Source organism: Podarcis muralis, chromosome 3, assembly GCF_964188315.1.
Source record: "Podarcis muralis chromosome 3, rPodMur119.hap1.1, whole genome shotgun sequence".
In the NCBI taxonomy this organism is placed as follows: Eukaryota; Metazoa; Chordata; class Lepidosauria; order Squamata; family Lacertidae; genus Podarcis; species Podarcis muralis.
In genome coordinates this window covers 3,727,258-3,798,467 of record NC_135657.1, presented here as the reverse complement: position 1 = coordinate 3,798,467, position 71,210 = coordinate 3,727,258, and the positions used below count along the sequence as shown (strand labels likewise).

Below are 71,210 nucleotides of genomic sequence, written 5' to 3'. Positions count from 1 at the left end.
AGATGCTGGAAGAGAAGGGGCCAAATGGAGAAAGAATGCGGAAAATAAAAGGGACCTGTCGATTCAAACCTATCTAACCTCATTTTGCTGCTTTATTGTTCTGTTTCCACACCCTGTAAAAAAACACAACATCACAACCCAAGGTCCTTATGTCAGAGGTGGATTTATGGTAGCGTGACGGGTTCAACCACAATTGGCGCTGCACTGCAGAGGGCATAATAATAATAATAATAACAACAACAACAACAACAACAACAACAACAACAACAACTTATTTATTTATACCCTGCCCATCTGGCCAAGTCTCCCCAGCCAATCTGGGCGGCTTCCAATCGAGTGTTAAAAGCAATACAGCATTAAATATTAAAAACGTCCCTAAACAGGGCTGCCTACATATGTCTTTTAAAGGTAAGATAGCTGCTTATTTCCTGCACATCTGAAAGGAGGGCGTTCCACAGGGCGGGTGCCACCACCGGGAAGGCCCTCTGTCTGGTTCCCTGTAACCTCACTTCTCGCAATGAGGGAACCGCCAGAAGGCCCTCGGCGCTGGATCTCAGGTATCTCAGATGCTCCTTCAGGTGTACTGGACCGAGGCCATTTAGGGCTTTAAAGGTCAGCACCAACACTTTGAATTGTACTCAAAAATGTACTGGGAGCCAATGCAGATCTCTCAGGACCAGTGTTATATGGTCTCAGCGGCCGCTCCCAGTCACCAGTCTAGCTGCCGCATTCTGGATTAATTGCAGTTTCTGGGTCACCGTCAAAAGTAGCCCCATGTAGAACGCATTGCAGTAGTCCAAGCAATGCTGTAGAACGGAGCGCAAGATGCAAGGGGCTGCCAGATTTTAGTGTCGCACAGGGCACCACTGATATTCGAATGCCCAAGTCAGGCTACAGATGCAGAATGCCAAAGGTGTAGGTAGAGAGTTCAAGAACAGCATCAAAAATCAAGAAGTGGAGGTTCCAGATCAAGGGAAGTAATAGTACCACTCTATTCTGTCTTGGTCAGAACACGTATGTCCAGTTCTGGGCACCACAATTTAAGAAGGACATTGACAAGCTGAAATGTGCGCAGAGGAGGGCAACCAAGATGATCAAGGGTCTGGAAACTAAGCCATATGAAGAACAGTTGAAGGAGCTGGGTATGTTTAGCCCATGAAAGAGGAGACTGAGAGGAGAGCCATCTTCAGATATCTTGAGGGCTGTCACGGGGAAGTTGGAGCAAACTTGTTTTCTCCTGATGGTCGGACCTGAAACAATGGCTTCAAGTTACAGGAAAGGAGACTCTGACTAAACATCAGAAAGAACTTTCTGACAGGAAGAGCTGTTGAGCAGTGGAACGGTTTCCCTCGGAACGTGGTAGGCTCTCCTTCCTTGGAGGTTTTCAAGCAAAGGTTGGGTGGCCAGCTGTCATGGATGCTTCAGCTGAGATTCCTGCATTGCAGGGGGTTGGACTAGATGACCCCTGGGGTCCCTTCCAACTCTATGATCCTATGAAGTAGTGCTGCAGCTGCCTTAAGTTGAGCGGGAACACCTGAAGGCCCTGAAGAATGTCTGTCCTGTGACATTTTTTCTGAATGGAGAGAGGAAGACGTAACAGCGAATTGTTTCTGCAACAACTGACGAGAGTGAGTGTGATGGCCTGGGACTCTTGCTCGGACTTGGAGCCAGAGGAGTTTCAGTCCGCACCAGATCCTTTGCCTCAGGCATCATCTGAACCAAGTCTGGGGCCTGATCCTGAAGAGTCCCAGTCTGCACAGGTTCCCCTGCAACAAGCACCAGCTGGGCCGAGTCAGGGGCCTGAGCCTGCCCTGGCTCCAGATGCGGGGATGACCTCCTGGGCCATCACTTCCAGCTGCTCCACTACCAGTTGGGTCAGGGGAGGCTGAGGTGGCCTCTGGGTCTAGTAACCCACCGACGTCTCCCGAGCTGCAGAGACTGAGGTCTGAGAGAAGGTGAGACCTGAGTACTGGCAGGAGGAGTGCTCGTCTTCGGGCGAGACAGGGAGGTGAGTTGCTGGGGGATCAGGACCGGCCGCTATCCTGACAGAGACTGCTCAGAGATTGGGTTGGCACGCAGAAGTGTGCTTCATGTTCAGTTTCCTCTCTCTTTTCTTTACCGTGGGGTGTCTGACAGGGAATTGGTGCTGCTGGGAAAATCTGCTTCCCAATAACCCGGTCCGGAAGGCACCAGGTCATGGAATGGTGCTGCTAAGGATAGACATATTGAGGGACAAGCTCACAAAAGAAAACCTTGAATAAATGTAAACCTGTAATGCAGTGCTTTAACTGCAACACAACTGCCCCCAAAGAGCAGTTGTGGTAACCTTGTAATCTTGTAATTCCTGGCCCAGCTGACAAAAACAAAAAATATCCCCGCTCCCAGGTCATTTCCTCCTTAACATTTCCCATTCATCTTGTTCCTTTATCCTCCTCCTTATCTGGATGTTGGGAGAATGATGACTGGGTTTTTAACAATTCCACAAAGGCTCCCAACAAGAATGTGGTTTAATTATGAGATGCCTCCATAGTTTTGTAACTCCCAAAGGGATAATGTATCAAGTTCTTCTTCTAGTTTCGGTCATAATTCTTCTCCTTCCTTCCTATTATGACTTACTGCTACAGATTTGAAAAGTCTCATTTGGAACATTCCTGACCAGTGAAAAAGAAAACAGTTACGGAAAATGTTTGTGGCTGCCCATATCTCTTAGGGTCTTCTTCTTCTCTGGCTATCACTCATAGCTGAGTTAGATTGTCTTCCATAAACACTGTATTAACAATGAGTTTGTAAGTGACAGTGGAGGCCAATTCTGGATCCACATGTCCTTCCACAGTGGGGACATTGGTTTCCGGGCAGCAGCTGATCACGGTGTGGATTTGCCAAGCGTCCCTTCCTCCTAGCACGTTTCTCCCTTGCGTCCTGAGTTTGAGCGTCTTCAAAGCCCATGGTACCTTTGGTAAAGGCTGTACTCCAATTGGAACACTTGCAGGCCAGTGTTTTCCAGTTGTCAGTGTTTATACTACATTTTTTTAGATTTGCCTTGAGAGAGTCTTTGAACCTCTTTTGTTGACCACCAGAATACACTTTCCATTTTTAAGTTTGGAATAGAGTAGTTGCTTTGGAAGACGATACTCAGCCATCTGCACAACTTGACCAGTCCAACGAAGTTGATTTTGAAGAATCATTGCTTCAACACTGGTGATCTTTGCTTCATCCAGTACACTGATATTAGTTCGCCTGTCTTCCCAAGTGATGTGTAAGATTTTTCGGAGACACCATTGATGGAATCTTTTGAGAACTAGGAGACGGCGTTTGTAAGCTGACAGTATTTTGCAGGAGGAATTTGAGTACACACTGGAACTTGAGAAGTGTGCAATCGAAGTGGATTAAAGCACTCTTATTTCATAATTTTATTTGATAGAATTTAAATACTGCTTGAGTGTAGAAAACCTCAAGGTGGTTTACGAAAAGGAAGAAGACACTGTTGCCCTAGTGCAACAAATCCACCTGAAAAAAAGAATCAGACTTGTTGCAATTTGGAAAGGTAATGGGGAAATTGCACTAAGAAGTGTGGAATGAACGGTTAGCTGGGAGACTTAGTCGCAAATCAGGGTTAATGCTTATTTTCATATAACCTCTCCATAAACAAATAAGAACAAATGCTCAGAAAATACTGGCTATAATCCAAGCTTTTTGCAAGCAAATCAGAACGGATGCTGAACAAACAGGTCACCTTTGGTTAGTGGGAAGAAGTAGGAGACACTCTTGATGCAATGTTCCCCCCAAAATAGGCTGTTTGAAGTTTGTCTGGCTCCTGTATAGTTCATAGGGATGGGGGGGGGGGAGAATTGCCTTTAGTTCCCATTTAATGCTGAACCTACCAGATTTGTACTTTGCGAAACAATATGCGTAGCTTACCTTCAAAATTCACATTTGTCTGAATCTTGCAGTGTGGTTCTCCAGACAAGTAAAATATATAAAAATGCATATACTGTACTGGGGTAAAGCGAGTGGGGTGAAAAAATGCACATATTGGTGGAAATAGCATACAAATAGCATACATAATAGTGGGGGAAATTGCTTTGCAAAAATGTATGTGTTAGGCAAAACTGCATATGAAATTGTACATCGTAGGAGGAATTCACACTATGCTGGTGGGTTTTCTGGTGGGTTTTCTGAGGACATTTTAAAAAAAGCCTAATGTAGAAATACAAAACTGAATTTTAGGCTGGAAAAGTGAAGAACTGAAATAGTCAGATTCACCCATCCTTACTCAGACAGAGAGGTAAACTTGGAGCCATGACTTCTATGTAGATTTTGAACCTCAGGAGCAGATTTCTCTGAAGAAATTAACCTCTGGCTTCTACTTTAATGTTTCAAAATGAAATAAAATGTGATGTAGTTAGAGAATTAAATAAATGGCTAAGACTTGCTATGGTCTCTGAAAATCTGAAGGTCTCTCTCTCACTTGCTATTTAATTAACTATCATACAGTAATTTACTGCCCTTGACTACAGACCTAAATGATTTAGCTTGGGGTATTGTGGGTACATATTTCATCCTGTGGCGATGTCTGACTTAAAAAGTTTAATGTGCCTTTAATTACAGAGCTCTAATGAGGTGACAATGAAATTATTAGTCTGTTTTTCACTTGCAGAGGGCTCTTAGGCTAAAGGTTTAGAAGAGCATTAAGCACCATCTCTTTGGCGAAGGGATTTCAACGCTGAACATTTCCATTCTTTGGGCTCCCATCGTGATTCAAAATGGTGGCCGGCGTCCCAACGTTGACAGAAGCTGCTGCCCTCATCTTGGGATCCCTTGTGTCGAATTTGAAATCAGCGCAGTTTGGACCATTCACTCCCAAATAATAATAATAATAATAATAATAATAATAATAATAAATTTTATTTATATCCCGCCCTCCCCAGCCGAAGCCGGGCTCAGGGCGGCTAACAACACTAAAACAGTACAACATTATAAATACATTCTAAAAATTAATTAAAATACAAATTGATGGCAACCATAGACTAAAGCTTTGTAGAGATTGCCAAAGGAGGGAGTCAGGCTGTGCCCTGACCAAAGGCCTGGTGGAACAGCTCTGTCTTGCAGGCCCTCCGGAAAGATGTCAAGTCCTGCAGGGCCCTTGTCTCTTGCGACAGAGCGTTCCACCAGGTTGGAGCCGCAACCGAAAAAGCTCTGGCTCTAGTTGAGGCCAGCCTAACCTCTCTGTGGCCTGGGACCTTCAAGATGTTTTTATTTGAAGACCGTAAGTTCCTCTGTGGGGCATACCAGGAGAGGCGGTCCCGTAGGTACGAGGGTCCTAGGCCGTATAGGGCTTTAAAGGTTAAAACCAGCACCTTAAACCTGATCCTGTACTCCACCGGGAGCCAGTGCAGCTGGTATAGCACCGGATGAATGTGATCTCGCAGCGAAGACCCCATAAGGAGTCTCGCTGCGGCATTCTGCACCCGCTGGAGTTTCTGGGTCAGTCTCAAGGGCAGCCCCACGTAGAGCGAGTTACAATAATCCAGTCTGGAGGTGACCGTCGCGTGGATCACAGTGGCTAGGTCAGGGCGAGAGAGGTAAGGAGCCAACTGCTTAGCTTGGCGGAGATGAAAAAATGCCGCCTTTGTTATAGCTGCAATCTGCGCCTCCATGGAGAGGGAGGTATCGAAGATTACACCCAAACTCTTAACGGACGGTGCTGGCACTAATTGCACCCCCGCAAGAGAAGGGAGTTGCCCCCTCAATCTCATATCGTCCCGTCCCAGTCAGAGGACCTCTGTCTTCGAAGGATTTAACTTCAACCGGCTCCCACGTAACCATCCAGCCACAGCTTCCAAGCATCTGATCAGTGTGTCTGGGGCCGAGTCAGGATGGCCATCCATCAACAGATAGAGTTGGGTGTCATCAGCATACTGATGGCAGCCCAGCCCAAAACTCCGGACAAGCTGGGCAAGGGGGCGCATAAAGATGTTAAAAAGCATCGGGGAGAGAATCGCACCCTGAGGCACTCCACACACCAAGGAGTGGCGGGATGACAATTCCCCCCCAAGCGCCACCCTCTGTCCCCGACCAGAGAGAAACGAGCGCAGCCATTGAAGGGCTGTGCCCTGGATCCCCACGTCGGCAAGGCGGTGGTCCAGGAGTTCGTGATCGACCATGTCGAAGGCTGCTGACAGGTCTAGAAGAATCAGCAGCCCCGACCCGCCTCGATCCAGCTGCCTACGGAGATCATCTGTTAAAATCAGCTGAAATCACGCCACGGTCAGGTTGTGGACTGCCATCTTGATTCAAAATGGCGGCCGGTGTCCCAACATCAACAGGAAACCTCAGGAACCCTCAAGCCCAGTTTGGCAATGATATCGCAAGAGAATGGACACATGGAAAAACAACTTTCCAAAATATATAGTAAACGACAACTCCAAGTTCCACTAATGTGGAGTTGAATGCAGCAGGCATACCCTTAGAATGAACAAAATATAATAAGGAAGTTGTTTTTGGCGCCAAAACTGAGCAGAACTCACACAAATCTGTGTAGCCCCCACCCCTGTAATTGTCAAAATCAACTTCGTTGGACTGGTCATGTTCTGAGGATGCCTGATTATCGTCTTCCAAAGCAACTACTTGAAAATTGAAAGCGTCATGCTGGTGGTCAACAAAATAGGTTTAAAGACTCTCTCAAGGCAAATCTTTAAAAATGTAGTATAAACACTGACAACTGGGAAACACTGGCCTGCGAGAGCTCCAGTTGGAGAACAGCTTTTACCAAAGGTGTCATGGGCTTTGAAGACACTCGAACTCAGAACGCAAGGGAGAAACGTGCTAAGAGGAAGGCACACTTGGAAAATCCACACCGTGATCAACTCCCACCCGGTAACCAATGTCCCCACTGTGGAAGGATATGTGGATCCAGAATTGGCCTCCACAGTCACTTACGGACTCATTGCTAAAACCATGTTTATGGAAGACAATCTTACTCGGCTACGAGGGATTGCCAAAGAAGAAGAAAATCATCACCATTTCAGCGATGTAATTTAGGGCTGGGGTGGGGAGATATCTGCAGTTGCTATTGCTAAATAATTGGGAATCACAAACCCTTGACAAACTCCTGCGAATCCCCTTTCTGCCAAGAAGCCCCAGTTCTCCTTCTGCCCAGCCCTGATGTAGAGGGGAAAAATATTGGGGAGGGACGGGGGACTCTGGTTTCAGGCCATTTAGGCTTTTATAGGTCAAAACAAGGGCTGAGACCTTCGGGTATAGGGCGGTATAGAAATTAAATTAATAATAATAATAATAATAATAATAATAATAATATAATATCAAGTCACTGTTATATACTGAGGCCTATTGGCTCCAGTCAAATGCCTGGCTTCCTAAACTGATGCTGTTACAGGTAATACCATTTGCATTCTGCATCTGTCAGAAATTGATCGTTTAGCCTGGTGACTTTGGAACTCCCTGCCACTTGACATTAGGCAGACGCCATCACTGGATTATTTTCAGTTGAAAACATTTTTGCTTCAACAAGCTGAACCACATAGCTAGAATGCTGATCTGTTTTTAAAATTTATTTATAGCTGGTTTTAATTGCTTGAATGTTTTAATTAATTTTTGCAGGTTTTTTTTTAAAGTGGTATATAAATTTTATGAAACAGATAAAAATAAATGAAAGGGGCAGGAGCTCCCTCCCCTGTCTCCCTGGCAGGAGTTTCTTTCTCACGCCCACCTGGGGATTCCTCATTCCGGTCTGACTTGGCCTGACAGTTTCATGGGTGTGGCAGCTGCGCATTCCTCCGAGAAATCAGCTTACATGCACATGGCAGTTCTCACCCCCTTGTGCCACGTTGCGAAGCAGACGTGAAACTGCTTGCTGTTTGCTTGGCTGTAGCTAAGCACCTAATTGCAACCCTACCTGCAAGAGTAGCAGACGTGCAAATGGGTACCTGGAGTAACAGGTTCTCAGCTTCACCGTGCAAATAAGTGCTTCCTTTACCTTTAAAGCCCTTCACAGCCTAGGACCCTCGTACCTACGGGACCGCCTCTCCCGATATGCCCCACAGAGGACCTTAAGGTCCATAAATAGCAACACCCTAGAGGTCCTGGGTGTTTAGGAAGTCAGATTAGCCTCAACCAGGGCCAGGGCCTTCTCAGTGGTGGCTCCAGCCTGGTGGAATGCTCTGTCTCATGAGACCAGGGCCGCTGCGGGATCTGATTTCTTTCCACAGGGCTTGTAAGACAGAGTTGTTCCGCCTGGCCTTTGGCTTGGAATCAACTTGATCCCCTTCCCCTCTTTCCTTTTTCCTTTCTCCTTCTGTGATGGAACTCCTATTTGGGGACTTCCCTGGCTTTTTTCTGGCCCACGTAGGACCAGTCTGGATAGTTGGCCTTGATGAAGATTTGACGTTTTCATCCCCAGAAAGTTTTTGATTTGAGTTCCTACTGAAATGAGGCTGCATTTTAATGTTGTACTAAATCTTGTTTTAAAGTTGTATTTTAATCAATTGTTTTTACCTGGTGTTAGCCGCCCTGAGCCCGGTCTTGGCTGGGGAGGGCGGGGTATAAATAAAATTTGTTGTTGTTGTGGTTGTTGTTATGCAATGGCTTTGAAGCTGGTTAAAGTGAGATCTGGACTGCCATCACATCAAACCTCAATCAATTGCCCGCCAGTCAACTAATTTGTCAATTCATTAATCTGCTGAATTTAAAGTTTGGGTTTTGGGAAAGCAGGCATTATTAATCATCTTTTATTCTGCATTTCCTCCAGGGGTGGTGTACATAGCCAAGGGCCAGGAAAGTAGGCCTGCCATTAGCGATTGCAGAAATCTCAATTACCTGCCTTTGCAGAAAGGCGATGAGGGAAGCTTTCCTGGCCAAACTTTGGTGTTGCAAGAAACTGTGGCAGTGGGACCTTGCTTGTCGAATGTAATCCGTTCCGGAAGACCGTTCGACTTCCAAAACGTTTGACAACCAAGGCGCAATGGGTGGTCGGCAATTTAAATGGAGAAAATAGAGAAACGCGCCTTGGAAGCCGTTTGTCTTCCGAGGCGTGTTCAAAAACAGAAGCATTTAGTTCCAGGTTTCTAAGTAAATAAATATATATATATTTTATTTATACCCCGCCCTTCCCGGTTCAGAAAACCGAGCTCAGGGCGGCTAACAACAAATTTAAAACACTTAATTGATGCAACAACAAAAAACAGCGTAAAATACAGCATAAAACGTGAATAACAATAAATTCAGAATTCAAAAATCAATTTAGGGGGGAAATCCATCCAATAAACATTAGGTGATTCCCCAGGACTAGCTGGCTAAATTAGTCCTATTTGGGCCAGCGAGGAGACCAGGGGAGAATGAGCTGTGGGTTTGGGGTTCTGAATCGTTTGGCTTCTGAGATGATTGAGAACTGAGGTTCCACTGTTCCAGCACAGACGCCCTATCAGAAAAAGGTGGCAACTTCTTGCATTGCAGGGGGTTAGACTAGATGATCCTTGGGTTCCCTTCCAACTCTGCTGTTCTACGATTCTATGATCTGTAGGCAGAGAGGATTTATACAGAACGTCAAGGAAGGCATTGGAGCAGGTAGGTATGAGACAAGACTGCCACTTCAATTTTATTATTATTTTTTACTGACCCTGCTCCTAGCAGAAGGCCTGTCACTCACTGCATCTCTTGCAAGAGGCAAATACTGGCCTTGCCTCACGGCAGAACACCTGCAGCTGCTTGAAGAAAATGCACTTTTTGCACACAAATTCCTCTGGAAGATGAATGCATTTAAATTTGCTTCCACAAAGCTTATTGAATTTTATTATTACGGTCACAGACCAATTCTGGCTCTCTAACAATATCAGAAAAATCATAACAAAAAAAATTCCTTCCAGTAGCACCTTAAAGACCAACTAAGTTAGTTCTTGGTATGAGCTTTCGTGTGCATGCACACTTCTTCAGATACACTGAAACAGAAGATGCCAGATCCTTCTATATAGTGAGAAGGTGGGGAGGGGTATTACTCAGTAGGGTTTTTTTGTTTTGACTATGGCAGACCAACACGGCTACCTATCTGTAACTAGAAAAATCATAAAACACAACAGGAATACATTGAGTTGCAATTGGGTTTAACAGAGACAATTCAGATTTAACGGCAGTTAAAAATATACATTAAATCTTGATCACTAAAATATAACCTAAAGTTTAAAACCTTTATCATTTTGGTAGTACAGCATGTTCCCTAAGTTTTATGGCAGTCGCACAGAATTTGGCCCTTAGCGTGATCTCTAGATCCTAGTCCTCTACCAGGAGTTTTAGGCATTGGAGTTTGGACCCATTTACCTGGAGGTAAGACAATGTCCAATCATTAGTGAGCATTCTTCCTGATTTATTTGAGGGGAGGTTGCACGCTGATGGACACTCATTGAGTTCCTTGTACAATGGCTATACATTTCCCTGCTAATAATTTGTTCAGTGAGGCCAGTGTGGTGTAGTGGTTAAGAGCGGTAGTCACATAATCTGGGGAACCGGGTTCGTGTCTCCATAGAATCATAGAATAGAATCATAGAATCATAGAGTTGGAAAAGACCACAAGGGCCATCGAGTCCAACCCCCTGCCAAGCTGGAAACACCATCAGAGCACTCCTGATATATGGTTGTCAAGCCTCTGCTTAAAGACCTCCAAAGAAGGAGACTCCACCACACTCCTTGGCAGCAAATTCCACTGTCAAACAGCTCTTACTGTCAGGAAGTTCTTCCTAATGTTTAGGTGGAATCTTCTTTCTTGTAGTTTGGATCCATTGCTCCGTGTCCGCTTCTCTGGAGCAGCAGAAAACAACCTTTCTCCCTCCTCTATATGACATCCTTTTATATATTTGAACATGGCTATCATATCACCCCTTAACCTCCTCTTCTCCAGGCTAAACATGCCCAGCTCCCTTAGCCGTTCCTCATAAGACATCGTTTCCAGGCCTTTGACCATTTTGGTTGCCCTCCTCTGGACACGTTCCAGTTTGTCAGTGTCCCTCTTGAACTGTGGTGCCCAGAACTGGACACAGTACTCCAGGTGAGGTCTGACCAGAGCAGAATACAGTGGCACTATTACTTCCCTTGATCTAGATGCTATACTCCTATTGATGCAGCCCAGAATTGCATTGGCTTTTTTAGCTGCCGCGTGACACTGTTGGCTCATGTCAAGTTTGTGGTCAACCAAGACTCCGCTCCTCCACATGCAGCTGCTGGGTGACCTTGGGCCAGTCACACTTCTTTGAAGTCTCTCAGCCCCACTCACCTCACAGAGAGTTTGTTGTGGGGGAGGAAGGGAAAGGAGAATGTTAGCTGCTTTGAGACTCCTTCGGGTAGTGATAAAGCAGGATATGAAATCCAAACTCCTCCTCCTCCTCCTCCTCTTCTTCTTCTTCTTCTTCTTCTTCTTCTTCATTCCATACCTTTCAGAGCATCAACCTGTTGTTTTCATAGCTGCAGAAAGCCCATTTTTTAAAAAAGAAGTGGATATCTTGCCACAGGGTGACAGAGTGTTGTGCTTTAATCATGCAAACCTAAATTTCCAGTATGCAATTATTATTATTTATTGCATTTGCATTTCCAAGGAGCTCAAGGCTGCCTGCACAGTTCTCCATTTTATTCTGACAACAAGCCTGTGAGGCAGGTTAGGCCGACAGGCAGTAATTGGCCATGGGACACCCGGGGAGCTTCGCAGCCGAGTGGAGACTCGAACCCTGATCTCCTAGGTCCTAGTCAGACACACACGGCTCTCTTGTGTCCCATTTGAGTTGCACCTGCAATATGCTGGCCGTCTGCTGGTGACCTTCAGATTCATAAATGGGAAACTGAAATAAGCTGCAGCCCTAAGCATTCTTAAAAGTTTTTCAGCAAAATCAAAGAAGTCGAATGCAAGGGACAAAGTTTCCCCTCCTCCAAAGTGAGCTTTGTCCCTTCCATGTCTGCCTGCGGTCGGCTGCTAAAGGCCTGTAAAACAGGCAAAACCCCAAGAGGGCCTGGGGACATGCAAGACGCAATAAATAGTAGGGTAAATAAACACGGTGCATTTTCATAACGCAGCTGGTGTTTACTGGGAAACTGCCTTGATTCCAGTTAGAGATGAATCTAAAAGCAGATCAAAATCCGCACCAGCTTTCTAAACATCCCAGCAGGCTTGTCGAAACACAAATGCTTTGAGGCAAAATTGCTTTGCGAAATGTGTGCAGCTGGGAGAAATTTGCACTAGAATGCTGACAAAGTTTCACGAGGAACTTGGAAATAAATAAATCATGAACTGGTGTGAAAACTGAACTCAGGAAATGGAAAACAAGAAATGGAGAGAAGCCAAAATTTGTCAGATCTGCCCATCCACCTTCAGTCCCAGGAAAGGGATTCCCTTCAGCAGCTCTTAGTCCTTTCTGACTTTCACTGCTTCCCTTTTGCAGAAGGTGATTTTCGTTTCCTGGTAAGGCAGGACAAATTCCACCTGTGGCTCTTTTCACCTTTCTGCAGACAAGGCAGGTGGATCTTGGAGCGGCTCTGGGTAGATGCAACCAGGAAGTCGCAGCCGCCTTGCCTGGACAAGCAGCCAGCCAGCCAGCCGCCCACACTCCTGCTCAGAGTTTGCGCCAAGGAGCTCCGGAGCCCTTCCTTGCCCTGCTGAGAATGGGCCCTTTCCTGCGCTAGGGGGGCGAGCGGCACACGTTAGCCTGGAGGACTCGGCTGCTTTCTCAAGGTGAGTGTTGCTGTCTGTCGTTTTTCACCTGCACAGAGGGAACAGAAAATTGGTTTTGGCTGGAATGAATGAGACAGAGCTGGCAAGCCCAGAGATTTGGCCTCTCCCTATAGATCTGGCTGGGTGGCGATGAAGAGACACTCTGTGCATGCCCAGGGCTGGTTCGTTTTCTTCCTCTTCTCCTCCTCCTCAGGGTGCTCTTTGCTGTCCTGTTTTTACTTGGCGTGTTGTTCTGATAAGACAGGAACATCCCTGATCTTCCTCCTTAGCTGATAAAATCATGTCTGTGTCTTCCGGCACATTCACACTATTGTCGCTGCCTTGAACTGAGTCAGAGCGCTGCTCCATCGAGCTCAGTATTCTGAGACTGGCAACAGCGGCTCTTCAGGTTTCAGGGTCACTGCCAGCCTTACCTGGATAACCCAGGGATCAGACTGGGACGTTCTCCATGCAAGGATGCTTTTTGTTGTTTAGTCGTTTAGTCGTGTCCGACTCTTCGTGACCCCCTGGACCAGAGCACGCCAGGCACTCCTGTCTTCCACTGCCTCCCGCAGTTGGGTCAAACTCATGCTGGTAGCTTTGAGAACACTGTCCCACAATCTCATCCTCTGTCGTCCCCTTCTCCTTGTGCCCTCCATCTTTCCCAACATCAGGGTCTTTTCCAGGGAGTCTTCTCTTCTCCTGAGGTGGCCAAAGTATTGGAGCCTCAGCTTCAGGATCTGTCCTTCCTGTGAGCACTCAGGGCTGATTTCCTTCAGAATGGATCGGTTTGATCTTCTTGCAGTCCATGGGACTCTCAAGAGTCTCCTCCAGCACCAGAATTCAAAAGCATCCATTCTTTGGCGATCAGCCTTCTTTATGGTCCACCTCCCACAAAAATGCCAGGGCTCCTCTTGCAATAAGAACTCTCCCGTGGGAACAGATCAAAAGCCCATTGAATCCGGAATCCTCTTTCCTACATCAGCCAACGAGATGCCTCCACAATCTCGAGGTGCGGCTGTGAATTCGAAAGTTTCACCTTTGCTTCTGATTCACCCAGGACCCAGCCTTTGACAAACATGGTGTTTCAGACAGCAGTGCCCATCAACCCCAGGCAGCAGATGGGTCTAAGCTCATAGCCAGTGGCTCATCTTGTGGCAGGCAGTTCCACATGGTGTTCCCCCCCCTGCCAATTTTTAAAATTGATTTTACAAATTATAACCAAATTGTTGCCAAATTAATGCAGTTTTATTTGAGTGGCTTCCCACTCGCTGTTGTCTATGTGTCCTTCGCTTCCGATGTTACCGCGTCGAATATTTTAACTTACCTCCAATTCCACATGTTCCCCACGTGTGACGTTTCTCACACTTAAATAGCATTCTGTCATAGAAAGTGTTCAGTCATCCCACTCCGATAGGTTGTCACTTTGCCATCTCAACCAGGGACATACGCCGAATATATGAATCTCAAGTCCCACTTGCGGCTAGCACCCTCGTCGTATTGTTTTACATCATAGATATCAACTTGGACAGAACTGCTTGGTGCAACGTTAAGGCAGATCTGGTTCAGATTTGGTGCTCACCTGGAGCAGAGACACAGGTGGATAACATAGGGAGATGGAAGGAAGGCAGTCCTTGCTGGCTGCATAGCAATTTCTCTCCTGGCGCTGAGATTAGAGAAGCAAATTGCACCTCGTCTAATTTCCATCTTTTATTAATCCCTCTGAACCTGGTGGGCAGTGGGGGGGAAAGGAGCACACTGAGAGCAGCCAATAACACGTTAGTGAGATAATTTAATGTAATTTCCTGCCTCTCAGGCAAGGCTTGGCATTCCAACTGAGGCCTTGGAGCTGGGAAGAAGTCTTTGCCCTCAATCGTCCCCAAATAAGAGGGGCAAAGGACACAGGTGGGCCCAGGGATGTCTTAAGCATATGTGGCACCGGGGTGCAAAGAACTGCCTGGCTCCCCTGGACTCAACTCTTGGGCCCCGGACTCTTGGCCTGGTGCCCCTGAGAGCCTAGTGCCTTATCCTAGTGCCTATGGATAAGACGGCCCTGGGTGGGCCTCTTTTCGGCTAGCAATCGCTAAGGCCACCTCATTCTTTGATCTGCCCCATGCGTTCTGTCCACACACGAGCCAGTGTGGCCTAGTGGTTAGAGTGTTGAACAAGGACCTGGGAGATCAGGGTTCGAATATTCTCTCTGCCACGAAGCTAACTGGGTGATCTTGGGCCAGTTGCTTACTCTCAGCCTAACCTACCTCACAGGACTGTTGTGAAAGGTGAAGTATAAACTCAATAAATAAGTAAATAGAATAATGTTGTTGTCCAATCCATAGCACAACTGCACTTGGAATACTGTGTACAGTTGTGGCTGCTGCACCTAAAATATATTATTATTATTATTATTATTATTATTATTATTATTATTATTATTAATATTGTAGAGCAGGGAAAGGTTCAGGAGAGGGAACTGAAATGGCCAAAGGGATGGAGCAAGTCCTCTAGTGGGGAAAGCGGCAGCATGGGAGGGGGGCTTTTTATTTCAGAAAAAAATGGTACATAAAAGGAGGGACAAGATTAGTTTATAAAATTAGGCCCAGAGAATGTGCATAGAAAAGTTTTCCTCCTCTCCGTCCTAAAGCTGGAATGTTGGAAGGTACAAGACAAAAAAAAGGACTTCTTCATGGAGTGCAGAGTTAAACTGTGGAACTCCCTGCCACAGTGATGCCCACCAACCTAGATTGCTTTAGAAGAGGATTAGACAAATTCACGGAGGAGGAGAGGGCTCTCTGTGGTTACTGGTCACAATGGCTATTTTCTCCCTCCACTGTTGGAAGCTGAAAGGTGCTTGCTAGCAATTACAGGTGGGGAGAGCTCTGCTGTTGCACCCAAGTCCTGCCTGCGCACTTCCCATGGACACCTAGCTAGCTGCCGTGAGAACAGGATGCTGGGCTAGAGAATTGGTCTCTTGTTATAATAATATCATAATTTATTATTTATACCCCACCCATCTGGCTGGGTTCCCCCAGCCACTCTGGGAGGCTGCCGATCAGAAGGTCGGCGGTTTGAATCCCCTTGACAGGGTGAGCTCCCATTGCTCGGTCCCTGCTCCTGCCAACTTAGCAGTTCAAAAGCACCTCAAAGTGCAAGTAGATAAATAGGTACCGCTCCGACGGGAAGGTAAATGGCCAGAAGCGCCTTAGTCATGCTGGCCACATGACCCGGAAGCTGTACGCCGGCTCCCTCGGCCAATAAAGCAAGATGAGCGCCGCAACCCTAGAGTCGGCCACGACTGGACCTAATTGTCAGGGGTCCCTTTACCTTTAGTCTATTAAACATTAAAAGCTTCCCTAAACAGGGCTGCCTTCAGATGTCTTCTAACTGTCTGGTAGTTGTTGTTCTCTTTGACATCTGGTGGGAGGGCGTTCCACAGGGTGGGTGCCACTACTGAGAAGGCCCTCTTCCTGGTTCCCTGTAACGTGGCTTCTTGCAGTGAGGGAACCGCCAGAAGGCCCTCGGCACTGGACCGATGGGGGTGGAGACGCTCCTTCAGGTCTGCTGGGCCTAGGCCGTTTAGAGCTTTAAAGGTCAGCACCAACACTTTGAATTGTGCTTGGAAACATACAGGGAGCCAATGTAGGTCTTTCAAGACTGGTGTTATGTGGTCTTGGCAGCCACTCCCAGTCCCCAGTCTAGCTGCCTTATTCTGGATTGTTATATCTTTATAGGGCAAAGCACAGATAGGAGAGATTTAACAAGAGTTGGAAGGGATTCTGAGAGACATCCACTTGATCTAGTAGGAGATGTTTCTCCTTGCAGGGTGAAGTTTGACATTCTGTAGGGAAGTAGAGGGCCGCTTAATTTGTGACCCTTTGACTAATGGGCTTTTCCAACTCCTGGCCGCAGGGAGCTGTGGCCAATCCCGGATGCTGTCCCTGTGTGAGATGCGCAGCCATAATGCATTGACTGTGTGCACACATAGAGCCTTTTGCACCACTAGAAAAACACATAACATGTGACGTGGACCCAGGGAACAGAGCAAATTGCAGGGCAATCCTATTCATCGTATGTGAATCCCTCTGAATTCTTTGCAGCTTACTCACAAGGTGGCAGGTGCAGGAGGGCAGCCTGAGTCAGCTTAGGAAACAACAACAACAACAACAAATTATTTATACCCTCCCATCTGGCTGGGTTCCCCCAGCCACTTTGGGTGGCTTCCAACAAAACACTAAAATACAATAATCTATTAAACATTAAAAGCTTCCCCGAACAGGGCTGTCTTCAGATGTCTTCTAAAAGTCTGGTAGTTGTTTTTCCTCTTTGACATCTGTTGGGAGGGCGTTCCACAGGGCAGGTGCCACCACCGAGAAGGCCCTCTGCCTGGTTCCCTGTAACTTGGCTTCTCGCAGCGAGGGAACTGCCTGAAGGCCCTCGGAGGTGGACCTCCGTGTCCAGGCAGAACGGTGGGTTCTTTTTGATGCGGGCAGTGGCATGAAATACTTGCTAACTGAGAAACCGTGAAGTCAGTGTTCGGGTACAGCACTGGAGATAAAAGCAGAAGGCAGAGTAAGGATCCACTCTGATGTTATTCCTTCCCCCATTTTGCTTTGGGTGTAAATCCATAAATCTGCTGGCCGGCTGCCGAGTGGTCATTCTGCACTTGGTTGCCTGGGCTGAATTTCCTTGCACTGTCTTGGGCTCTTGGTTCATTTAGCTCTGTTGCCTACACTGGCTGGCAGAATCACAGAACTATAGAGTTGCGAGGGACCCTCAAGGGGCATCTAGTCCAACCCTCTGCGACGCAGGGATGACAGCCAAAGGATTCCTGACATCTAGAAGATACATTCAGAAATACAATAATAGTTTTGACTCTGCGCTAGCATTTGAGTGATAAAGAGGAGTTGGGATTTGATATCCCGCTTTATCACTACCCGAAAGAGTCTCAAAGCGGCTCACATTCTCCTTTCCCTTCCTCCCCCACAACAAACACTTTGTGAGGTGAGTGAGGCTGAGAGACTTCAGAGAAGTGGGACTGGCCCAAGGTCACCCAGCAGCTGCATGTGGAGGAGCGGGGAAGCGAACCCGGTTCCCCAGATTACGAGTCCACCACTCTTAACCACTACACCACACTGGCTCTCTAAAGGAAGTAAAAGGAGGTGGATAACAATTAAGGATTTATGAAGTTTTCAGAATGTATTGGAAAATTTATATAGAAAGGTTTATTGCTTTGTGTACTTTCGATTGTAAGATAAAACATATGCGAAAGGACTTGACACAAAGTCAAAATTGAAAAGATTTTGTAAGGTAACAGGGGGAAAATGTTTACTTTCATTATTATCAATTTGTGTGTGTGTGTGTGTGTCTGTACATATGTGTGTTTTTGTATGGACTGTTTGGGAGGAAATAAGACGGGAAATAACAAATAAACTAAATATTGATGTATGTAATTTTTATTTCTCGGTTGCCTTTGGTGCTAGTGTGGTTGTGGTGTTTTTTGTAACATGGAATCGTTCAATAAAAAATATTATTATTTTAAAAAAGGGATCCCTGGCAGCTGGCCGTCCAACCTCTGCCTAAAAAACCTCGCAAGAAGGAGAGCCCTCTGCTAATCCATCAGATTCCTCTCTTTCGCCTCCTCACCCTTTTCTTCCTTTCTGACACCAGCATTTGTTCGCCAGCCAGCCAGAACTGGGAGGGACAATCAACAAGCCAAGGCTGCTCAGCTGCAGATCCCTTGGGCTCACCCAAACCGGATAGTCCTGTTTGTCGTTTGCGGGAGACGCCTCTTGGGTGACTTCAAATACAGCCTCTTCTTCCTGGTGGGTCCCTGGGCTGGACTCCTCTCAGTCCCAGGAGGAATAAAGGACACCTCTCTCTTTTTGAAAAAGCAATCACAATCTCCCAAGGACGCCTGCCGGCCCGTAAGGCTTTGCATCGGTGCCTCCTCCTCCTCGCCTCTGTTATTCATCCAGCGCTCCTTTTCCTAATCTCCCGTCCTCTTTGAAGAACGCATGAGCAGGCAGCCAGGGCGTTCATTCATCTTTTTCTTCCAGGGACATGTGTCAGGGTCATAGGACGGACGGGCAGAGAGGGAGAGAGAAAGCGAGAGTGGGGTGTCCAGTTTAAAGGTCCTACTTGGACATTGGCTCTCCAGCCCTCATAGAGTCCTAGAATTGCAATTCTAATAATAAATAAACAAATAAATATTTGTACCCCGCCCATCTGGTAGGCTTCCCCCAGCCATGCTGGGCAGCTTCCAACAAAGATTAAAAATACATCAAAATTCCACACATTAAAAACTTCCCTGAACAGGGTTGCCTTCAGATGTCTTCTGAATGTCAGGTAGTTGTTTATCTCTTTCACATCTGGTGGGAGGGCGTTCCACAGGGCGGGCGCCACTACCGAGAAGACCCTCTGCCTGGTTCCCTGTAACTTCACTTCTTGCAGTGAGGGAACCACCAGAAGGCCCTCGCCGCTGGACCTCAGTGTCCGGGCTGGACAATGGAGGTGGAGACGCTCCTTCAGGTCTACTGGACTGAGGCCATTTAGGGCTTTAAAGGTCAGCACCAATACTTTGAATTGTGCTCGGAAACATACTGGGAGCCAATGTAGGTCTTTCAAGACCGGTGTTATGTGGTTTTGGCGGCTGCCCCCAGTCACCAGTCTAGCTGCCGCATTCTGGATTAGTTGTAGTTTCCGGGTCACCTTCAACATGTCCAGTTTAAAGGTCCTACTTGGACACTGGCTCTCCAGCCTTCATAAGAATCCTAGAACTGCAATTCCAAGGCTGCTGTGGCCGACGTCTTTGAACCATCCGCTTCCTGCGTCAACAAGGATGCTGTTAAATTCCTCTTGAAAGTCAATAATCTGGGAGACAGAAACACCACACCCACCCTGCTGTATCCAAACCTTTTAGCTGCAGGTGCCTTTGATGGACAATTGGGGTTCTCCACCACTGAGCCATTATGGGCCAGCAGAGAGCCAGTAGGGGGTTGGGCTGTGACCAGGAAGAGACAGGGTCTCACTTGATCCTCAAGCTCCCTGGATCTTGGGGGCCAGTCCCAATGCCTCTCAGCCTAACCGAACGGCCTCGTAGGGTTGTTGTGGGTATGAAATGAGGAGTGGGAAAACCATGTCTGTTGCCTTGTAGAAAAAGTTGGCACATCGATTCAAATAAAATAAAATTTGCGCAGATTTAAAGCCTTCTGTTTGCCTGTGCTGTATAGAACACCCTCCCACCAGATGTCAAAGAGAAAAACAACTACAGTGGTACCTTGGGTTACAGATTCTTCGGGTTACAGACTCCGCTAACCCAGAAATAGTACTTCGGGTTCAGAACTTTGCTTCAGGGTGAAAACAGAATTCGTGTGGCGGCAGCGGGAGGCCCTATTAGCTAAAGTGGTACCTCAGGTTAAGAACAGTTTCAGGTTAAGAACAGACCTCCAGAACGAATTAAGTTCTTAACCCGAGGTACCACTGTATCAGACTTTTAGAAGACATCTGAAGGCAGCCCTGTTTAGGGAAACTTTTAATGTTTAATAGACTATTGTATTTTAATATTGTCTTGGAAGCCGTCCAGAGTGGCCAGATGGGCGAGGTATTGTTGTTGTTGTTTAGTCGTTTAGTCGTGTCCGCCTCTTCATGACCCCCTGGACCAGAGCACGCCAGGCACTCCTGTCTTCCACTGCCTCCCGCAGTTTTGAAAAACTCATGCTGGTAGCTTCGAGAACACTGTCCCACCATCTCGTCCTCTGTTGTTCCCTTCTCCTTGTGCCCTCCATCTTTCCCAACATCAGGGTCTTTACCAGGCAGTCTTCTCTTCTCATGAGGTGGCCAAAGTATTGGAGCCTCAGCTTCAGGATCTGTCCTTCCAGATCCTGCACTCAGGGCTGATTTCCTTCAGAATGGATCGGTTTGATCTCCTTGAAGTCCATGGGACTCTCAAGAGTCTCCTCCAGCACCATAATTCAAAAGCATCAATTCTTCGGCGATCAGCCTTCTTTATGGTCCAGCTCTCACTTCCATACATCACGACTGGGAAAACCAGAGCTTTAACTATACGGACCTTTGTTGGCAAGGTGATGTCTCTGCTTTTCAAGACGCTGTCTAGGTTTGTCATTTCTTGGGCGAGGTATAAATAATAAATTATTATTATTATTATTATTATTACTACTACTACTACTACTACTACTACTACTACTACTACTACAACCATTATATTCCTGCCTATTGATATGTAGCAACTGCCTTTAGCTGTTATCTTTCCGGCGCCTGCTAAAAGCATTCTTGTTCAGACAAGCCCACCCAGATCCTTAGAAAGCTGGTGTGGTTTTAATCTGTTTTAGTATTTTAACTTTTTATGTTTCAGAGTATGCTTCTAAACCTTTCTTGTGATGCGATACGATAGTCTTTATTGTCATTGTCCCATACAGAACAACGAAATTGAAAAAATCTACATCAGACATTCAAAACCATATATATATATATATATATATATATATATATATATATATGCTTTCGTAGATTTTCACGGGTACAGGAATGCAGGTTTTGGTGTCCTCGGGTGTCTTCCCGTGTAAAAGTTGGGGTGTCTAGGCGACGTTTCGACGAGGTCTCACTCGTCATCTTCAGGCTGGTGCTTTTCGGATCTGGTGTCAGTACCAGAGGCACACAGAACGCCATCACCAATCAACCACACCAGACCCAAACCCAGACCCTCTCCACAGATAAATTACAGACACCATCCAGTAGCCAAACCATGGTGGCACCTCCGGATGCTGCACCCCCCTGCAATCCCTACACAGATCTGGCTGGCACAGGCCACAAAACCACAGCTCGCCCCTATACACGAAGCCAAGCCAGAGCACAACTAAGTGCAGTACAGCCATCTTCTCAGAAAAACTCTTCACAAAGTTCAAGAGGTCAAGACACAAAGGCTTTAGCAACTAATCCACACCTAATGACCCACCTAAGTGGTACTCAGGATATCACTCAAGAAATCACTCAAGATATCCCTCAAGCAATTAAGGAACAAAAGAAGAAAAGGCACACTAGCCTGGGAACTTCCTCTCTGCCCAGAACATTGGAGGCTATACACCACACCTCCTCAACAGTATTTATAGGAACTCAAACACTGAGATCCTGCTCTGTTCCAGTAACAAGAAGCCGAAAGCACCAGCCTGAAGATGACGAGTGAGACCTCGTCGAAACGTCGCCTAGACACCCCAACTTTTACACGGGAAGACACCCGAGGACACCAAAACCTGCATATATATATATATATATATATTTGCTTTCGTAGATTTTCACGGGTATAGGAATGCAGGTTTTGGTGTCCTCGGGTGTCTTCCCGTGTAAAAGTTGGGGTGTCTAGGCGACGTTTCGACGAGGTCTCACTCGTCATCTTCAGGCTGGTGCTTTCGGCTTCTTGTTACTGGAACAGAGCAGGATCTCAGTGTTTGAGTTATATATATATTTGTAAACCTTGAAGGGTTTTCGTTTGCTTGTTGGCTTGCTTTTTGTTTTTTTGCAACCGAGCGGTATATAAATTTTATCAAACAGATGAAAGAAACAAACCATTCCTCTCTTTCCCCTCTCAGTTTCGCTTCCCTCCTTTCCCGCGAGTGTATGGCTCCTTCGCTGGAAGAGAAGACAGAGACTGCAACCTCTCCCAGGCCCCCGCCTGCCCCCCATGTGTGGGGCTTGGGGGCTGTGGCTTCCGTTGCCCCCCTTATCTTGCTGCTGCTGCTCTGCTTCCCCTTCAAAAGGTAGGTGGCAGCTTTGGGGTGTCACAGGTAGGCTGTGTTCTGGGTCCTGGGACACTTAGAGTGGAGAACCTGGACACAGGGGAGGGGGTTGTCCCTCCAGGCCGGTGTGTCCTTTTTAAAAAAATAATAATATTTATTAAAGTTTCAAACAAAATTACAATAATACAAAAACAACAACAACAACAACAACAAAAAAGAGGAAATAAAATACAAAAAACAGAAAAAAATAGAATAACAATTAAAAACAAATCAGTCTTTCCATATCTTGTCTTTCGTTCACTTGTTTCCCGGACCTCCTCACACCTCCCTTTTTTGCATCCCAGATCAGTTAATTAATTCAGCAAATCCTTTCCCTTTTTGTTCTTATCTTAATCCCTAATCTTAGTATATTATTACTTCAAATTCCCATCTATTAATAATCCATTTTTACATAAACCTTAATAATATTGCTGCTAAAACCACTTAACTTCATTCCAACATCATTCTAACATTCATTAATTTTACAATATTTCTCTAAATAGTCTTTAAATTTCTTCCAATCTTCTTCTTCCACCGACTCTTCTTCCACCGACTCTTCTCCCTGGTCCCGGTGTGTCCTGCAACAGTCGGCATGTCATTGATGCAGTAATAGTGGATTAGTTGTGGAATAATAATAATAATAATAATAATAATTTATATCCCGCCCTCCCCAGCCAAAGCCGGGCTCAGAGCGGCTAAGAACAGTAAAAATAACACAGTTTACATAAAATCACAATCAATTAATTGAAATGCATTCTAAAATCAATTCATTCTAAAATCAATTCAGAGTCAAATTCATGGCAACCATTGGGCTAGAGTGCTGTGAGGATTACCGAAGGAGGGGGTCAGACTGTGCCCTGGCCAAAGGCCTGGTGGAACAGCTCCGTCTTGCAGGCCGTGTGGAAAGATGTCAGGTCCTGCAGGGCCCTAGTTTCTTGTGATAGAACGTTCCACCAATTCGGAGCCACAGCCGAAAAAGCCCTGGCTCTGGCTGAGGCCAGCCTCACCTCCCTGTGGCCCGGGACCTCCAAGATTTGTTTGAAGACTGTAAGGTCGTCCATGGGACATACCAGGAGAGGCAGTCCCATAGGTACGTGGGTCCTAGGCCGTATAGGATTTTAAAGGTTAAAACCAGCACCTTGAACCTGATCCTGTACTCCACCGGGAGCCAGTGCAGCTGGTATAGCACCAGGTGAATGTGATCCCGCAGCGAGGGCCCCGTAAGGAGTCTCGCCGCAGCATTCTGCACCCGCTGGAGTTTCTGGGTCAGTCTCAAGGGCAGCCCCACGTAGAGTGAGTTACAATAATCCATTCTGGAGGTGACCGTCGCGTGGATCACAGTGGCAAGGTCAAGGCGAGAGAGGTAAGGAGCCAACTGCTTAGCTTGGCAGAGATGGAAAAATGCCGCCTTTGTTATAGCTGCAATCTGGACCATCCGCACATCATTCTGGTTTAATAGTTGTTAATGGTGCCTCCCCGGTGTTAACACATTCTCGCCAGAGCCAAGGCAGGATCCCACCCACTTATCAGCCTATGCGATAAGAAGTGTCAGGGATGATGGGAGTTGTAGTCCAACAATAGCTGGAGACTCAGGTTTGGGAAACTCTGATCTGGGCTAACCTCCTGCAATGTGGGAAAGTATCAACTAAAGCGGTTCTCAACCTGTGGGTCCCCAGATGTTGTTGGACTACAACTCCCATCATCCCTGAGCTCTGGCCTTGCTAGCTAGGGGTGATGGGAGTTGTAGTTCAACAACATCTGGGGACCCACAGGTTGAGAAAGGCTTAACTAAAGGATCCAAGACAGATGGATATCCAGTCTCTGCTTAAAAACCTCCCCAGCTCCTTCAACCGTTCCTCATCAGGCTTGGTTTTCAGACCCTTGATCTCCCTCCTCTGCACATATTCAATATCCTTCTTAAACTGGAGTTCCCAGAACTGGACGCAGGACTAACCTGGGGTCTGACCAAATTTGTGGCTTTTGCTGCATCTGATTTGGCAGTCTTGAGTGAAGTTTCCAATGAATTTGTATGGGCAACCTGGCCACTTACCCACATGCTGGATAGCCCAAGAGACTTCCTGAGTCATGCTTTGATTTCAGGGCCTCGGGGTCTGAACCGTGTTTTCAATGGCATCGCAAGGAGCATGCAGTAAATCTCTTGACTCAAAAGCCAAGCAAATGTCTCTCTCTCTGTCTCTCTGTTGCAGGAAAAAACGGCAATTATCAACCCGAACTTTTAAGAGGGACCCATCAGATCTCATCAGCGTGGTGAGTCCTTCCAGTGTCTGTCTCTAAGGGAGGTTTGGAAACGCTGGCCAGATGCTGCCCACATCCTAAGGCAGCCTTTGCCAACCTTGTGGCCTCCAGACGCTTTGAGCTAGAACTCCCACCAGCCCTAGAACTCCCATTGTTTTCTTCCTTGTGATGGTTGCGGCTGATTGGAGATTTGGCCCCCCAAACATTTGGAGGGTGCCATGATAGGGAAAGCATGGGGGGGGGGAGCCAGCTGGCATTTGTGACCAGCATGGTGGCAAGACTCTGAGACCCCCCCAGCAGTTATGCCTTTGATCTCTGAAATCCAACACCGGGGGGAGGGGGTCTCCAGAATTTTAAGGCACATTTGGTTTCTGAGCACAATTCAAAGTGTTGGTGTTGACCCTTAAAGCCCTAAACGGCCTCGGTCCACTATCCCTGAAGGAGCGTCTCCGCCCCCATCGTTCAGCCCGGACACTGAGGTCCAGCGCCAAGGGACTTCTGGCGGTTCCCTCGCTACGAGAAGCCAAGTTACAGGGAACGAGGCAGAGGGCCTTCTCGGTAGTGGCACCCGCCCTGTGGAACGCCCTCCCAGCAGATGTCAAAGAGAACAACAACTACCAGACTTTTAGAAGACATCTGAAGGCAGCCCTCTTTAGGGAAGCTTTTAATGTTTGATGTATTTTGATATTTTGTTGGAAGCTGCCCAGAGTGGCTGGGGAAGCCCAGCCAGATGGGCGGGGTGTAAATAATAAATTATTATTATTATTATATTTGAGTGAATGCCATGGATGTCAACCCTCCTGGTCAGGTTTCTCTCTCGCCTCTCCCCCCCCCCCCCATCTCTCTCCCCCCCCCCCCGACCACTTGGAAATTTTATTATTTTATTCTACAGTCGTACCTTGGTTCTCGAACGGAATCTGTTCCAGAAGTCAGTTCGAATTGAGAAAACGTTCGAAAACCAAGGCGCGGCTTCCGATTGGCTGCAGCCGTTTCCTGCACTCAATCGGAAGCCACGGAAGCCGACTCAGACACTTGGCTTCCGAAAAACGTTTGCAAACCGGGAGCCAAAACGTTTGAGTCACAAGCTGTTTGAGAACCAAGGTATATTTGTTTCTTTGAGCCAGCCGTTTAGAAGTTTTATTCCTTTGTAAGTAAGCACATAAAAGTTGCAGTCCTCAAGGCACCCAGGTTCCAAGGTCCACAGGGCTTCAAATGTCAGAACTAGCATCCTGACTTTTTGCTTAGAAACAGGCTAGCAGACCTGTTTTCTTTTTCTCTTCGGGTCTCTTGTCCTCTAAGGTGGGTACTCCTGCGCTGTCTCTTAATCAGTTTTTTAAGCTGCCAGTGAGCTTTGGAGGAGTCAGGAATACAAAACAAATAAGAATGTGTGCCTTTCTGCTGCTCCTTTGATAACCTGGACAGGTAAATCATTAACTCTTAGAGTCAACCTAGACGCTGCTGCACGCGGCTTGCAATCTGTGACCTTAACTACAGTATTTTAAAAACACCAATTGCCAGTGGTGTTGGGTGTTGGGTGTGTGTGTGTGTGTGTGTCTGTAACCCTAGCATGCAGTTAGGGGACTTTAACCATTAGGGGCCCCCCTTTAGGGTCCCAATTCAGACACATGTCTATTTATTCTGGCAGTTTTCATACTGGAAAAAGAGAAGTCTACTTAATGGAGACTTCCTCCCTAGCGGATTGGCCAGCATTAAGGCCTTAAGTGTACAGTTATGTGTATATATATACAACTTTAACCTAGATGGAGAGAGTGCAGCGCATTCACATCCCAAGGCAGTCTTGTCGCTTCCAGTGCTGCAGCCTCCAGTTCCAAAAGACCCCAAACATTACATCTGCAGCACTAAACAAACTAAAGAAACTCCAGCCGGTACAAAATGCTGCGGCGAGACTCCTTGCTGCGGGATCACGTTCACCCGGTGAAAAACCAGCTGCACTGGCTCCCGGTGGAGTACAGGATCAGGTTCAAGGTGCTGGTTTTAACCTTTAAAGCCCTATACTGCCTGGGACCCTCGTACCTACAGGACCACCTCTCCTGGTATGTCCCACGGAGGACCTTACGGTTTTCAAATAAAAACATCTTGCAGGTCCTGGGCCACAGGGAGGTCAGGCTGGCCTCAACCAGAGCCAGGGCTTTTTCGGCTGTGGCCCCAATCTCGTGGAACGCTCTGTCACAAGAGCCTAGGGCCCTGCGGGACTTGACATCTTGACATGACTAAACAACTAAACGACAACAACAGTTTGTCCAACTATGTTCTCTACCCTGCACTCAAGGCCTAGAAAAAGTTTGGGAACCACAGATCTAACTCATTATTCTCTATTCCAGGGGGTTCTTAAGCTGTGGTCCATGGGCCCCCCGGGATTCCATGCATGGGCTTCAGGGGGTCCTTGAAGGAAATCAGTCCCCAGTGCATTAAAATAAATATGCGTTCAACATTTGTGTGTGCATGTGCACACTTTTCTCTGCGGAGAGGCTTCGTAGCCTCCATTGCGTTCCCAAAGTGGCCTGTGACTCCAAAAAGGTTAAGAGCCACTGGTCCGCCCTGGCTGGCAGCAGATCGTATTGGGTTTGAAACATGGTGTGTTGTCCCAGATATCGGTCATGGAACCTGGGACTTTCTATGTGCAAAGCAGATGCTTTTGCTGTGAGTCCCGTTCCAAAGGCCTTAGGAGGCATCATTCTCCTCCCAGTGGTAATGTGGGTCGGCTCCTCTGGTTCCTCCGTTCCTCAGAAAGGCCTGTTGAAGCTGGCGTTTGCCACTAAGTGGCAGCATATACTCAGCTCTGCGGTTTACCGTTCCTTTTGCTTGTGATTAAGAACAGGCCAGGCTAGACCAGCCAGATGCCTTTAAAACACACACACACACACACACACACACACACACACACACACACACACACACACCCAAGCCCAAGATGCATATAGGAAACTTCTAAGTTTGTGCAGGAGTCGCTGTTTGTGGGTGGCACCCAGTTGCATCCTGCCAAATGCAGCTTGCAGAGTTCGGTTTGGACCTGGGCTTTTGCACAAGGAACCCACTTTCCCCAAAGCTTTTTCTGTGCACTAGAAAGAGTAAAATAACAAGCGTGAAGCCTTGCAATCACGTACAATCATAGAACTGCAGAGGTGGAAGGGACCCCGGGAGTCAAAAGTGCAAACAAACCAGGGCACTAGAGTGGCAAAGGATCAGATGCAGTGTGTTTTCCAGCAAGTAACAGCAAGAAATGTACTCATCTCATTTTTAGGTGTCCCTCTCTTCACATGGTGCAAAGCTATGCCCACTCCACAAACATCTAAAGAGCCTGTCACACAGAATAGTGATAAGTGAATGTTTGGTTAACAGCACAGCATAAATGAACACTGGGCAGTCTGATTTAGGGAACAACTCGCTTTTGCATGGCAAATTTGGGCTCCAGGCTCATTACCCCCTCAGCCTCTTCCTTTTGCACCAGAAGAAGAAGGCAAGCACTCCTGAAATGGCCCTGGGAACAGCTTCTGCTCTTTGGAGCTCCACCTCTGACTGAGCATCCCCCTTTTTTGCTCCAGAGCCTTCCCCACAAAAACCTGCTCTTTAAAGCTGAATCGGAGCAAACAGCAGTCCAAGGAAAACTTTTTCTGCCATAAAGGAAGTCTAGGTGTATTTTGTCTGGATACCGCCACAGGAGACCCGCTTTCAGCAGGATTCTCATAGCACTGCATCTTGATTTGCCAAGGCCCCAGAGGTGTCACCTTATCCTTCAACTTTTTAAATTTTTCTTCCATTCCTTGTTATGCAGACGAGACTGGAAGACCGGCTGAGCCCAGCTGAGAAGACCCTTGAAGATGGAGAGTTGCACAACAGTAAGTGGACAGTATGGGAAGGGATTTCTCCATGCTTGAAATGTGCCGTTTATAAGAGTGACATGTGAGCAAGTCGTCTTTCTGCAATAGATTCCAAGGGAATCCCTTATATCAAGTAAAGTAATACAGTGGAACCTTGGTTCTCAAACTTAATCTGTTCCGGAAGTCTGTTCAACTCACAAAACGTTCGAAAACCAAGGCGCGGATTCCGATTGGTGCAGGTGCCCTGGAAACAATAGCCTACAGCCGCATTGGATGTTCGGCTTCTGAAAAAAAACTTTCAAAAACTGGAACACTTACTTCCAGGTTTTCGGAGATCGGGAGTCGATTTGTTCGTCAACTAAGCCATTCAAGAACCAAGGTTCCACTGTATTCAACAATCCATTGGAATATAATAGTACAGTAAACAGTAAAATTACATACCTTCAAATAATAAATAATCAGTTTGCACTTAACAATTACAACAATTACTAAACTGTAATCAATAAAAATAATGGTCACAATGTATAAAACAACAAAACCATGTGACAGGATCAAATTGAGAAACAAGGTCACACAAATTATATATATATGTATATATATATATATCCCTGAACTCCTCTTTTCTCTCCCGGCTTCTTCTTCTTCTTGTTGTTTAGTCGTTTAGTCGTGTCTGATTCTTCGTGACCCCCTGGACCAGAGCACGTCAGGCCCTCCTGTCTTTCACTGCCTCCCGCAGTTTGGTCAAACTCATGCTGGTAGCTTTGAGAACACTGTCCCACCATCTCGTCCTCTGTCGTCCCCTTCTCCTTGTGCCCTCCATCTTTCCCAGCATCAGGGTCTTTTCCAGGGAGTCTTCTCTTCTCATGAGGTGGCCAAAGTCTTGGAGCCTCAGCTTCAGGATCTGTCCTTCCAGTGAGCACTCAGGGCTGATTTCCTTCAGAATGGAGAGGTTTAATCTTCTTGCAGTCCATGGGACTCTCAAGAGTCTCCTCCAGCACCAGAATTCAAAAGCATCCATTCTTTGGCGCTCAGCCTTCTACTGCTTCTAGTGAGAGCCAGTGTGGTGTAGTGGTTAAGAGTGGTAATCTGGTGAACTGGGTTCGCTTCCCCGCTCCTCCACATGCTGCTGCTGGGTGACCTTGGGCTAGTCACACTTCTCTGAAGTCTCTCAGCCCCACTCACCTCACAGAGTGTTTGTTGTGGGGGAGGAAGGGAAAGGAGAATGTGAGCCGCTTTGAGACTCCTTTGGGTAGTGATAAAGCGGGATATCAAATCCAAACTCTTCTTCTTCTCTCAAAGTCATGGTCTGGGAAAGGCTCCTAGGGCTGGATGTTGGCGCAAGACAGGTGGCGAAAGCCTTTCTCATCTGCAGGAGCGTGAGAAAGTGTTTTGCTCGACACCCCCCAGCCCGTCCCTCCACACCTTTGGCCGGGAACTCAGGGCAGCCGGCAGCAAAGGGGAAAGCTCTCTTTCCTGTTGGAACAATAGCCTCCCATCTGCAAATAGCTTGAGGCCTTGCAGGCAAACGGTGCGCCTTTTTCTGCACACACATGCGCTTCCCTTCCAGTCCTGGAGTCGGTGTCTGAGGCATCGGCTTCTCAGCTTTTGGAAAGTGAAAGCTCTTTTGACTCAGCCCCCAGACTCGTTTGCTTTGCCTATGGTTACGGGGAGAAAACAAAGGTCTCTGCTTCAATGCTCCCAATAGCTCAGATAATATACTTTGCTGCGTACTGACAGCAAACACACCAGGCTGTTCCATATCACAAGTCTTGATGGCAGAGGGCAGATTTCCCCACAGATTTGCTCCGCTTATAGAGCCTAATCAGGGCATCTCCTGTTTAAACCCGATAAAGATAATGTTTGCCGAACCTGAGCTCTCAAGTGAAACTCAGTGTAGACTCTTTTAGGTGAACTTTGCTAAACCTGATCAGGCAGCTCAGGTTTTGCAAGACTTCGGGGTTTCAGCAAGGCTGCAGTTTGCAGCAGACTTACTTGTCCAGTGCAACTCTGCAGGACTCTCTGAGTAAACATGCAAAGGGGCCGTATTGTAAGAAGCTAAGGGCTTATCGCCACTTCCTCTTGTCCAGCTGCTCAAAAGTGTGCAATCGGAGCAAATGGCAATCCGGGTTTTCTCTGTATTGATCTTTGCTCCGATTTAGTACTGAAGAGCAGGTTTTCCCTGGGAACAGGAACAGGGAAGGGCAAGGGGGAAACCACTTGTGCCCTAATTTGGATAGTGGTTTGCTTTGACTTAGCATAAAGGTAAAGGTACCCCTGCCTGTACGGGCCAGTCTTGACAGACTCTGGGGTTGTGCGCCCATCTCACTCAAGAGGCCAGGGGCCAGCGCTGTCCGCAGACACTTCTGGGTCACGTGGCCAGCGTGACGAAGCTGCTCTGGAGAGCCAGCGCAGCACACGGAATGCCGTTTACCTTCCCGCTAGTAAGTGGTCCCTATTTATCTACTTGCACCCGGGGGTGCTTTTGAACTGCTAGGTTGGCAGGCGCTGGGACCGAGCAGCAGGAGCGCACCCCGCCGCGGGGATTCGAACTGCCGACCTGACGATTGGCAAGTCCTAGGCGCTGAGGTTTTACCCACAGCGCCACCTGCGTCCCTTTTGACTTAGCATAGGGTTAGTCAAATGGGTCAGTTATGGTTTCTCTCATAGTTCCAGTCTTCATTTCCATATCAGTTCACTTTTTTATATATATATAAAAAAATCATCATGCAAACTACTAGCATTTTAGTGTGAATTTTTCCAAAATACATATTTTCCCCCAAAAGCAATTTCCTGCAGTACAGGGCCGTCTTTACCCGGGGTGCAAGGGGTGCGAGGCACCCAGGCGCTGAATTCTGGGGCGTGCCAAATGTATACCTACTGTATACCAGTCCCTCTCGATCGGCGGCAGTGAAAAGCAATGGAGCGGAAGTCCCCCCCCCCCCCCCCCGTCTCTCTGTTACTCCGTGGTGTCAAATATTCCCGACGAGTCAGGAAACAAAAGCAGTTTCCCCCGCTGCGTTACAGGTGAGCGATTCCCCCCCCCCAAAAAAGCTCAACATTTTTTTTTGAGTCCGCCCCCCTAAAAAAGCCAACAATTTTGGCTTCCCCCTCCCAAAAAAGCTCAATAAAAGTTAATTGGGGGGCGACTAAACTAAATTTGGGGATGCTGGGCGGATCTTTGCACCCTGGCAGCACATATGCTAAAGACGGTCCTGCTGCAGTATAGTACATTTGTGTGTATTATTTTCACCAACATGGGTCTTTCAATGTACACTTCACCCCAGGATATGCCATTCCTGGGTGGCGCTGTGGGTTAAACCACAGAGCCTAGGGCTTGCCGATCAGAAGGTCGGCGGTTCGAATCCCGGTGATGGGGTGAGCTCCCATTGCTCGGTCCCTGTTCCTGCCAACCTGGCAGTTTGAAAGCACATCAAAGTGCAAGTAGATAAATAGGTACTGCTCCGGCAGGAAGGTAAACGGCGTTTCTGTGCACTGCTCTGGTTCGCCAGAAGCAGCTTAGTCATGCTGGCCACATGACCCGGAAGCTGTACACCCGCTCCCTTGGCCAGTAAAGCGAGATGAGCGCCGCAACCCCAGAGTCGGCCACGACTGGACCTAATGGTCAGGGGTTCCTTTACCCCTTTACCTTTATACATCACTTAGCCGGAGAACTGCATTGTAAGATTTACAGAAGTCCGCTTTTCGAAGGGCGCCTTTGGTTTTGGTCTGCTTTTTATTTTGGAAATAGCAAATCGGGTCGGTTCACTTTTAAGTGAGAACAGAACCCAATTCCCTCCACTCCTCATCCCTAACCTAGCAAGTCCCTTCAGCAAAGCTCCTCTGCTAAATACCCCTTCGCACACCTATTTTTATTCAGTCAATTTATTATCCTGCCTTCTAAAGTGAACGTTATTTCTTCCAAGGTGGCAAGCATGTTTTTTTTAAAAAAAACAAGGCCAAATTAAATGCAGAAGAACTGCAGAAACAAAACAGAACTGTAAAGGTCACGAGAACAATAAAAACAGCAATAAACCCATAAAACATTGAAAGCAGCCGGCAAATGAAAGCATCCAGCCTTTGAAAGCCACAGCCAAATAAATCTGTTTCCATGTGGTGCCTGAAATTTGTAGCGGGAGGCCATGTGCAAGGGGGGCATTTTTTTAAGAAGCAGAGAACCAGCACTGAGAAAGCCCAGTTTTCTGTTTCCACCTGCCAAATCCCATGGAGATGGGAGGCAAGGAACCCTAAGAATGACTTTCTTGGATGACCTTGACGCCTGGGGCATCTCAGGCGGAAGCGAGCAATTCTTGGCTACTTCCAGGCAGCTGACCGGCTCATGCAAAACCTGCACAGGGGTTAAATGGTGTCACTCACTTACAGAGCATTCCTCTTGTTACAAACACCATTGCAAGCTAGTGGCTGTTATCCTTTCCAGCACCATTATCCATTGCTGTTCTTACCAGACTTTTTGTGCTTCGGGAAGCGGCAGAGTGGCTGCGCTACCTTGGAAACAGGGGACCTCTCCTTCCTTGGAGGTTTTTAAGCAGAGATTTGGGGGGACGACCACCTGCCAAGGATGCTTTAGCTGTGATTCCTCAGCAGCTTTTTACACCATCAACCATAACATCCTTCTGGACTGTCTAGAGGGGTTGGGAGCTGGGGGCACTGTCATACCGTGGTTCCACTCCTTCCTCCTAGGCCGTGTTCAGAAAGTGGTGGGGGGGGATGAGTGTTCAGACCCCTGGGCTCTCACTTGTGGGGTGCCTCAGGGTTCTGTCCTCTCCCCCATGCTTTTCAACATCTACATGCAGCCGCTGGGAGAGATCATCAGGGGGTTTGGGCTGGGTTTCATCAGTATGCGGATCATACCCAGCTCTACCTCTCTTTCAAATCAGAACCAGCGAAGGCGGTGAAGGTCCTGTGTGAGTGTCTGGAGGCGGTTGGAGGATGGATGGCGGCTAACAGATTGAGGTTGAATCCTGACAAGCCAGAAGTACTGTTTTTGGGGGACAGGAGGCGGGCGGGTGTGGAGGACTCCCTGATCCTGAATGGGGTAACTGTGCCCCTGAAGGACCAGGTGCGCAGCCAGGGAGTCATTTTGGACTCACAGCTGTCCATGGAGGCGCAGGTCAATTCTGTGTCCAGGGCAGCTGTTTATCAGCTCCATCTGGAACACAGGCTGAGACCCTATCTGCACGTAGACTGTCTAGCCAGAGTGGTGCATGCTGTAGTTATCTTCTGCTTGAACTACTGCAATGCGGTCTACGTGGGGCTACCTTTGAAGGTGACCCAGAAACTGCAATTAATCCAGAATGTGGCATCTAGACTGGTGACTGGGGGTGGCCACCGAGACCATATAACACCGGTCCTGAGAGATCTGCATTGGCTCCCAGTACGTTTCCGAGCACGATTCAAAGTGTTGGTGCTGACCTTTAAAGCCCTAAATGGCCTCGGCCCAGTATACCTGAAGGAGCGTCTCCACCCCCATCGTTCAACCCAGACGCTGAGGTTCAGCGCCGAGGGCCTTCTGGCAGTTCCCTCCCTGCGAGAAGTGAGGTTACAGGGAACCAGGCAGAGGGCCTTCTTGGTGGTGGCACCCGCCCTGTGGAACGACCTCAAACCAGATGTCAAAGAGATAAACAACTACCTGATATTTAGAAGACATCTGAAGGCAGCCTGTTCAGGGAAGTGGCCAGCCATAGTTTAACTACATATGTCAGGGGTGTCCAAACTTTTTTCAATGAGGGCCAGGTTTGATGAAGTGAACATGTGTGAACGCTGACTAAAGAGTTGTTGACCTTTTTTAGGATTGAAGTTGTTGATGTTTTGGCATTTTACCCCAAAGTTATTGAGCTTTTCTTAGGATAGAAGTTGTTGAGCTTTTTGAAGTATTTCCCCCCCCCCCCCAGAAAATAAACTGCTGCAGGGTCCCCATTAAACCAACTGGCAGGCCAGATTAGGCCCCCAGGCCTGACTTTGCACATGCCTAAATGTGGTTCTTTCACTGTCGCTTGGCACACCAGACACTCCCACATGTTGCCGCCGAATCTCCTGTTGGCATCGCTCATGGCCGCACGTTACCTCCTGGTGATGTCGTAAGCCTTGCAAAGTGGTTTCCTGAGCCTGACCACTATGGCGGTGTGTGTGTGTGTGTGTGTGTGTGCCAGAAAGCGGCTGGCAAGCGTGGCTCCCTCTTCTCTAGCTGTGGGCGAGTCAGAAACCTGTCCCATGGGAGTCAAGAAACCAGGGAGGTGTGTGCAATCAGTTCCTGGGGAGAGGCGATGAGAGATAAGATACCGAGAGGGAGCATCAAAACAAAATCTCCTGGCAGCTGAGGAAGGCAGGTGGATCCTGGCTGGGAACTTATTCAATTCTGACACATTTATTGATTGGTTTTATTCCACCCGCCCATCAGTCAACCGGTCAACTGACTTTTTAATGTGTGTCTCAAGGCAGTTTGCAGACACGCCATAAAAACAGTTAATATAGTTTTCGAAACCATGCAAAAAAAGCAAACCGAAGAAAGGTTTTTTAAGCAATGCAAGATGAATATATAAGGCTAGAGACCTTTCCACCCAAGCTTGTCTCAAGAAAAATGCCGTCAGTTGTTTGCAAAAAGGACAGATTGTGGGCACCCATCGTTTCTCACTAGGGATGGTTTTCCACAGAGCAGGGGCAACCACACAGAAAGCCCTGCTCAGAGCTGCTGTGGAGCGGGATTCTGATATTTTAGGGACTGGTGGGGGTATGGGAGTGTGAATCTCCTGCAGAACACTTACAATAATAATACTAATAATTTATTATTTATACCCCGCCCAACTGGCTGGGTTTCCCCAGCCACTCTGGGCGGCTCCCAACAGATTAAAAACACAATAAAACGTCAAACATTAAAAACTTCTCTAAATGGAGCTGCGTTCAGATGTCCTCTAAATGTCAGATAGTTGTTTATTTCCTTGACCTCTGATGGGAGGCGTTCCACAGGGCGGGTGCCACTACTGAGAAGGCCCTCTTTCTGATTCCCTGTAATCTCACTTCTGGCAGTAAGGGAACCACCAGAAGGCCCTCAGCAATGGACCTCAGTGTCCAGGCAGAACGATGGAGGTGGAGATGCTCCTTCGTCAGCACCAACACTTTGGATTGTGCTTGGAAACGTACTGGGAACCAATGTAGGTATTTCAGGACCGGTGTTATGTGGTCTTGGCAGCCGCAACCAATCACCAGTCTAGCTGCCGCATTCTGGATTAGTTGTAGTTTATGGGTCACCTTCAAAGGTAGCCCCATGTAGAGCGCATTGCAGTAGTCCAAGCGGGAGATAACCAGAGCATGCACCACTCTGGCAAGACAGTCCGCGGGCAGGAAGGGTCTCAGCCTGCATACCAGATGGAGCTGGTAGACAGTTGCCCTGGACCTGCGCCTCCACGGACAGCTTTGAGTCCAAAATGACTCCCAGGCTGCGTACCTGGTCCTTCAGGGGCACAGTTCCCCCATTCAGGACCAGCGAGTCCTCCACACCCGCCCACCTCCTGTCCCCCCAGAACAATCAGGTTCAACCTCAATCTGTTAGCCGCCATCCATCCTCCAACTGTCTCCAGGCACTCACACAGGACCTTCACTGCCTTCACTGATTCTGATTTGAAAGAGAGGTAGAGCTGGGTATCATCTGTGTACTGATGAACACCCAGTCCAAACCCCCTGATGATCTCTCCCAGTGGCTTCATGTAGATGTTAAAAAGCATGGGGGAGAGGACGGAACCTAGTGGCTCAGGGGCGATGATCGGGCAAGCACACTGCCCCCCCAAGTTAACAGCCCTTTTGTGCGTGAACCTGAGTGCTGCGGTGGGCTTCCCCCTGTTGGAGGGTCTCTCAGGCATAAGTCCCGATGCCTCTGCCTGCCGCGAGCGTAAGGCGATTGGAATCTATTTAACGTGGATTATCCGCCAGATGGAGATGGTGGCATTAAGGGGACATCTGGGTGATTCCGGCTAGGCTGGGGCCAGGGGCGAGATGGCGGCAGCCTGCCCCAACCTGGTGCCCTCCGCATGTTCTGGACAGTTGTGCTGGTGGGGGGCAGTGATGGGAGCCGTAGCCCCATGCATCAGGAGGGCGTCTGGTTGGGGAAGACTGGGCTATGCCTTGGGAGGAGATTTCCCTGGAACAGAAAAGGGGCTTTACTTTCACCTCTCCACCCCCCACTCCCAGCCCAGCTTTCAGACCTTTTTGATCTTTATCCCTGAGTTCACAGAGAGCAAAGAGAACAATCCCTTTAACTCCCCGCAGGCAGCCGTTTTTAATTCTCGGGGCAGAAAGCCTGAAGCACAGACCGCGTTGTAGGTGGAGGGTGGCAGGGCAGAGATTCATTCGGATTTTGTTTCAGACACATCAGAGACCCTGTAGTGTGGTTGTTTTTGTTTAGTTGTGTCCGACTCTTCATGACCCCCTGGACCAGAGCACACCAGGCCCTCCTGTCAGATTTAGAAGGCGATTGGGCCAGATCCAGCCCCTGGGCCTTAGTTTGCCTATCCATGGTCTGTTGTTGTTGTTTAGTCGTGTCCGACTCTTCGTGGCCCCATGGACCAGAGCACGCCAGGCCCTCCTGTCTTCCACTGCCTCCCGCAGTTTGGTCAAACTCATGCTGGTAGCTTCAAGAACACTGTCCCACCATCTCATCCTCTGTCGTCCCCTTCTCCTTGTGCCCTCCATCTTTCCCAACATCAGTGTCTTCTCCAGGGAGTCTTCTCTTCTCATGAGGTGGCCAAAGTCTTGGAGTCTCAGCTTCAGGATCTGTCCTTCCAGTGAGCACACAGGGCTGATTTCCTTCAGAATGGAGAGGTTTGATCTTCTTGCAGTCCATGGGACTCTCAAGAGTCTCCTCGAGCACCACAATTCAAAAGCATCAATTCTTCGGCGATCAGCCTTCTTTATGGTCCAGCTCTCACTTCCATACATCACTACTGGGAAAACCATAGCTTTAACTATACGGACCTTTGTGGGCAAGGTGATGTCTCTGCTTTTTAAGATGCTGTCTAGGTTTGTCACTGCTTTTCTCCGAAGAAAATAGTGTGGTCAGCTGTACTCATAGAATGGTAGAGTTGGAAGGGACCCTGACAATCATCTAGTCCAGGCACATCCAACTCCAAAGAGCCTGTGATCTATTCACAGTATAAAAAGACCGGTTGTGATCTACCCATTGTCATTGCCGGGAGTTGTTCACCTTTTTTTAGGGGACGGTTGGCCAAAGGCGATCACTAAACTTCATCCCGCAATCTACCTGGGACACCCCCGCAATCTAACAGTAGATCACAATCTACCTGTTGGAAATGCCTGATTCTAGACCATGGGTAGGCAAACTAAGGCTTGGGGGCTGGATCCAGCCCAATTGCCTTCTAAATCCGGCCTGCGTCGGTACGGGAATCAGCATGTTTTTACATGAGTAGAATGTGTGCTTTTATTTAAAATGCATCTCTTTGTTATTTGTGGGGCATAGGAATTCGTTCATTCCCCCCCCCAATATAGTCCGCCCCCCCCCAAGGTCTGAGGGACAGTGGACCGGCCCCCTGCTGAAAACGTTTGCTGACCCCTGCTCTAGTCCAACCCAGTGGCCCATCTAGTCCAGCATCCTGTTCTCACAGTGGCCGATGAGGTGCCCGTGTGAAACCCTCAAGCAGGATTTGAACCCAAGACCAACTCTCCCCTCCTGTAGTTTCCAGCAACTGCTATTCAGAAGCATTGCTGCTTCCAGCTGTGGAGGCAGAGCTTTGCCATCGTGGCCAGTAGCCATCGTTAGCCCTCTCCTCCTCCATGAATTTGTCCAATCCTCTTTTAAAGCCATCCCGGCTGGTGGCCCGCACTGTCTCCTGTGGCAGTGAGTTCCACAGTTTAACTACCTGCTGTGTGAATAAGGACTTTATTTTATCTGTCCTGAATCTTCCAGCCTTCAACTTTGTTGGATATCTATGAGTTCCAGTGTTATGTCAGAAGGAGAAAAACTGTTCTCTCCTTTCTCTCTCCATGCTATATACAATTTTGCAAACTTGTCTCTCACATGCCTTTTTCCTAAATGATGATGATGATGATGATGATGATGATGATTTATTTCTACCCCACCCATCTGGCTAGGTTTCCTCAGCCGCTCTGGGCGGCTTTCAACAGAACAATAAAAACAGAATAAAACATCAAACATTAAAAACTCCTCTAAACTGGGCTGCTTTCAGATGCCTTCTAAAAGTCGGATAGTTGTTTATCTCCTTGACATCTGATGGGAGGGCGTTCCACAGGGCGGGCACCACCACCGAGAAGGCCCTCTGCCTGGTTCCCTGTAACCTCACTTCTTGCAGTGAGGGAACCACCAGAAGGCCCTTGGAGCTGGACCCCAGTGTCCGGGCTGAACGATGGGGGTGGAGATGCTCCTTCAGGTATACTAAATGTGCCTTCTGTCCACCTAAAAAGGTAAAGGGATCCCTAACCATTAGGTCTAGTCGTAACCGACTCTGGGGTTGCTGCGCTCATCTCGCTTTTACTGGCCGAGGGAGCCGGCCTACAGCTTCCGGGTCATGTGGCCAGCATGACCATAGCTGTCAATGTTTCCATTTTTAAAAGGGAAATTCCCTTATTCCTAATAGGATTCCTCGCAAGAAAAGGGAAAATTTGACAGCTATGAGCATGACTAAGCTGCTTCTGGCAAACCAGAGCAGCGCACAGAAACACCATTTACCTTCCCACCAGACCGGTACCTATTTATCTACTTGCACTGTGACGTGCTTTCGAACTGCTAGGTTGGCAGGAGCAGGGACCGAGCAATGGGAGCTCACCCCATCGCGGGGATTCGAACCACCGACCTTCTGATAGGCAAGCCCTAGGCTCTGTGGTTTAACCCACAGCACCACCCGCGTCCACCTACCCCGGTATTTTCCACATTGTTTGGCCGCAGCTCTTACAGAGGTCTGGCCCAGCCTTGCTTAGTGATGCTGGAGACTTGAACTCGGGACGTTCTGCGTGCGAAACACCCACCCCTTCGCCTACCCAGCTGCAGGAGCCTGACAGGGCTGTTCTGGTAGAAACAGTTAGCGCTCCGCTCCAGCGCTGACCACATTTCTTCTTTTGCTGCTCCTGCTTCCCCCAGAGACGGGGGAATCTTCCAGCAGTAATTCAACACCAAACTGCTGTTGGCTGAGTGCGAGGCTGGAGCTGTGGGGGAAGACATATTCCAGCCAGAGGGAGCACACACCCCTTGCACCGCGGAGGAATCTCCTGAGCAGGCAGAGAATGAGCAGGGGAGACTTCTTCACTCCTGGGCCTGGGGGGATCTGGGGGTGCCCTCCAGTGGGACGCAGGCATGGGACCTGTTTGTGTGCTCGTATGGCTCCCGGCACCCGGAGAGCCAAGCTTGATGAGTCATTGCGGTTTGCTGGAGAGCAGCTCTTTGCTGAGAAGGAGCCAGGGCATTTGGAGAGTTGAGAAGACAGCGCTGAGTTGTGGGCAGCTGGCCCTGGATAGAGCTGGGGCGTGTGTTGCTGTGCGTTGACATGGCCTCCCTGCCCTGGCTGCAGAGCAAAAACAAAAATCCGAGAGCACTGGACGCTTAACACTTTAACCCTGGGGAAGAGAACCACGAAACCCCTTTGCAAGGACGGTTGCGCCATTATTATTATTATTATTGAAAAGTTTTTATTGTTAAAATAATTCAGCATTAATACACACATATTGCGAATATACAAGCATACAAACATACATTTCACACAATCCTTAAAAATATTCAAACATACCTACACTCAATCCCACAGATAATTCCCCTCACCATCCACCACCTCTCATCCCACCTTTGTGCTAGACTTCCAATCTACTCAATTGCAATTTCTTTCCACTTCTATTACTTTCTTTCACACACCTTTAAGCTAATTTCATGCTTCTTTTTCTATTACACATTGTTATCCATTTTATTTAGTATTTCACTATTTAAAACGGAACTTGTTTAGTCTAATAGGAGTTCTGACTTTTCAATATGGTTTTGCAAGTATCCTTTAAACACCTTCCAATCCCTGTCTATCTTCTCTTTTGAGATTCTTCCAATTTCTCCCATTGTTTGTTAATTGCATTTGCAGAAGCATAGAATCATAGTTGGAAGGGACCTCAGAGGTCATCCAGCCCAACCCCTTGCAATGCACAAATCTCAACTATAGCGGCAATGATAGATGGCCATCCAACTTCTGTTTAAAGTACACTGTTGGCTAGCTCAGAGTTTCCCAGACTTGGGTCTCCAGCTGTTTTTGGACTACAATTCCCATCATCCCTGACCACCGGTCCTGCTAGCTAGGGATGATGGGAGTTGTAGTCCAACAACAGCTGGGGACCCAAGTTTTCGGAAACTCTGGACTAGCTTTTACAGTGGAGAGTCCTGCGTGAAACAGTGAAGGGCTGCTGCCAGCCAGGGCAGGAAGTACTAAGTTAGATGGAGCAATGGTCTCAGGATAGACAGCTTCCTATGTTCCTAGGTCCAGTTTCACTGCTTTTGGAATTTGTGCAACGCTGAATCTCTGCCTGAGGCATTCCGAACCCACCTGCAATGTGCTCTTTACAGGAGCAAGAGCAGAACGGAAGCAGAAACATTTCCTTCCAGGTGGTCTTACTGCTGGGAACCTGTTCCTGTTTGGGGGCTAGGGATTCACTGACATGTCCAGAAAATTCAGGCCTCACGATCCTAGTTTGTTTTGAGCTCTGCCGCAACAAACTCCTTGTTCCCCAGGAGATCAGACTTTTCGTGAAAAGGAAAGTGATAAGGCACTTGCTTTGACCCGAAGTCATGAAAGTTGCCCACAAACAAACCAGAACGGGCGTGCATTCAATAGCCGGGCAACTAATCTCCCTGCCAACAGATCAGGTCGAATGCTCAATAAGCAGGCTGTTTGGCAGTGCCCTGTGGCAGAACAGTGGAGCCAGAATAACGTGTGTTTGCGGAAGTCAGTGCGAGGCAGAAAAATCCCCTTCTCTGCATGGAAACCTCAGGGTCCTTGCTCCTTCCTTCCTTCCGTCCTAAACAGGACATCCCTGTTCTGTTTATGTTGTGAACAGGCTTGGTTAGGAGTCAGGCATCCCTTTTTAGTTCCTCTTTTTAAAAAGTATTATTAGGAATAGTATCAAATCAGCGCTAGTGAACGAGCCTCCAGTTAGATAGCAGGGGATTCCCTTCCCTTTTTCTGTGTGTAAAGGTAAAGGGACCCCTGACCACTAGGTCCAGTCATGACCGACTCTGGGGTTGCGGTGCTCATCTCGCTTTACTGGCTAAGGGAGCTGGCGTACAGCTTCCGGGTCATGTGGCCAGTATGACTAAGACGCTTCTGGCGAAACCAGAGCAGCGTACGTAAACGCCGTTTACCTTCCCGCCGGAGTGGTACCTATTTATCTACTTGCACTTTGACGTGCTTTCGAACTGCTAGGTTGGCAGGAGCCGGGACCGAGCAACAGGAGCTCACCCTGTTGCGGGGATTCGAACCGCCGACCTTCTGGTCAGCAAGCCCTAGGCTCAGTGGTTTAACCCACAGCGCCACCCATATCCCAGTTTCTGTGTGTACCTGGGCCGTATTTAGGATTGATGAGGCCCTCAGCTACTGAAGGTAATGGGGCCCTTGATATGCCCAGCTGTCCTTTGTCAACAACAAATTGTCGCTGTTTTTTGTGTTGAATATATGCTGCTTGGTAATTTATGGACCTAATAGGTCCATACACAACACAAAACACTGTTGCTGTATGTAGGTTTTATTTCATTGGTTTTTATGTTATATTTTTGGAAATGTACATCCAGGTTTCTTTCCCTTTAATTTTTTTGGGGGTTAAATGAGCAATCTCACATTCCCAAGAGAGTGTGGCCCTCAGCTGTATGGCTTGTTTAGCTTATACATAAATCTGGCACTGGTGTGTACATACACAAACACACCACTAGACTAGAGCCTGCCCAGATATTTAGAAAGTTGATGCAAGTTTTCAGTTTCTTGCTATTTTAACTCTTTGAAAGACTTACATTATTGCTGCTAGCTTTTCTTATTGGTTTTTTGTTTTATCTTTTTCGCAAACCGCTTTGAGGTTTTGTTTTTTTAGCAGCCAAGTGGCGTATAAATCTTATGGAATAAATAGGGATAAATAGAGCCAAACCATTTGAGCCCCACAGGGCTTCCATCTCTAGGAGCCTCCCTGGGCAGAGCATTCCACAGATGGGGGGCCACTGCAGAGAAGGCCCCGTTCTCGTGTTGCAACTTCCTGGACCTCTCACGGCGGAGGGACACAAAGAAGGCCTGAGATGATGATTGCAGGGTCCAGGTCAATTCATGTGGCCGGTTCATTATTATGGTGATTAATTGCATCCCATCTTTTCCTCCAAAGGAGCTCAAGATGGCCTATATTTAGTCCCCACAACAACCCTGAAAGGTAGGCTGAGAGAGGCAGTGTGACCATCCCAAGGTCACCCAACGAGCTTCATCACCAAGCCAGGATTTGAACCCTGGCTTCCCAGGCCCTGATCCAACACCGCAGCTACGCCGCCGCACTGGCACATGTGACGTGGGAGCCAGTTTTATGATTTGAAGCAGCCACGGGGCTCTCTGAATCAGAGCAGCGCCAAGGGGAGGCTGAAGAGGTCAACCCTTCCACCCGCCCCCACCTTGCAAAACTGGTGTTCGCTCCGTGGGGGGTGGGGTAGGGTGGGGAGGGAAATGCAGGCACAGCCTCTAAAGCCTCTCTGGTCCAAGGCCAACCCACTAGACTGCGCTCGGTTATTGCATCTTCCGCAGAGCGAACCTGCCGGGCGAGTTCTCTCTGCCAGACCCAGCAATTGACAGCTTCTGCAGACAGTGTTGGAACCTGTTCCGTGGCTTTAAACGCTTAACCAAAGGAACAAACTTATTACAAGCGTCGGCGCTCGGCCAAACGATTGCCGAGGTGTTGGGGGGAACAGATTCGCTGCAAAAACAGGAGAGGAAAGGAAAGCCTGGATTCTGTTCACACACGTGTGTTTGTGTGTGTGTTGTGAAGCGTGCAAATTCCCTGGCAGGGAAACAAACGGGTGGCTTGGCTTGAGCCTAGGTGGGGCCCTTCGTCGGAGATACGGTACTTGCCGAACCAGTGTTTGCCTTGCAGAAAACCCGAACTGTAACCGCAGGATCAAAGGCTTTGGTGCTGTTCATGGTGATGGGAAGGAGCCGTGTCAAGGCTTTGCAAAATGCCCGCCTGATCCTCTGTCCTCCCAGCTTTCCACTCTTACACCTGCAGGTCCACGCCCTTCCTCTGTCCCTCAGCTTTCTGAGGCAGTGATCCTTGCAGCGTGATTTACCAGAGCACATCACTGCCTGCGATGCCTCCGTGCTCTTTCCCGCGAGCTTCTTCACGTGTTTGTGAGTGTTGTGCATGCACAACCAGTTTTATTGCAGAAAACTGTTACTGATCTGAAAGGGGAGAGTCACTTAGTCGTGGACCCTAACTCAGTGGTAGAGAAGGTGCTTTGCATACAGAAGGTCCCAGCTTCAATTCTTGGAATCGCCAGGGAGGGCTGGCAAATGTCCCCTGCCTGGAATCTTAAAGAGCTTCTGCCAGCCCGTGTGGACAATACTGAGCTAGATGGGCTCAACGGTGTGACTCAGTATAAGGCAGCTATGTTCATGGAGAGATAGAATATGGGGTGTTCTAAGGGACGCGGGTGGCGCTGTGGGTTAAACCACAGAGCCTAGGACTTGCCGATCAGAAGGTTGGCAGTTCGAATCCCCGCGACGGGGTGAGCTCCCGTTGCTCGGTCCCTGCTCCTGCCAACCTAGCAGTTCGAAAGCACGTCAAAGTGCAAGTAGATAAATAGGTACCACTCCGGCGGGAAGGTAAATGGCGTTTCCGTGCGCTGCTCTGGTTCGCCAGAAGCGGCTTAGTCATGCTGGCCACATGACCTGGAAGCTATATGCAGACAAACGCTGGCTCCCTCAACCAGTAAAGAGAGATGAGCGCCGCAACCCCAGAGTCGGCCACGACTGGACCTAATGGTCAGGGGTCCCTTTAACTTACTAAGGTGCACAGTGGGAATCAGGGATGCATAATAATAATAATAATAATAATAATAATAATAATAATAATAATAATAATGTATACCCTGCCCATCTGGCTGGGTTCCCCCAGCCACTCTGGGTGGCTTCCAGGAAAATATTAAAATACAATAATTCATCAAATATTAAAAGCTTCCCCTAACAGGGCTGCCTTCAGAAACATTAGTTCTTTCTTTACATTTTCTGCCTGCGTTGTGCTTCAAACCTCCGTGCAAGTGAGGAACTGGAAACTGGTAAGTAACTTCAACATCATCCTTCAGGGTTCACTTCCCCCCACCCAATTGCCACTTAAAATCTATTTATTTGCTCAAGGCCTATGGCACAGAGGTGCAGTGGAGTTTTTTAGCCTTTAATTTCTTGAAGAGGCCTCTTACCTGTCCTACAGGGGGTTGCAAGCGGGTGGGTGTGAATCTGTCAAGTTAAGTTCCTCTCCATTTCTCACTTTTCCAACCTTAAACTCGGTTCTCTACAGTTCCACATCACTTGTGCATTTCCATTCTTGCTACAAAGTCCATGTGAAAATTCATCGGTATTTTAGTGCAAACCTCTTCTAATATATATAGTAGAGCTTTGTTTGCAAATTCGCCTCTATTTTTTTTGCAAAGCATTTTCCCGTAAAACAATGTATTTTCTACTTGTTCTTTTCACCAATACATGCATTTTTTTCATGCACGCTTTGCAATGGTTTTGTACCCATTAATATATTGCAAAATTCGGAGGAGCCTGCATTTCAGTTGGAGTATTGATCTGGAAAGTGCTGATGAGGTAGATTTGCCTTTAAATGCGAACCGAGTCAAATTTCTTCCCATCCCTGGTTACAACCGTATAACCACAAGACCTTCAAATCCAATAAAACGATTTATAAGCAAACCAAAGAATGTACCATCAGACAACAAGGCTGGCCCCAACGGGGAGGGGAGGGGAGGGGAACCACACAATTTTTAACTGTCCAAAAGCCAGTGCATCTTCAGCAAAGGATGGAAACTGTATAATGAGGATGGCTGATGCAACTCTATGGGGAGGAAGTTCCACATTTTGGAAGCTGCTACGGTTTAAATAGTTTTAACAGTCCAAGTCTGCTGCATTGCGCTTGCCATCTTAAGGCTGACTATTTGCCTTCGGAGCCTCCTTGAAGAGGGCTGGGATACCATAATAATAATATTCATGACAATAACAACAATTAATAATATCATCCGTTCCCTCGACGTATCCTTCAATATTTGGGTTCCTTTAATCTTTTTTTTAAAAGTTTTTTTTAATTAACAATTTCAACATATCAAAATATCAAAACATATCATATTCATTATTTCCTTCCCTCAGCTCCTCTCTCTGATTTTTCAGCACATATAATTCTCTGCATACTGTGAAATGGCATAAATCCTTATATTATCTATCTGCTATGTTGACAATCAATAAATTTGTGTATGTTTATTCAAAACCTGCCAAGGAGTCGAATTCATTTTGTTGTCTTTTTAAGTAAGTTGTAAGAAGTTCCCGTTCTTCTTTCAAGTCACAGTTGTCCTTATCTCGCAGTTTATACGTTAGTTTAGCCAGCTCTGCATAGTTCATCAGTTTCTCTTGCCACTGTTCTTTTGTCGGGGTTTCCTCATTCTTCCACCCTTGTGCTATCAAGACTCTTGCCGCTATTGTTGTTGTTGTTTAGTCGTTTAGTCGTGTCCACCTCTTCGTGACCCCACGGACCAGAGGACGCCAGGCCCTCCTGTCCTCCACTGCCTCCTGCAATTTGGTCAAACTCATGCTGGTCGCTTCGAGAACACTGTCCCACCATCTCGTCCTCTGTCGTCCCCTTCTCCTTGTGCCCTCAATCTTTCCCAACATCAGTGTCTTCTCCAGGGAGTCTTCTCTTCTCATGAGGTGGCCAAAGTCTTGGAGCCTCAGCTTCAGGATCTGTCCTTCCAGTGAGCACTCAGGACTGATTTCCTTCAGAATGGAGAGGTTTGATCTTCTTGCAGTCCATGGGACTCTCAAGAGTCTCCTCCAGCACCAGAATTCAAAAGCATCCATTCTTTGGTGATCAGCCTTTATGGTCCAGCTCTCACTTCCATACATTGCTACTGGGAAAACCATAGCTTGAACAATATGGACCTTTATTGGCAAGGTGATGTCTCTGCTTTTTAAGATGTTGTCTAAGTTTGTCATTGCTTTTCTCCCAAGAAGCAGGTGCCTTTTAATTTTGTGACTGCTGTCTCCATCTGCAGTGATCATGGAGCCCAAGAAAGTAAAATCTCTCACTGCCTCCATTTCTTCCCCTTCTGTTTGCCAGGAAGTGATGGGCGCTGTTGTAGCATACATGAATAAATTCTTTATTTTCCTTGGTGGGCCTTGTCCTACAATCCCTAACAGAAATGCTTTTTTTAACAAATGTCATTCTAAACATTTTCTTTGATTCATTGTGTATCATTTCCCAAAATTTTTTAAATTGGGTTCCTGGAATCAGTGGCGGAGCAATATGCTGCAGCCCCTGGAGCGGAGAACAGGCGGGGGTGTGGCTGGCACGCGTCCTGGCAGTGTGGTGCGTCGCCCGGGTGTGTGTGCGTGTGGTGCAGCACAGCGCTGGAGCACAGTACGCGTCCCGCGAGGCAGCCGTGATGGCGCCCTTTCTCCAAATGGCACCCAGTGCGGTGTGCTCCCCCTCCCCCCTCCGAACACCAGTCCCTGGAATGTGCACCTGGAATGTGCACCAGCAAATGACACTGGCCTGGTGCACATGTTTGGGTTTAAATTTCCAGTTTACCATGATCCCTACTGCATTAGCTTTCTTGCTGGGAGCTTATTATTTAAGGGAGCATTTGTTGATGATGTGCATTTATTTTTAAAAAACGAGTTATATTCTCCCCCCCCAAAAAAAAGTACTCAAAGCAACATGTAATTAAAATGCCTATCATTCCCACTTCTAAAGAAAATAGAATAGAAGTATTTAATGACTATTTAGTTAAATATGTTAAGTTAAATTAATTGGGAAAAGCTTGCAATCACTAGGCTTAGGACTTAAATAAGTAATGTGATGAATTATCATGTTTAATGCGGAATTGGGAAGAAAAAGAGATGTTAAGTGATTAAGTTAAGATTAGAAGAACTTTGAATTGGAAAACCGTTAAAATGATATGCACTGAAATTCAGCTAGGGGGATACGAGGAAGTCACTTAACAATGTTAAGAAGATTAGTTTTAATAAGGTTATGATTTCTGTTGTCTGTTTATTTGTTAGTGTGTTTTTAATTTTGTGAAAACCAATACAATTTTTTTGGGGGGAGGGGGAGAAAATAGAATAGAAGTGTGTGGGGGAGTACCTGCAGGATCAGATATCCACGGACCTCCTCAATATAAAAAAATTTTTAGCGATAACAAATGGGCTCCTCTTGACCCTAGTGGACAATTTCAAACAACATGAAAGAGCACCAGACCACAAAATGAACAATTCCTCTGGTCCAGGTGCTATAAATCACCCATTACATACCAATAAATCACGGGGGGGGGGGGGGAGGGAATCAGAGCCCCAGAAGAAGAAAAGCAAAAACATTAAAAATTTAAGGATGTCCAGGATAATTCACCACACCTGTAAGAAGCAGTGGCAGAAACTTTTTAATCTATTATCATCTCCTGCCACAACTGGAACAAAGAAAGCCAGCTGACGATGTATTAATGCATCTCATTATCTGCAGGTAGCTCTTTGGCCAGTCATCAGGCGGAGAGGCAAACGAATGGTTTCGCTGCAGACTTCGAGCACAGAAACGCCAGCTCCCCAAAAGAAATGCGGGCGGTTAGCTCAAACCACCAAACTCTGGAGAAGGTCGGAAAGTCGGATCCGCACCACCTGGGACCATCAGGAGCATCGTGCACGAAAGCAACTTCCCCGAGCTCGTTGCAGTTCAGGAAACTCCCGATGACCCCGAAGGAGGCCCGTGTATCTGAAGCGCAGCCCCTGAATGGGAACATCGACAACCAAGTTTACGAAAGCATCGAGGATGGAGAAAGGGCATTATATACCAGGGACCAGTTGGAAAGAAGGCAGGGCTCTGACTTGACAATCATTAGCAGCGCAGGTTGTGGTGCAGCCCCAGGGGACCCGCTTGCAGGATCCGCCGAATCGCGCAGGAGGGACACGAGGACTATAGGGTCCAGTGGGGTGCCAGTACAGCCACCTACAGCCTTGCAGGGCAGCGAGTCCCTGGGCCAGGTGCCGGGACCGACACCCGAGGGAGCGGCCCCCATCCAGACCAGCTATGACATGGAGAAAAGGCTGAGCGCCATGTATGCCAAGGTGTGCAAGAGGCCCAGGCCAGCGCAGGAGTGGCAGCCGGCAAACCACCGCAAGGCCCCCGAACAGGAAGAGGAGGAGCCGCCCCCCATCCCAGAAAAGCACTTTGAGAACATCTACGAGACCTTGAGCCTCGATGCTGAGATGCAGGTAGGCTGCCTTGTGGGATCAGGCCCAGTTACACCCAAGGGGGCGCCTTCAAGGGTCTCTTGCATGTGTGAATAGGTCATCACAGGTAATATGGCCGCACACATCATCCATAGGTCATATCCAATTTACTGGTGTGTTGTTGTTGTTTTTTGTTTGTTTGTTTGTTTGTTTGTTTGTTTATACCCTGCCCTCTCCTCCTCCATGAATTTGTCCAATCCTCTTTTAAAGCCATCCCGGCTGGTGGCCTGCACTGTCTCCTGTGGCAGTGAGTTCCACAGTTTAACTACCTGCTGTGTGAATAAGGACTTTCTTTTATCTGTCCTGAATCTTCCAGCCTTCAATCTTGTTGGATAGCTATGAGTTCCAGTGTTATGGCAGAAGGAGAAAAACTGTTCTCTCCCTTCTCTCTCCATGCCAAACACAGTTTTGCAAACTCGCCTTTTCCCTAAATAATGATGATGATGATGATGATAATTTCTTTCTACCCTGCCCATCTGGCTAGGTTTCCTCAGCCACTCTGGGCGGCTCCCAACAGAATATTAAAAACACAATAAAACATCAAACATTAAAAACTTCCCTGAACAGGGCTGCCTTCAGATGCCTTCTAAAAGTCTGGTAGTTGTTGTTCTCTTTGACATCTGATGGGAGGGCGTTCCACAGGGCGGGCGCCACTACCGAGAAGGCCCTCTGCAGTGTATTTGTTCTGCTGGCGTTATATTATGTTTTCTTTTTATTTATATGCCGCCTTCCGTCCAAAATCCTGCCAACCTAGCAGTTCAAAAGCATGAAGTGCAAGTAGATGAATAGGTACCACTCCAGCGGGAAGGTAAACGGTGTTTCCATGTGCTGCTCTGGTTCACCAGAAGTGGCTTAGTCATGCTGGCCACATGACCCGGAAACTGTACGCCAGCTCCCTCGGCCAATAAAGCAAGATGAGCGCCACAACTCCAGAGTCGGTCACGACTGGACCTAATGGTCACGGGTCCCTTTACCTCCGTCCAAAAAGGACAACCCAAGGCAATTCACAAGCAATATAGGCACCAATGCAAAATGATACAATAAAAACCAAACAAAATCTTCACATTTCGAAAGTATTTGAATACATACATTGGAACATCCATGCTGATGTTTAAGAGTGCTGCTGTAAAATATGATTTTTTTTATTGTTTAGTTTTTTATTTGTGGTGTTTTTAGTATAGTAAGAAACCACTTGGAGACTGCATATGTGGATCAGGGAATCTGATCCCTCTCACGGTGTCAGCCAAGAAGTAGATAAACAAGAAGCGTTCTTACATAATAATAATAATAATAATAATAATAATAATAATAATAATAATAATTTATTTATACCCCGCCCATCTGGCTGGACTTCCCTAGTACTTTATTCCATATTCACAGAGAGAGACGAAGGAATGCCGTCTCTCAGATAATTGCTCTGAGTAAATCCCCACCCTCTCCGTCTCTCCTATTCTACGTCATCCCTGCACTGGCTGGTCTGTGCTTTCTGCCTCTGAGCTTTCTGTTCTCCTACTTTCAATGCCCGCTGAGTTCTGGGAGAAGAGGGATCCGGATTGCTTTCCAAGGACACTGAATCTGTCAGCTTCTTCTTCCTCCTGCCCTTCTCCCAATATTTCCCAGCTTCTCCGCTCTGCAGCCTCTGAGCTATGACCTTCTGCAAACCGCCGTTCTAAATCTATACCGTCTCCCCTCCTCAGTCCAGTCCCTGACAATATGAAGGCATATACAGATCACCTAAATAAATAAAACCAATAAGGAGATCGCTTGTCGTGGGATAATGCCCCTGAACTCATTTCAACCTCTGATTTGATTGATACTCTGTGCGTGATTCAGAGGCTGAGAAAGCCTTGCCACCTTCCGCCGCAGTGAAGGAGCTCCTGACTCATCCGTCTTTCATCTTGGAATTAAATGATTACGGAAACAGTATCTGGATTGTTATCACTGCAGGGAAGAGCTCACGGATTCATAGAGAACAGCAAATAATGGGTAGTCTTACTTATTTGATTATTTATATATATTTTTAAATGCCCTGCCCTTTTTCTTTATCAAATGAACGTAGATTGAAAGTGGCTTAGGGAAAATAGTGAACTATTTCTAACGCAATTATTAAAAAAAACAAAAACAAGTTATAACAAGTTAGGATAAAAACCGTTTAGGCAGCTGAAATGATTTCCGTTCCTATGGGCGGCTTGCCCCAGGCGCCCGGGCTGCATCCTCCGCCGCTGACCAAGAGTAGTAATAATAATATAATAATAATAATTTATTATTTATACCCCACTCATCTGGCTGAGTTTCCCCAGCCACTCTGGGCGGCTCCCAATCAAGTGTTAAAAACAATACAGCATTAAATATTAAAAACTTCCCTAAACAGGGCTGCCTTCAGATGTCTTTTAAAGATAAGATAGCTGCTTATTTCCTTGACATCTGATGGGAGAGCGTTCCACAGGGCGGGTGCCACCACTGAGAAGGCCCTCTGCCTGGTTCCCTGTAACCTCACTTCTCACAATGAGGGAACCGCCAGAAGGCGAAAAGCAGGGGTGGAAAGCAGATCATGCTTTTTTTTTTTGAAAAAGGGAAGTGGGTGTTGAAACAAAGCCGCTGATCGTTTGCCAATCGGGGAGAGAGAAAAGGGACACTAGAGATAAAGGAGGCTGCCTGGGAGGGGGGAGGTAAAGACAGCAAACTTGCAAGGAGAGGAGACAGGAAGAGTAAAACAAGCAATGAGGAGAGAAATTAGAAAAAAGGAGGAGCGAAAAACTGCTCCAGCTAAGGAAAAGACACTAAGGTAAACAAGAGGGAAGGGGGTGTTGAAAGGAAACAGTTGATTGGCAAGCGGTCGGGGAGAGAGATAAGGGACGCTAGCAATAAAGGAGGCTGCCTGGGAGGGGGAGGTAAAAGCCCATGGATCCTCAGGATTTTTGCATTGGGTCACCCCAAATTCACCATCAGATCACATAGCATGTCCATGGCTACAGCCTGCACCAAAAAAATCATGCACCCACTGTTTCGTGGGGCCGCAATGGTGTAAAAACGTGGTTACAAAGCACGGATCCACATGGATTCTCGGGATTTTTGCATTGGGTCACCCCAAACTCACTGTCAAATCACATGTCTGTGGCCACAGCATAAACCACAAAAATCATACTTCCATTGTTTTGTTCAGAATATTTTTTTTCTTGTTTTCTTATGGAGCGAAAAATACGGTAAACCCTCAAGCTTTGCTTTCCTCATTCCCCTTCTTTCTCTCTTTCCACAGGGAGGCGAGACACCGGGTGCCATCGCGCCAGCGGAGGTATGAACCGAGGTCGGGGTGACGGAAGAGCAGAGGCAAGACTCTGGAAAAGACTGGAGACACACATGCCCCCCAGAGCTGCCAAGGCTCCTTCCAGGCCCCTCGGACGGAGGGCAGGCGGAAAGGATTTTGGGACCCAGAAAGCATTTCAGGAGTTGGGTTCTCCTCTGCCCCAGTAGACATTTTCCACGGGACCTGACGGGTGGAGGGCTTTGGATGGTGGTGGTCTTCTGTCGTAGGGTGCGGGGGTTGTGGTGGTCCGTGGGTCTTCCAAGAGTCGTACAGGAGCTTGTTGTCACATGGAACAACAGACTCGGGCTCAAAACAAGCACAGCTGAATCCTTTTTATTTATACCCTGCGTTTTCCACAAGCGCGTCGGTGATTCCAATTGTTTATAATAAAGCTTTTTAATATCGCTAGAGCACAACACTAAATATAATAATAATGCAATGATTAAAAGTTAACTCTACATTTATTTATTATTTATTTCATAAAATTTGTGCACCGCCTGATTGTAAAAACAAGCAAACGAAAAAACCTCAAAGCAGTTTACGAAGAGAATAAACCAATAAAATTATCAGCTGGAAACCACAGAAGGAACTCTTTTTTGTTTGTTTCAGTCTTGGCCGCGAACTCCCTGGATGGTCTCAGGGAATTCGCTTTCCCAGCCTCAGTGCTCATCTGCAAAATGGGCACAACAGAAGCCTGTTGCATGGAGCTTTCCTGTGGATGTGCAAATCAACATGTGTGGCTTGAATTCAAAGGGGCTTTTTGCAAGGACTCCCCAGTCCATGATGCTCCAGTTTTTTTAATAGATAGATAGATAGATAGATACAGTGGTACCTCGGGTTAAGTACTTAATTCGTTCCGGAGGTGCGTTCTTAACCTGAAACTGTTCTTAACCTGAAGCACCACTTTAGCGAATGGGGCCTCCCGCTGCCGCCGTGCCGCCGGAGCACGATTTCTGTTCTCATCCTGAAGCAAAGTTCTTAACCCGAGGTACTATTTCTGGGTTAGCGGAGTCTGTAACCTGAAGCGTATGTAACCTGAAGCATCTGTAACCAGAGGTACCACTGTAGATGATAGATAGATGATAGATAGATAGATAGATAGATAGATAGATAGATAGATAGATGATAGATGATAGATAGATTAGATATAGATAGATGATATGATAGATGATAGATGATAGATGATAGATGATAGAGATAGATAGATGATAGATAGATAGATAGATAGATAGATAGATAGATAGATAGATGATAGATAGATAGATAGATAGATAGATAGATAGATACCGCATTTGCAAATATTTGGTAAGTTATTCACAGATAATCTTATCAGGCTGCCTGAAGCTTGTGCACTGAGATGAGAGGTGTGTTACTACTCTTAACATTTTGGATTGCAAACTTGTCCTTTGGTCATTTTTTGAAAAATGATTATTCATGCTGATTTCAGCAGCCAGACGCACTCTAGGAAGAAAATACGAATGCATATGCCCCCAACGCGTGACCCTGCCCCCAACACGGGAAGATCAATGAGGCCATTGTCTTCTGCCCCAGTTCCCTTCTCCCCTCCACCCCAAAGACTTTCCCTCAGCGCTGCTCTATCCGCCTTGTAAAACGACAAAGGGACGTTATGTTGAGGCACTGCTGGAACGGGAAACAATGGCAGGCCATTCAGAATTCGGGATCTGGGGCAGCCCAGATGTTGTGATCCTTGCTTGGCGGAGAGTACTGGCAGTTCCTGAGCATGGAATGTAAGAACGTAAGAAAAAGCCGATGGATCAGCCCTGGTCAGAGTCGTGGTCCAGAATATCTGGAGGGCACCGGGATGGAGAAACCAGTTTTATTGTGACTTGCAAATGCAGCGGTGGTGTCTGGATATTGCCTGGAATAAGGGGCGCCTTTGCTCAAAATTCAGCAGCTGCTCATAGAATTGGAGAGTTGGAAGGGACCCTGTGGGATCATCCAGTCCAAACCCCTGCAATGCAGAAATATGCAGCTGCAACCTTGGCGTTATCAGGATCTCTTCTTTGGCGATCCCTCGTAGCCGAGTAAGATTGTGTTCCATAAACACGGTTTTAACAATGAGTCCGTAAGTGACTGTGGAGGCCAATTCTGGATCCACATATCCTTCCACAGTGGGGACATTGGTTTCCGGGCAGGAGTTGATCACGGTGTGGATTTGCCAAGTGTGCCTTCCTCTTGGCACGTTTCTCCCTTGCGTCCTGAGTTCGAATGTCTTCAAAGCCCATGACACCTTTGGTAAAGGCTGTTCTCCAACTGGAGCGCTCGCAGGCCAGTGTTTCCCAATTGTCGGTGTTTATACTACGTTTTTAAAGATTTGCCTTAAGAGAGTCTTTAAACCGCTTTCGTTGACCACCAGCATTGCGCTTTCCATTTTTAAGTTCGGAATAGAGTAGCTGCTTTGGAAGGCGATCATCAGGCATCCGCACAACATGACCAGTCCAACGAAGTTGATGTTGAAGAATCATTGCTTCGACACTGGTGATCTTTGCTTTTTCCAGTACACTGGTATTAGTTCGCCTAATATCAGGTGAACTATCAGGATTACATTCTAATCAACAAAGAGAGATGTTCAGAGCTTTGCCATCCTGCCTAGTAGCCATCGCTAGCCCTCTCCTCCTCCATGAATTTGTCTAATCCTCTTTTAAAGCCAACTGGGTTGGTGGCCGTCACCAGGGGCGTAGGAAAGGGGGGGCGGTCTGCCCAAAGTGCCATCATGGAGGGGGGAGACAAATTATCAAGGAACTATTACTGCCCTAAGGGATGTGGGTGGCGCTGTGGGTTAAACCACAGAGCCTAGGACTTGCCGATCAGAAGGTCGGCAGTTCGAATCCCTGTGACAGGGTGAGCTCCCGTTTCTCGGTCCCTGCTCCTGCCAACCTAGCAGTTCGAAAGCACGTCAAAGTGCAAGTAGATAAATAGGTACCGCTCTGGCGGGAAGGTAAACAGCGTTTCTGTGCACTGCTCTGGTTCGCCAGAAGCGGCTTAGTCATGCTGGCCACATGACCTGGAAGCTGTACGCCGGCTCCCTCGGCCAATAAAGTACGATGAGCGCCACAACCCCCGAGTCAGCCACGACTGGACCTAATGGTCAGGGGCCCCTTTACCCTTATTACTGCTCTACTAGGGTGGTTCATAAAAATCATTTTTTTAAAAAATGCCTGCTCCAAAGGTCCTACCTTACTACACTAGGGATTATATAGCTACATATGAAATTCCATGCACATCAGTTAATATCTTGACCCTCCTCCACGAAAATAGCTGTTTACTTGGCCGTTTTCCTATGTCGTTAAGGCTGAAATTTCAACAAAGCCCGTGCCTTTGCTAGACTCTTTTCGGGCACCTGCTAAAAGCATTCTTCTTTAGGCAAGCATACCTAGATGCTTAGGACATTGAAGTAATTTTAATCTTAATATTGTAGCTTTTGTATGTTTTAAAGCCAGGTTGTTGTTTTTTCTTGATTTCGCTTCTGTGGTGTGTGATTTTTGGTGTGTTTTTTGTTATGGTAAACCGCTTTGCAGGTTTTTTTAAAAAATAAGTTTTATTAAATAAATAAACAACAAATATAAATAAAATAACACAACCCACCCTGTAGATTTAAGTATCTGTCCATAGTCGCCTACTTTGTTATCAGAGGCTCAGAATCCAGACACCTTTGTAAGAAAATATGAAATAACGTAAATCCATTTTTGCAAACCATTTTAATAATAATAATAATAATAAATTGGGGGGGTGACAAGAAATGTTCCGCACTGGGTACCACCTGACCTTCCTACACCTCTGGCCGTCACTGCCTCTTGTGGCAGTGAGTTCCGCAGTATGTGTGCTGCATGACGAAGGGCTTTCTTCAATCTGTCCTGAATCTTCAGCGCCAGTGGATTTCTGCAAGTTCTAGTGTTACGAGGGAGCATAAGGAAATTTGGAGGAAAACCGCATAAGTCTGCAGAAGCACAAGACGTCTTTTTGAGGGGGAATTCGCCCTCTTCTGAAAAAGAGCCCGGTGGGGACTGAATATCATTATCATTTTTAATTTGTATACCACCTTTCTATCTTACAATACTCAAGCTGAAGAAACAAAAAATGTACATTTTATAACAATCTAATGCAATACAAAAATATGACTTTAAAATAGGCAACCTCCATCTAAAAAGTAACATTCAACAATCATTAGAATAGTATAAAATAATAATATCAACATATAAAAGTTAAACAGAAATCCACTCAACAGTTACAATAATATCTAAACTACAATCAATAAAACAACGGCAAGCCACAGTACATAAAACAATACGATACACATTGAGAAGCAGAAAGTGAGGCAAGGCAGGTGGAAGGAGGCCTTGCCTAATGGAGTCTCTCCCTCATATGCTGTGTGGGCCCAGACTGCAGGGTGCTGAGGGGGGGGTGGCGGGTGGGAATGGAATGGAGTATCCTGGGATCAGGCAAAGCTGGCTGGCTGGCACCCTGAACCATAGCTGTCAACTTACAGATTTGAAAATAAGGGATCAGCAGCCAAAATAAGGGATTTTAGTCAACCAGCAGCCAAACGAAGCCTCAAGCGGTGGTTCCCACAGCGCAGCAACCCGGCAAAGGGGATGCAGCAAGGAAAACCACCATCACCTCTCAGCTGGGAAGCGCTGAGCAAAGGCGAGTCCCCAGGCAAGGCGGCAGATTTGATCGGCACAAGGCATGCAAGCTCCACCCCCCAGTCGTTCTTAGACTCCTTATTGGGTGAGCAACGCAGCCAAGCAACACAGTTGGAGCCTCCCTCCTCCCTGGCCGGCAGGGAGGGAGGGAGAGGAGCTGCTTCCTTTGAAACCCGGGAAATTTAAGGGACATCCATCAATAAGGGACAGCAGCGGGACACAGCACTGGGATAAGGGACTTTCCCACCAAATAAGGGACGGTTGACAGCTATGCCCTGAGCAGGACCACTCAACAAGGCAACCTTCTCTTTCTTGTTTTTCTGTTGCATTTTATAATGTTTTACGGATACATCTAGGAAATGTTGCTTGGAAGGTGGGTAAGAAATCTAACAGTTGGAGTAGTGGTAGTAGAAATAAATGTCATGAAATAAAATTATTATTATTATTATTTGCATGCATACCCCATGTTTCTTCCAAGGAGTTCAAAGGGGCAGGCATAGTTCTCATCCTCCTCTCTTCACAACAACCCTGGGAGGTAGGTTAAGCTGAGAGGCAGTGACTGGCCCAAGCTCACCAAAGGAACTTCATGGCTGAACGGGAATTCGAACCCTGCTCTGCCAAGTCGCAGTCCAGCGCTCTAACCACAGCACCACAAAGGGAGGCTCTTTGAAGGCAGTTTACTACTCTAAATACAAGGAATGATAGGTAAAATCTATAAGAGAATGATTACAAATAAGAAACAGACAAGACAACTTATTCAAAAGATGTGGAGTAAGGAAGAACATAGGGACGCGGGTGGCGCTGTGGGTTAAACCACAGAGCCTAGGACTTGCCGATCAGAAGGTCAGCGGTTCGAATCCCCGCGATGGGGTGAGCTCCCGTTGCTTGGTCCCTGCTCCTGCCAACCTAGAAGTTCGAAAGCACGTCAAACTGCAAGTAGATAAATAGGTACCGCTCCGGCGGGAAGGTAAAAGGCGTTTCCGTGCGCTGCTCTGGTTCGCCAGAAGTGGCTTAGTCATGCTGGCCACATGACCCGTAAGCTGTACGCCGGCTCCCTCGGCCAGTAAAGCGAGATGAGCCCCACAACCCCAGAGTCGGCCACGACTGGACCTAATGGTCAGGGGTCCCTTTACCTTTTAAGGAAGAACAAGTTAGCGAATCAACGGTTGAAAGGAGAATAAAAGGAATAGATGAGATTAAAGTAAGCAAATTTAGAGAGCTGGAATTAAAATTATTTCTAAAATGGTACAGAACTCTGGCCCAGTTTGCTAATATGGTAGCAGGATTGAATTCTAACTGTTGGCACTGTAAACAAGCCAAGGGATGGTTTTCCCATATGTACTGGGAATGCCCAGAGGTAAAGGAATTCTGGAAAAAAATCCTAAAGGTTATTAATGAATTTTTTAAAGTGAAGCTTTCAATAGACTTTGATTTCATGACAATGGGTATAATTGGAAACACGGCTAGAGAGAAAGGGGACCAGTTTACCTTCAGAGCTATGATATTAGTGGGAAAGGCAATGATAGATTTAGGTTAGAAAGAGAGAGAAAAATGGACAGTAGAGGAATGGGATAGTTATTTGTTTGAACCTGTGAGTTAAAAAACAGAGCCTAGGACTTGCCGATCAGAAGGTCAGCAGTTCGAATCCCTGCTATGGGGTGAGCTCCCGTTGCTCAGTCCCTGCTCCTGCCCACCTAGCAGTTCGAAAGCACGTCAAAGTGCAAGTAGATAAATAGGTACCACTCCGGCGGGAAGGTAAACGGCGTTTCCGTGCGCTGCTCTGGTTCGCCAGAAGCGGCTTAGTCATGCTGGACACGTGACCCGGAAGCTGTACGCCGGCTCCCTCGGCCAGTAAAGCGAGATGAGCGCCACAACCCCAGAGACGTCCTCGACTGGACCTAACGATCAGGGGTCCCTTTACCCCTGTACCTTTATTCAGTCGGACATTGTCGCAGTTATGTCACAGGAAACAACGTGGAAGGTCAAGTCCACCATGATAAGGAACAGATGGAACCCCTATCTTCAATGGATAAAAACTACTGGAACAAAAGACATTTGGTGGAAACTAAAGACGCTATGCCGGTGGCTGAGGATAATTGTTTGAACCCTTCAAATGGATATGGGGGGGGGAGGGAGGGAAAGGAAAAAATTGTATGGGAAATTTAAACATTGGAAGGAGATAATATAATGTATGTAAAAATCCCGAACTCGAATAATAATAATAATAATAATAATAAACTACTCTAAATACATAATTATAGAATCATAGACTTGTAGAGCTGGGAGTCCAAGGGTTATCGAATCCCGACTAAAGCATCCAATATAAGCTAAAGCAATAATAATAATAATAATAATAATAATAATAATAATAATAATAATTCATTTATACCCCGCCCATCTGGCTGGGTTTCCCCAGCCACTCTGGGCTGCTTCCAGCAAAATATTAAAGTACAATAATTCATTACTTTGCTGTAAGAGTGAAGCATGTGATCCTACGATTCGATGTGCCCTGGCTTATCTGATCTTTGCAAAAACCCCCGAAGAGTCCTATCAGCCAGATTGTCCGTTGGGCTGCAGAGCGATCAAGCAGAAAAGATTGACCGGATAGCAGTGCAAAATTGGCAGCCGGAGCATCTGAGCAGCAGGAAGCGTGGCCTGGAAACGGCGGCGGTTGCGCGCAGATGCCCTCTGCGATTCTCTTGTCTGCCCATGGTTCACTGCCCCGACCTCTGGCCTCCATTTGCCCTTTTGTACTTTAATAACTGGCTGGATCCGAGTCCGGGGATTACGGTCACTTAGCGCTTGGTTATATTCCTGTGCGTGGCCATGTGTGATCCAGCAAGGCTGGCCATGTTTGCCACGCTCTCCTTCCAGGCGGCAGGCTCTGCCGCTTCAGCTGGCAAGGATGGCGAGGCTTTTAAAGACACAGGCACCATCTCCCCCAATATGGACCAGCCTGAAGGTTGGCAAGCGAAGCTGTGCTCAGGGCCGGCCCAAGACATTTTGCCACCTGAGGCAAAACAGAAAATGGCGCCCTGACTCCTCGTCCACCCCCCTGCCTCTGCTTCCTCTGCCAACCTCCCAGTGCTTCCGCCTTCTCTGCCACCGCCTGAGGCAACTGGAGGCAGGGGTAGCCCATCCCATTTTGCCGCCCGAGGTAAAACAGCATGGGGCTGCCATGCTGCCAAAGCCTCACGGGTCACACGGCTGTAGCGGCAGCAGAAGGGCACGCAGAATCCCCTCCTTCAGTCTGTGAAAAATACCCGGAGTTGAGAGTGGATTTCATGCTCTTTATTCAGCTCACAGTAGTGAGGAGGAATGGAATTTCTCCTGAAATGTCGGCTTTATATACATTATTGACACAATGGGCCCCATGTGATTGGCTAATTCCAGGATTCTCCTGTAGGCCAATCAGGTTGCAGATTCACTTCCACCTGGAGCTGGATTGGGTGGCTCCTGCGGACCAATCAGACTGCTGCATTCTGAATCCTATTGTTCTAGGACCAATCAGACTGCTGCATTCTAGATCCTATTGTTCTAGGACCAATCAGACTGCTGCATTCTGAATCCTATTGTTCTAGGACCAATCAGACGGCTGGGTTTTGGATCCTATTGTTCTAGGACCAATCAGACTGCTGCATTTTGGATCCTATTATTCTAGGACCAATCAGACTGCTGCATTCTGAATCCTATTGTTCTAGGACCAATCATACTGCTGCATTTTGGATCCTATTGTTCTAGGACCAATCAGACTGCTGCAATTTGGATCCTATTCCACTCAGTACATAACAGTCTCATTGGTGGTTCGGCCCTGCAGGGAAGTTCCAGCATGCTGAAGGCAGTGGAGAAGAAAGAAAGGGGCAAGACAGGATGGGGCGGTGGCAGCCAAAGCCTCGCTCTTCCTAGGTGGCCACGGCCGACAAGCACAGAAGGAAGCCATTGGTGTGCCCGGATCTGCCGTCCCTCCTAGCTGTTGCCGCCTGAGGCAACTGCCCAACCAAAGCTAATTGGTGGGCCGGCCCTGACCTTGCTGGTGGTTCTGCTAATGCACATGGCCTGCAAGGCAGGACCCAGCAGCAGGGCCTTCTCTGTGGTGGTGCCCTGAGGATGGAACCGCCTCCCTGTCCTTGCTGAAGTGTGTTTGCCCCCAACATTGCCGCCATTCAGATGAGACCACTAATCGTTTCTGCTTGAAGGGCAACATATTTCAGCAGCTTGAGAATTGCTGTAGAAATTCAAAACATGCTTTTAGTCATTTGGAATTTTTGTAGTGTTTTGTAGTGATGCCAGCTGCCCTGGCCTCCTTCGGGGGGGGGGGGGGATGGCAGATAAAACTCAAGAAAATCATCACAATCTCAGGCTGAACTTTTCCCCAGCCTCAGCAACACTCCCTGTGGTGGATTAATTTTGAGTGGGCTATATACAATTTGAGGGACGCGGGTGGTGCTGTGGGTTAAACCACAGAGCCCAGGGCTTGCCGACCAGAAGGTTGGCGGTTCAAATCCCCACGATGCGGTGAGCTCCCATTGCTCGGTCCCTGCTCCTGCCAACCTAGCAGTTCGAAAGCACATCAAAGTGCAAGTAGATAAATAGGTACCGCTCTGGCGGGAAGGTAAACGGTGTTTCCGTACGCTGCTCTGGTTCACCAGAAGCGGCCTAGTCAGGCTGGCCACATGACCCGGAAGCTGTATGCCGGCTCCCTCGGCCAATAAAGCAAGATGAGCGTCGCAACCCCAGAGTCGGCCATGACTGGACCTAATGGTCAGGGTCCCTTTACCCTTTACCTATATACAATTTGATTTTGCACAAAAAAAGAGGGAGGTCCCGTCCCTTGCTGTTGAACACAAGACGTTGCAGCCAGTTCAGTGCTCAAGGTTCCCCTCCCCTGCAAGGAGACTGGGGTTGTGGTTTGTGTGTGTGCACGTTATTTCAATTTATTGCATGCAGGGCCGTCCCTAACGTTAGGCAGGGTGTGGCTACAAAGTAGGGACCTGTAGCCAAGGCTTGCTCTTTGGCTCACTCCTTGTGGATTGTCTAGGCGAAAGCAATAATAGTAATAATAATAATAATAATAATAATAATAATAATAATAATTTATTTATACCCCGCCCTTCCTGGTTCAAAAAGCAGGCTCAGGGCGTCTGACAACAAATTTAAAACACTTTAAAACAATTATAAAAGCAGCATAAAATACAGTATAAAAACATGAATAACAATAAAAATCAAAAAATCAATTAGATAATCCCCAGGGCTAGCTGGCTGAATTGGTCCTACTTGGGCCAGCGAGGAGGCCAGGGGAGAATTAGCTGTGGGGTCTCAGAGTGGGTGAGCTTCATAAAAGGGAAGGGGGAGGGAAGAGAAGGGAAATAAAAGATCAGGCTGAATTCAAATTAAAGGCCAGGCGGAATAGCTCTGTCTTACAGGCCTGACGGAAGGAGGTTAAATCCTGAAGGGCCCTGGTCTCATGGGACAGAGTATTCCACCAGGTGGGAGCCATCACTGAGAAGACCCTGGCCCTGGTGGAGGATAGTCTGACTTCCTTAGGGCCTGGGACCTCAAAACTATGGTTATTCATGGACCTTAAGGTCCTCTGCGGGGCAGACCAGGAGAGGCGGTCCCGTAAATACAAGGGCTCTAAAGGTCAACCAGCACCTTGAACCTGACCCTATACTTCACTGGGAGCAACTAGTAAAACACTGTGTGAATATGCTTCCATGGCAGGGACCCCATGAGGAGCCTTGCTGCAGCATTCTGCACCCGCTGGAGTTTCTGGGTCCGCTTCAAGGGCAGCCCTGTATAGAGCGAATTACAGTAGTCAAGCCCGGAGGTGACCGTCGCATGGATCACTGTGGCCAGATCAGGAAAGGTAAGGGACCAACTGCTTAATGCGGCGAAGGTGGAAAAATGTCGCCTTGGCTGTTGCTGTAACTTGCGCCTCCATGGAAATCAAGCATTATATACTCTGACTGGCAGCAGCTGTCTGGGGTTTCAGGCAGGGAGTATGTCCTAGCCCTGCCTGGAGATGTTGCTGGGGACATAGCTGTCAACTTACAGATTTGAAAATAAGGGACCAGCAGCCTTGAAAATAAGGGATCAGCAGCCAAAATAAGGGATTTTTCGAACACAGGTATGTTTGACATCTGAGCCCCTATGAGCCAAAGGCAGGAAGCCCAGCCAGCAGCCAAACAAAGCCTCAAGTGGTGGTTCCCACAGCGCAGCAACCCGGCAAAGGGGATGCAGCAAGGAAAACCACCGTCACCTCTCCGCTGGGAAGCGCTGAGCAAAGGCGAGTCCCCAGGCAACGCGGCCGATTTGATCGACACAAGGCATGCAAGCTCCACCCCCCAGTCGTTCTTAGACTCCTTAGTGGGTGAGCAACGCAGCCAAGCAACACAGTTGGAGCCTCCCTCCTCCCTGGCCGGCAGGGAGGGAGAGGAGCTGCTTCCTTTGAACCCGGGAAATTTAAGGGACATCATCAATAAGGGACAGCAGCGGGACACGGCGCTGGGATAAGGGACTGTCCCGCCAAATAAGGGACGCTTGACAGCTATGGCCAGGGACCGGGGAGCCTTCTGCATACAAGGCAGCTAAGCCACGGCCCTTCCCCATTCTGCAGTCTTGAGCTGCAAAGAGAAAAAGTGAAATGTGTGCCTCTCTCTGTGTGTGTGCAAAACTGCCCTTAGGTCTTTCTAAAAGTTGCTTCTTGCCCAGACAGCCTTCTCTTGTTTGCTCTGTGCTGGTGTTCTTTTGTAAGATCTTTCATGTGCCTGATGCCAGCAGCATGCCGGGGGATTTTTGGCAACGGGAAGCCAGAACGGGGTTGAAATTCCAAACCTTTTATTTTATTATTATTGCAGTCAGGGAGTTGTAAATGAATAAACGTCTGATAAGGGCAATGGATAAAAGTCGCCAGGGAACCGAAGAGGCATTTTGCAGCAGGGGGTTGCAAGCATGTCGGCCAGACCCCTGCTCTTTGCCACCGTCTTGGCTGGTGCAGTGCCCAAAAAGGGGAGGGCAAGACCCACACAAAACTTTCCAACGGGCCTAAAAGCATTATCTATTCCACTTGGGGAAGGGCAATAGGTTAGCCTTAATGTAGACCATGGATCTTAAAAAGCAGAGACATCACCTTGCCAACAAAGGTCTGTATAGTTAAAGCTATGGTTTTCCCAGTAGTGATGTATGGAAGTGAGAGCTGGACCATAAAGAAGGCTGATCGCCAAAGAATGGATGCTTTTGAATTGTGGTGCTGGAGGAGACTCTTGAGAGTCCCATGGACTGCAAGAAGATCAAACCTCTCGATTCTGAAGGAAAACAGCCCTGAGTGCTGACTGGAAGGACAGATCCTGAAGCTGAGGCTCCAAGACTTTGGCCACCTCATGAGAAGAGAAGACTCCCTGGAAAAAACCCTGATGTTGTGAAAGATGGAGGGCACAAGGAGAAGGGGAAGACAGAGGACGAGATGGTGAGATGGTGTTCTCGAAGCTACCAGCATGAGTTTGACCAAACTGCGGGAGGCAGTGGAAGGCAGGAGTGCCTGGCATGCTCTGGTCCAGGGGGTCACGAAGAGGCGGACATGACTAAACGACTAAACAACAACAACAGACCATGGATAGGCAAACTAAGGCCCGGGGGCCAGATCTGGCCCAATAGCCTTCTAAATCTGGCCAGCAGATGGTCCAGGAATCAGCGTGTTTTTACATGAGTAGAACGTGTCCTTTTATTTAAAATGCATCTCTGGGTTATTTGTGGGGCATAGGAATTTGTTCATTTATTTCCCCCCAAAAATATAGTCCGTCCGTCCCCCATGGTCTGAGGGACAGTGGACTGGCCCCCTGCTGAAAATGTTTGCTGACCCCTGGTGTAGACGATACTGAGCTAGATAGATCAATGAGTATAAGGGAGCTCCCCATGTTCCAAACATGGGTGCCTGTCTTGCAGAATCGAGGTTTCTTGGCCTTTTCAAAAGCACCAATCTGCCAAACTTCAATGCACATGACTAAATTTCTTTCGCATCTTGGCTTTTGGGAAACCTGCCTCCTCCCCTTTAATTTAAATTGTTTTATGCTCCCCCCCCCCCCAATTTATTAATGTGGTGCTGATCAGTTGCATGTGCACACATGTGGTCTCCCCTTCCCGGAGAATGTTCTGTTTTGTGGTTTTGAAAGAGCAGCTGTCAAGAGGTGTTTTGGAACAGGAGATTGCCCTCTGTGTTCATGTGCTGTCTCCCAGATGAGGGAAGGGCAGTGGGGAAGCCAGAGCCATGCGGAGAATTGGTTGAGAGCATTGAGATGGGTGTTGGCGGCAGCAGGTATCTGAGCCGCCTGGAAGACAAAGCAAAAACCCTGCAGGACCAGTTCGGGTTCTCCTAGAAACTCTGTTTGCATTGAAAAAGTCAACACCGGGAGAATGCGCTGATTAAGTGATAGCGGGGAGCGTGTGCAGAACTATGTGCCAAAAAAAAGGGCTGGCATCTTTCTGTTATCCTCAACGCAGCACGTTTGGCTAACCAACTTGAAATAATGTCATGGGCCCGCAGCAGAGTCATAAGAATGTGGGAAGAGTCTTCTGGGTCAGGCCCGTGGCCCGCCTAGGCCAGCATCCTGTTCTCACAGGGGGAAACCAGATGTCCCAAAGAGAAGTGTTAAGTCGTGGGTGAACATATCAGACGACACAGCGATTCTTCAGACAGCTCTTGTTTATTCACAGGCCAGAACAGAACTGAACTGAAGGGTTCAGCCAGCCTGCTTATATAGAGCTCCACTACAACACAACAGTAACAACTTTCTGTAACTATCCAATCAGGGGGATACTGTAGATAGTTTTCACTCAGGTCCGCATATGCAAATAAGGAATTGAAAGTGACGTTCACTGATTGGATACTTACAGAAAGTTGTTACTGTTGCTTTGTAGTTGAGCGCTATATAAGCAGGTTGGCTGAACCCTTCAGTTCAGTTCTGTTCTGGCCTGTGAATAAACAAGAGCTGTCTGAAGAATTGCTGTGTCATTTGATATGTTCGCCCAAAACCTAACAGTGGCCCTCACTGCCTCCTGTGGCAGGAAGTTCCACAGTTTAACTCTGTGATGCATGAAGATTTAGCCGACTTGGCTCTTCCAACCTTCATTGAATGTCCCCGAGTTCCAGCGTTAGCAGAGCAGTGTAATGTTTTTGCCAGGCCTTCCTCTTCACACATATCACCTTGATTCGCTTTAAACCTATGTTCCGAGATCCCTCCATAGGTTGAGAGAACAAGCCCCTTCCCCAAATGTGGCTTTTGCAGCAGTCGAGGGAGGAAATCCATATCCCATGCGGCCTGCCACACAGCTTCTGGGTGCAAGATTCGCATGGCTCCATTTGGCCCTCCTGTCTGCACACAATTGTGCATTGTGCGCAGGAAGCAAAAAGAAGGAGGAATCATCACATGTTCCGATTGACAAGAAGATCATTGTGTCCTATGTATGTTATTGGGGTGGCAAGTATTTTAAAGACACACAAACACAGAACCCTCATTGTGCCCAAAGTTAGACAAAAAACAACCACCTTCCAAGCACATTAAGATCTATATTTCTCCCAAAAATAATAATTTTTTTTTAATGAGGAAATGTGTCACGCTGCACCAGGCAAAAGAAAATGCCTGCTATTTTTCATGCTTCCAAATGATGCCTTATCACATGTTGTGTTTTTTTTAAAAAAGGAATTGGACGAATTCATGGAGGAGAGGGCTGTCATGGATACTGGCCATAATGGCTACCGTATTTTTCGCTCTATAGGAAACACTTTTCCCCCTCCAAAAATTAAGGGGAAATGTGTGTGCGTCCTATAGAGCGAATGCAGGCTGTGCGGCTAAGCCCAAAGCCAGAACAGGGAGACGGAGCGCTGAGCAGCACTCCGCCTCGCAGTTCTAGTTTGGGTTAGCTGCGCAAAGCCTCCGTAGGGCAGCGGGGTGCCTTCACCCCACTTCCCTGCGGAGGCTGCGAAGGCTGTACGAAGGTGGGGGGAAGGCTGCAACGCTTCCCCCCACCGCCAGCCCCACAAGCTTGGGGGGCAGCGGGAAGGCGGCGAAGGCTGTACGAAGGTGGGGGGAAGGCTGCAGCGCTTCCCCCCGCCAGCCCCAAAGAGCAGGTCGAAAGGAACCCAAAGCCTCCGGAGCCCAGCGGGAACTTTGGGGGCTTTGGGTGAACGCATCTTGAATGCACAGAACGCACCTTGTTTTAGAGGGGGAGAACAAGGGGGAAAAAATATTTTTTTTCCTGTTCTCCCCCTCCTATGGTCCGGTGTGTCCTATAGAGCAAAAAATACGGTATGTCCTGCCCTCCGCAGTCATAGGCGGCAGTGCTTCTGAATCCCAGTTGCTGGAAAACACAAGAGGGGAGAGGGCTGCCTTGTGCTCAAATCCTGCTTGCAAGTTCCCCATGGGGTCATCTGGTTGGCCACTGTGAGAGCAGGATGCTGGACTAGATTGGCCACTGGCCTAATTTATTATTTACACCCCGCCCATCTGGCTGGGTTTCCCCAGCCACTCTGGGCGGCTTCCAACATAATATTAAAATACAGTAATGCATCAAACATTAAAAGCCTCCCTAAACAGGGCTGCCTTCAGATGTCTTCTAAAAGTCTGGTAGTTGTTGTTCTCTTTGACATCTGGTGGGAGGGCGTTCCACAGGGTGGGCGCCACCACCGAGAAGGCCCTCTGGCTGGTTCCCTGTAACCTGGCTTCTCGCAGGGAGGGAACCACCAGAAGGCCCTTGGCACTGGACCTCAGTGTCCGGGCTGAACGATGGGGGTGGAGACGCTCCTTCAGATATACTGGACCGAGGCCATTTAAGGCTTTAAGGGTCAGCACCAACACTTTGAATTGTGCTCAGAAATATGTACTTATTTCTTTGTTGTCATGAGACATAACAATGGGATGCTAGTGTGTGTGTTTGTGTGTACAGGGGCATAGCTAGGGTGCAGTTCCAACTGAATTTGGACCTGCCAATGAAAATAAAGAATTTATTCATGTATGCTACAACAGTGGCAAGAGTCTTGATAGCACAAGGATGGAAGAATGGGGAAACCCCGACAAAGGAACAGTGGCAAGAGAAATTGATGAACTATGCAGAATTGGCTAAACTGACATACAAACTGTGAGATAAGCACAAATGTGACGTTAAAGAAGAATGGGAACTTTTTACAAAGTACTTAAAAAGACAACGAAATGACTCCTTGGCAGGTTTTGAATAAACATACACAAATTTAGTGATTGGTAACATGGTAGATAAGGATTGAAATAATTTTATTATTTTAATGCAGAGAGTGACGTGTGCTGAGAAATCAGAGAGAGGAGCTGAGGGAAGTTTCGGGGGGGGGGGGGTTTGATGGGGAATGGGGGGAAAGGGGTGGAAATAATGAATATGATATGTTTTGATATACAGTGGTACCTCGGGATGCGAACGGGATCCGTTCCGGAGCCCTATTCGCATCCTGAACAGAACGTAAGATGCGACTGCATGCCTGCGCGAGTTGCATTTTGCCACTACCGCGCATGCGCGCTACATCATTTTGAGCGTCTGCGCATGCGCAAGCGGCAAAACCCGGAAGTAACCGCGCTCTGTTACTTCCGAAAGCGCTCAACCTGAAGCACATTCAACCCGAGGTATGACTGTACTGCTATGTGGAAATTGTCAATAAAAAAAGAAAGGAAAGAAAGAAACTTGGTCCAATCCTAACCGAATGCAAGTGAGACGGCAACATTGTGCCTGCCATGTGGCAGGGGCGGCAATGATGAAAGCCTACTTCTCTGCCTCCTTGCATCCACAAATCGCTGTCCAGAAGATTTTTTAAAAATGAACTTCTGTCATCTGGCCAAGAGTGCGTTGCTCTCACACTGCCGGAGGCACGTTAGGGACAAAATTGCTCCGTTTCAGACAGATTCAGATGCCAGCAAGTCCAAGGTCTGCTCTATCTATACTGGATCAGCTCAGATTATTGCAGTCTGAAGATGTGGACAGTGTGGCCGGCCACCCTGACCCATCCATGGCTTCTTAATTTATACAATATGCTCCAGTAAGTTGCGGAATTCAGACTCTTTGGTGGGTGGGTGAGTCACAGAATTTGGGTTATTGCGACTTTAAATAAAGGCACGTTCCGGCTGCCTATATTGAGATTTTAGCAAGGTCACAGATTAGGAAACAGCACAGAGGGAGGAGGAAGGGGCTGTGTGTTGGAACTTATCTCTGAAGGCAGCCTTCCCCTATCTGAGCCTTGCAACAGTTTTTGTGTTTTGCAGTCAGTGCTTCTGCAGGAAGGAACAGGACCTTGGCTGCAATGGCCCTGAGGCAGTAGAATTGCCTTCCAATTGAGGTTTTGAGCTGGTCCTTTCAGATTTCTGGAAGGGAGTTTCAGCTACTGAGTGTTAATTACATTTTCTTGGCCACTTTCACTGAGGTTGTGTGTGTTATGTTTGCATTTTACCAGTTGGTTGTTGTTTTAAAAAAACTGTTCTGTGGTTTAGTTGCTATAATCTTTTCCGTAAGCCGCCTGGGGCTTTGGAAAGGCTGGATATAAATGGAATTAAATGCATAAGCGCTGTGCATTTACTCCAATTGCCCCATCAAATCCTTGGCTACGGTCCTTTGGTGACAGCGCAAATGACTCCGCTTTTGCTTATTGTACTTGGCACCCACCCATGTCGGCTCGACCGAGTCTGGAGCATGCCTCTTCTGTGTGAAAACACCCCTTGTGTACAAAGCAGAGGTTAACAGATAATCCCTCGGTGGCCGCTGACTCTAGCAGGAACCGGCCTGAATCCTCTTGGGTGCAGAGCAGTCTAAATGCACGTACTTGCCTTGCAAGAGTGACACAACCATGAGCAAGCCAGCTGTAAATTTCCCAGATTCCTTATCCTGGTGTGATTCAGTTACATTGCCCATACTAGCCCTGGAGGTATGTCACAACATCCGCGACCGTTACAGAAAACCTCCATGCCTTGCGCTCTGTGCATGGAAGGAACCTGCACGCGCGCACACACACAAAATCTGCGGTGTTTCTTCCTCTTAGTCACGAGAGGGTGTCGTTATCCTGAATCAGCAAAAAAGGGGAGGGGGCCACTTAGGATGTCATCACCGCTACCAACTTGAAGACAGCTCTGGTTGATCATTTATGAACATGGGGCTTGCATGTCAGCTGGCAATAGCAATGTAACATGAGATCTCTTGCACTCTCTCTCCAAATGCACTGCTGGACAGTTTGCAAAATGGTTTCTGAATCAGAGGCATCAGCAGAGAAGGAATAAGGAGAGGGGTACAAGGTCCGTACAGTTAAAGTAGTGATGTATGGAAGTGAGAGCTGGACCATAAAGAAGGCTGATCGCCGAAGAATTGATGCTTTTGAATTCTGGTGCTGGAGGAGACTCTTGAGAGTCCCATGGACTGCAAGAAGATCAAACATGTCCATTCTGAAGGAAATCAGCCCTGAGTGCTCACTGGAAGGACAGATCGTGAAGCTGAGACTCCAAGACTTTGGCCGCCTCATGAGAAGAGAAGACTCCCTGGAAAAAACCCTGATGTTGGGAAAGATGGAGGGCACAAGGAGAAGGGGACGACAGAGGACGAGATGGTTGGACAGTGTTCTCGAAACCACCAGCATGAGTTTGACCAAACTGCGGGAGGCAGTGGAAGCAGGAGTGCCTGGCGTGCTCTGGTCCAGCGGGTCACGAAGAGTCGGACATGACTAAACAACCAAACAACAACAACAACACATTATTTCTTGCTTTGCTCTTCCCATTGCATGAGCAGGAGTAACAATCCCTGGCTTAGTGTTACATCCAAACTGGGGATTGTGGTTTGTTTCCCTCCAAACAAACCATGCTGTGAAGCCAGAATTTGTTCTTGGCTTAGTGATTGTGGCATTTGAGTGAAGCAAACGACCATATGAGGGTAGGGGTGGGGATGAACAATAGTTCATTGCAGCCTTTGCTAACCTGATGCCCTCCAGATATTTTGGACTAGAATACCACCTTAGCCCCAGTCAGCATGGGCATTGTGGTCTAAGCTATCTGGAGGGCATCAGGTTGAAGAAAGCTGGTTGGTTTATGGCAACATGTGAATCCAGCTGTTGTGTCCAGATGCTGCCTGGAATTAGAGGTGCTTTGCCCACAGT

General features: G+C 47.6%; 1 protein-coding gene and 1 long non-coding RNA gene across 3 annotated transcripts; one reads left to right on the top strand and one right to left on the bottom strand.

Moving 5' to 3' along the window:
* The first annotated feature begins 12,120 nt into the window (after positions 1–12,120).
* On the top strand, positions 12,121–52,980 carry LOC114594935 (uncharacterized). 2 transcript variants are annotated; one of them, XM_028725229.2, is made up of 6 exons: positions 12,121–12,724; positions 22,303–22,470; positions 24,696–24,756; positions 28,538–28,601; positions 48,336–49,081; positions 52,356–52,980. In XM_028725229.2, the coding sequence occupies exons 1-6, from the start codon at positions 12,537–12,539 to the stop codon at positions 52,395–52,397; spliced, it is 1,269 nt and encodes a 422-aa protein (XP_028581062.2). In that variant the 5' UTR covers positions 12,121–12,536; the 3' UTR covers positions 52,398–52,980. The 2 variants fall into 2 exon arrangements, with proteins under 2 accessions (XP_028581062.2, XP_077781509.1); XM_077925383.1 differs by lacking the exon at positions 22,303–22,470.
* On the bottom strand, positions 22,481–27,074 carry LOC144327185 (uncharacterized). Its single transcript, XR_013392088.1, has 3 exons — positions 25,643–27,074; positions 24,539–24,686; positions 22,481–23,066 (listed from the first exon to the last, which is right to left on the bottom strand). It is a non-coding gene; the product is annotated as an uncharacterized LOC144327185 (long non-coding RNA).
* Positions 52,981–71,210: the final 18,230 nt, after the last annotated feature.

Bases quoted from the DNA above. Each gene is read 5' to 3' on its own strand.
- LOC114594935 (XM_028725229.2), top strand. From the start codon at position 12,537: ATGCAACCAGGAAGTCGCAGCCGCCTTGCCTGGACAAGCAGCCAGCCA. The intron at 24,757-28,537 runs GTGAGTCCTTCC...CTTGTTATGCAG, and splicing joins CATCAGATCTCATCAGCGTG to ACGAGACTGGAAGACCGGCT. The intron at 49,082-52,355 runs GTAGGCTGCCTT...CTCTTTCCACAG, and splicing joins GCCTCGATGCTGAGATGCAG to GGAGGCGAGACACCGGGTGC.